The sequence below is a fragment of the Cryptomeria japonica genome, chromosome 3 (genome assembly GCF_030272615.1).
Source record: "Cryptomeria japonica chromosome 3, Sugi_1.0, whole genome shotgun sequence".
Taxonomy (NCBI): Eukaryota; Viridiplantae; Streptophyta; class Pinopsida; order Cupressales; family Cupressaceae; genus Cryptomeria; species Cryptomeria japonica.
The window spans coordinates 384,909,724-384,981,812 of NC_081407.1; the positions used below are offsets into that span (position 1 = coordinate 384,909,724).

The 72,089-nt window shown below is 35.6% G+C and overlaps 1 protein-coding gene across 1 annotated transcript; it reads left to right on the plus strand.

Moving 5' to 3' along the window:
* Positions 1-1,136: 1,136 nt before the first annotated feature.
* On the plus strand, positions 1,137-39,006 carry LOC131044735 (26S proteasome non-ATPase regulatory subunit 12 homolog A). Its single transcript, XM_057978132.2, has 11 exons — positions 1,137-1,468; positions 2,937-3,125; positions 13,443-13,550; positions 13,653-13,757; positions 13,984-14,040; positions 14,183-14,379; positions 30,142-30,241; positions 30,327-30,439; positions 36,413-36,566; positions 36,667-36,744; positions 38,339-39,006. The coding sequence occupies exons 1-11, from the start codon at positions 1,373-1,375 to the stop codon at positions 38,558-38,560; spliced, it is 1,419 nt and encodes a 472-aa protein (XP_057834115.1). The 5' UTR covers positions 1,137-1,372; the 3' UTR covers positions 38,561-39,006.
* Positions 39,007-72,089: the final 33,083 nt, after the last annotated feature.

Below are 72,089 nucleotides of genomic sequence, written 5' to 3' on the forward strand. Positions count from 1 at the left end.
CATAATGTATCATGAAAGAGCTAAGTTATGATTAAAAAACAAAAAAATGAATTCAAATATGATTATAAATTCATCCAAGTTCTCACGATTAATACACGTCATGACATTTTTGGATATATTTGGACATAATCATCAATGTTAGTAAATTAAAATACCTTCAATGCCACTTCTTTCTTATGCAAGTCACTTGATAGTGGTATCAAGTGGTTGACACACATAAATATTTAAGTCCCTTTTGACTAACCAACTCATATCATGATTTTTGAAAATATTTAAGTGCATGTAGTACTTGGTTAAAAACACTATAAATATCAAATCTATTTGATTCTCAACACTTCCCTATGAATGGACAAATGACAAATTTCCAACCATTTTGATGTAGTTTATAAAATCATTTTAGGTAAATCTAGATTAAGCTCTTAAAAAAAATTCCCTCTATCCAAAACCCTATATTTGCCATAGTTTTATGTAGATTAGAATGTTAAATCTAAATATAAGTTTGTGACAATTCTTGCCCCATTGTTGAAAGTTGAGGAAAAAAATTAAATCTTTAATGAGAATGCAGGTTAATAAATGTGACAAAATCAATAACACAACATATTATATTCTAATTGTATTAAAGTGGATTGTGGTAAGATATAACTATTAAACTTTCAAATTCAAATTGACGACACACTTAAAAATGTATATGTCACTTTGTGATTTCTTTTAAATATTTTTATTTGTTTAAGGGTTTTACACAAATCCATATTCGTTTAGCAATTTGATACATGAGCACAAGCCATAAACTGAACCTCTTCGCTAAGAGTCAAAGATCAAATAGTCTTCGTCCTCTTGGGGCATGATCCCAACCTCATCCTTTTAGGTGTTGGGAGGTCTTGCACTCAACAAGACTTGATCGTGATGGGCTCATTCAAAACCATTCAATTTCACTAGCAAGCCAAAAGACCATATAACATTTTTTTTAACTTTTTAAAATAATAAGAAACATGATAACACACAATCACTGAAAATAATACAACAAATATATACTATTTAATAATAAAATTATAAATATTTGAGAGTTAATAACACCTTCCTTTGTTAATAGCAGGACTGATGAAATACAATAGTAATCAAACTTAAAAATACCTGTAAACCTTTCGGCGCAACGTAGCACTTTTATGGTGCCTCCGCTAGTTTAAAAGCTTTTAGGAAGGGTTACCAATTTCCTATAAAACACGGATATTTCACCTAAAAACCCAGGAAGTATTGTTTTTACGCTTCAACGGAGGGCAAAATACGCTTCTGAACATATAGTCCGTGGGTTGCGAATTTGAAGAGCCTTTGAGAAGGAACGTACATAACTGTTCAGAGTTGCAGTAGAAGCAGAATGGAAGGAAGAGGGATGGAGGAAGACTCTCACAAATCTGGTGTCGTGGATGCCCTTGACTCTGACATTGCTGAACACAAGAAAACTGCTCTCCAGGTACACATGCCCTCCTCTGCCTTTAACATACTTCAATTCTCAATGATAGGATTGGAACCCATAACCTTTTTTTATCTTTTTCTCGAATGCACGATGCGTTGGGGACTCCTGGGATTTCTGCTCAGTTTTAGCCTAGTATTTAGACTCTGACTAGGTAAAGCACAAGTTGCTCTTGATCTCGGCCTGGCCGAAATGAGAGAGAGACAAATGCATATAAAAAGTGAGGTAAAAGCACAATAATTTTGCAAAATAAATTGGCCCAAAATTCATTAGAATGACCAAAACCACCCGTTTTTGTCAATCAAAAATCAGTACACAGTTTTCTCACACAATAAGCAGTCGCCGGTCTTGCAGATTATACTTTTTACGCGGTATAACTGAAACCCAGAAAGTTGGATGTGTAATTAAACAAGAGGGGAATGGGCAGTTTTGCAGCTTCGTGTCCTCCTCTCTCTCCCTGTCTGTCTCTGTCTCTGTCTCTTTCTCTGTCTACGTCTCTCTGTTTCTCTTTCTTATTTTCTTGTGCGACTAACTTCAGTCGGCATTTTTTTTTTTTGGGAAATGCTGAACTATGATTTTGAGTTTGTTTGTGGAAACTGGCGTGACCTTTTTTAATATAGAGTATAATACTTCTGTATCATTTATTGCATTATGATTTTGAGTGTGTATATGGAAACAGGTCTGTTTTTGATTCGATAGTATGGTATTTCCATACTTATTCATTGTATGATAATTTTGAGTTCATGGAAGTGGATCTGACCCGTGTTTAAGATAATAGTATGATACTTTCACATTACTCTTTTTATTATGATTCCGGGACTGTAAATAGAACCAGTTGTGACGTGTTTTTGATATGATATTGGTATTTCCTCTAAATTCGTTGCATTATGATTTTGAGTCTGCTCATAGAAATGGATCTGGTCTGTTTTTTACATAATAGCATAATAATTCTATGGCATACCTTATATTATGCTTTTGAGTCTGTACATGGAAACAGGTGTGATCTGTCTTTGATACGATAGTATGTTGTTTTCTTATTATTAATTGTATTGTGATTTTGAATCGTTCATTGAAATGGGTGTGACCTATTTTTGGTATCATAGTATGGTACTTCCCCTTCAGTCATTGCATTATGCTTTTGATTCTATTCACAGAATTGGGTGTGACGGTTTTTTTTATAATAGTATAACATCATTCACTGGATTATGATTTTGAGTCTGTTCATGAAAACAAATGAGACCTGTATTTAGATAATTGTATGGTATTTCCATATTTTTCATTGTGTAATAATTTTAAGCCGTTGATGGAAACAAGTGTGACCTGTTGCTTATATAGTAGTGTGGTATTTTCACATCATTCCATGTGTTATGATTTGACGCTGTTCTTGGAAGTGGGCATGACTTGTTTCTGATCTGATAGTCTAATGTTTGGTCTTCTTGCATTGTTTGGTTTCTGTGTTGCTGTGCAGGAAGGCAAACTGGATCTGGCTATTAATTCTCTTTTAGACATAGAGAAGCAGCTCAGGCTTCTTGCTGATGTTTCTGGTACGCGAAAAGTGGTAGTTGCAATAGTGCAGCTTTGCTATGAAGCACGTGCGTGGAAGACATTAAATGAGCAAATTACTCTTCTATCCAAGAAAAGAGGACAGCTTAAGCAGGTATATAACCCATGAATGATACCATATAGCATATATAGGTCTGTTATTTATAACATTTACAAGGACTTAAAATTTTGAATTCTGCTAAGAAGCAAATAGAAGAGAATTTTTTTATAGTTTATGTTTCTTACACTTTCAAATGCTTGGGGAGAACACTGTTTCCATTAGGATTCAAAGATTCTAGAAGTTGACTTGTATGCTGGAAAGTTGACAAAAACTTATTTAAATCCCATAAATAGAAGAACTTTGATTATATAAAGGAACCTTTGGCTAATTACTTACTATAGAGGATCTCATTAAGGAATGAATATTGTATATGTCTCACAAGGATGTTTTATTGCTACTTTTGAGTGTTGCTATCTACGACAAGCTAGGGCATTAAGATGGGGATAACTAGAACATTTGAAATATGGAAACTAAGAATTTGATATGAAACATGCTAACTTCACAGTTTTCAATGTAGAATGTTGAAAAAGATGCTATAGCTCTATCTAACTTTTGATACGATTTCAATTTAAAAGTTATTCTTAGCTTTTCAGATGATTAGCCTTTTTACATTTTAAGTGATTTTGGTTTTGGGCAATAAGCTATATCAATCTTGCATCCTATGAATTCAGATTTGTTGGGAAATTTCAAAACTATATATTTATTGGGAATCTGCAAAGCTAGTGACAAGGACAGTGAAAGTAAAATATGGTTTACTTTGTTATGAGAATTTCCATATTGACAAGTAATATTTTGTGAGCTTTTTTCTTGCAAACCACTTTTAGAAAAGGTCAGATTGTTTTTAACCTGAGCTTTGCTGAACAAACATAAAAGAGCTAGAAAATTAGAAATACTATGAAACCGTTGAGAGCTGATAGAGAACCTGAAATTTATCTTTTGAATTGTAGAAAGGTCCATGATCCATACAATCATACTAAAGGCGCCTGTCAGACATATGCGACCTTTTTAGTTCAAATGTGCTGCAGAGGAGAAAATTCAAAAGAAATTTGAAAGTATTAAATACTCACAATATGATTTTTCTGGTAAGTGAAGATTTCCTCGAAAAGATAACAAACTGGTATCCAGATTTGGAAACCAATTGTAGGAGGGTTTACTATTTTGCATTGAAGAGTTCTGGAAGTGTCTTTATCTGAAATTATATTGCCTTTTCCAGGTGAGATAGATGTGAAAAATTGGTGAGATAACCTTTGAAACCGAGTTTAAAATTTAACATTCTTGAACTGATCGATGGAAATAGCATATTGTTCCAAACCTTTGTAAGCGAGGTTGATCATACTCTCAGCAGATACCATGACACAAATAAACTTCCAAAATCTGTAATGCTTGAAACCATGGATGGAACACATTATCTTTTTGCATATAAGTAAGGATTAACAATCTTCTCCAAGAAATACTATAATTTAATATTCTTTCTTATTTGAAATAGGTCATGGTTTTACCTCTTTTGTTTTCTATTGCTCATAAATAAGAAGGTCACGGCTTTTACTTAGACTATAGTTTTTAAATTAAATTCTCAGATGGTGCATGAACATGGTCAGTCTCCTCTTCATCTACTTTTGATGCTAAGTATATAATGTAAATAGGTAGGAGATTTTTTAATGTGTATAGGTACTGCAATGGAATATTTCAGAAACAACATTAGTCAGGCCTTAGCCAAAAAAGATTTTACTTTGAGACTTCCAATTGAACTACAAGTCCATCTTGGAGGCCTTTTAATTCTGGTTGCCTTCTAACTCTGTACTAAGACTGTAAATTGTTTTTTCATCCATTGGCCTAGTTGCAATGGTCAGTGTTGTTCCCCCTATTGTTGGGCAGATACATAATGATAGCTGTAACACATCTAAGCCAAAAGTTTTCTAATAATGAAATGAAAAGAACCAACAACACAACCCATGTTGTTTACTTAGGTCCTAGATACATGTGGTGTTTGAAGTATATTGTGATCTATCTTGTCCTTAGGTCTATGGTTTGTGTCAATGTATTAAAGGTGTGAATTGTAGAGTATTCATGTCTATGTAACGATCAATAGCATATTCATGGTTTCATAGGCTTTGAGCATAAAGTTCCAATGGTTTCCAAGGTGCATCATTGTATCTCTTATCGAGTTGCTATTAGAGTAATATAAAGACTTGCCACTTGACCTTGTGTTTTATCAACTGGATTTGAAGGTGTGAGTCCATCTCAGGTGTGCAGCTGCCCCCATTTATTATTATATTTTGTTTTTTAATTTATAGATGTTGCAGGTTCAGCCCTTTGTTCTCTTAGAATGTTGCAAACTAGAAGGTGGAATTAGGCATCAGCTGGTAATCATGGCCGCCGCAATCATGCCAAAAAGTGTTTATGTCAGAGATCAGCAGGAAGATAAATTCTTTGGGAAAGAAGTTGATTGCTTCAGACATGAGAATGTTGAATCATAGGAGTGTCCAAGGAGATTTAGACTGTTGACTTTTAGATGGCTAAAATTATTAAAAAGAGAATTTTCAATTTTGGCTTTATGGCCTATCTTTATTGTATAGATACCAACTCCTCTGATCAGTGAGCTCAAAAATATTTTGAAGTTCAAAGCTGTTGCATAAATTTTGTGTAGTATCCGAAGAGCTTCCCAAAAAGCTAGAAAAGGGATTGGGACATATAATTGAATTAGACCTTAGCATGTGTTATACTAGTTTACCTTTTCATTTATGATTACTTTTAGAAATTTGAAATGGAGTGATTGGTGTGGGAACTGGGAACCATTAAAGAGATGAGCTATTGTCCATAGTATCAATCTTGTTGTCTTGGTCAAGAAGAACTATGGGTTTTAATGTCAATTATAGAACTTAGAGATTCAAGAGCAAATTACTCTCACCTATTATTTGTGATTTGCTTGACCATGGGGTTAAGTATTTTTCGAAGATTGAGTTGAGGTTAGCGGATTAGCATATCTGAATACCATTTTAGGATCAAGAGACTGCAACCTTTTGAACACATTAGGGCCACTATTAGTTTAGAGTCATTCTATTTGGATAATACAATGCCCTTAGCACATTCCATCCATTGAGGTATAAGCTATAGAGTAGGTTCCTCTACAAGATTGTCCTCATTTTTGTTGACAATATTCTGTTCGACAATAAAATAATAGCTGAACATTTGCAACATATGGATGTTGTACTTAGAATAATAATTAAGGAAAGGTAGTGTGCAAAAGAATTTAAGTCCTAATTTGCGAAGCAATCCCTAGAATGCATTGGTTGCATTATTTTCTTAGAAGGTTTTCTTGTAAACCATACAAATATAAAGGCCACACAAGGTGGCCTTCTGCCCATAAGTGTTTTAGAAACTTTGTGGTTTCCAAAGGACAACAATTTTCTACTAAAATTTGGTAGGAATGTCTCTTTAGTAGCCTACCTTGGATAGATTCGCTAAAAGGGGCACTTTATGGTGGTCCAATAAGGAACAAGAAACTTTTTGAAGGTCTTCCATTAGTTCTTGTCTTAGCTAACATTGGCCACCCTTGACCTTTCAAAGCCCTTTGTAATTGAGTGCAATATCTTTGGATTTGGAGTTGGTTAAGCGCCTTGCCAAGTTGATCATTCTATTGCCTTTGGAAGTGGGATGCTCATTGATAGGGAATTATGTATGTTTGCATATGAAAAGGAGACAAACCTACTTTGGTCCACTAAGGCACAAGAAAATTTTGAAGGTCTCATATTAGCTCTTGTCTATGCTATAGTGTTAGCTACCTCTGATTTTTCATAGTCCTTTGTAATTGATTGCAAAATCTTTGGATTTGGAGTTGGCATAGTGCCTTGCCAAGTTGACCATTCCATTGCCTTTGGAGGTGGGATTCTCATTGATAGCGAATCATCACTTTCAAGCGAAATTGCCAGGACTCCTGCGTAACTGCCAGCTAACTTAAATGCAGCAGCAGCTGGCTTTGTTGTTGACAAAATTTTCTCTGGTTCTTGGTTGTTTTCTGTCTCTGCTCTGTTCTCTATCAGACTTTACATCTCTTTCTTGCCTATTCCTGTTGTATGATGTTAAAAACATGTTATAAACTCTTTGTTAGTTTCATGAACTTGCTTCTTTTTTGTGATCTGATATGGATCCTGCAAAGAATTTTGAATCTCAGAAATGCCCTATAATGAGAAGAAAAAGGTTTACCTTACATCTTCTCAAGCGACATATATTTTCTTCATCACTTGTCATGGACTGACAAATTTTGCTCTCTTGGAGTATGCTTTTGAACTTTAAACTTGGCAAAACTAGTTTGGTTTTGTACTGCCTCTCTTTGGGACCTTCATCTTTTTCTCTCACTCTTGATGCTTAAGCTTTTGCTCTGGCTGGTCCTCCCGGACTTATCGTTGTAACACGCATGCTTACAAGTAGAGTGGTGCTCTCTCTTGGGAGATTCTTGCTTCAATATTTTCTGTGCTGTTCACATTCTTACAATTGATTGAACATTCATCATCATGAATTAACCATCACCTCTTTTAAATAGCTGCCTTTATCTTGTATTTTACAACTTTGACATTTTCATCAACGACAAATACAAATAGCTGTGAAATTGAAATGCCTGTAATGAAAGTAATGTGGATTTCAAGTCACTCACCCACCAAATCAACATTCTTTTTATGGAGTGTTATTCATTATGAGTACTATTCTCACCTTGCTGTCAATGGCCATATGTCATTCCCTCCTGCTCCCTGTATGGAACAAACGTTTGGCCTGATAAGCATGCTTGTAGATGACCATCAATGTGCTGTATAAAATTGACGTCAGACAAAAGTTGGTTTTAAAAAAACCTCTTGCAGCCATGGCTTATGTGCATATGACAACTCAAAATACTTGCTACAATATTTCTGCATGTATTTGAACTTTTCAAGTCTATTTCCAAACATCATTTTATAAGGCTTGGACCAAAAAAATTGATGATAAAATTGGAACTGTGTCTCAATGCTACAATCTTTGTTATGCACACATGCATTTTACAACAATAAAAAGGAACAAGATATTCTACAACTGATGTACTGCAACATATTCCTCAATTTTTTATTCTCCATTTGGATTTACTGATCCATTTTTATCAAGCTTGAAGTGTTTTTCTCTTCAAAGTTTGTCCTCTGAGTAGACTATGCAACTAAAAATCCCAAATATGGATATTCAAATGCACAATTTACCAAGTCAGTTTTCTCCATTTTTAAGTGTCCCTTGAGTCAGCCGATGTCTTAAGCTAAGGTAGTCAATCTTGATGAGAAACTTACTACCTATAAGCAATTAATGCTTCTTGGCGACTACATGCAAGACACAGACAACCAATATCTCTTTTTTGTATGCAAACATGCATGGTTCCCTATCAATGAGAAACCAACCTCCAAAAGCAATGGAATGATCAACTTGGTAAGGCACTATGCCAACTCCAAATCCAAATACATTGAACTCAATTATGAAGGGCTATGAAAAATCAGAGATAGTTAACACAGACGAGCTGATATGAGGCCTTCAAAGTTTCTTATGCCTTAATGGGCCAAAGGTAGGGTGCCTCCTTTTCAAAACATACATAAACAATAGTGTTTTTGAGTTTTTCTTTGACCTTTTCATATACATACATAAACAATAGTGTTTTTGAGTTTTTCTTTGACTGCAAGAAAAAGGTTGAAGTTGCAGCCCATAAATTTGGCAACATTGTTGGAGACTTGCCCAAGATTTATGTAGACGTCTTATATTTTTAAGCTGAGGATGAGACCATAGCACACTGCTGGCAACAGCAATACAATGATTGTCTTTTGAGGCAACATTAAAAAAGAGCACATGATTGTCGAAATGAGTTTCGGGAGTGGGGCAGCCAATCAGAGAGTTACTGACGAAAGACACAAGTTCCATTTTCTGAGAAAGTGAGGTTCAGCCATTGCGTAGCACATTTAGATTTTGTTTTTTCTTGAAGCGAGTGTTCACATTTTCCACCATACCTAGCAGAATTTTGTAAATCAATGTGTTCTTCGGGGCAGCTATGCTTTCAAAATCTCATTATCCTCTGCCAATCCAAAACAATCATGTGCAAAAGAAAAGTAATGAGAAGAGAGGTGGGGTTCGTGGAGAAGGGGGGTTTCATAAGATTTGAAACACCTAAATTAAATATGCAGTCCTCAGTGCAAATCTTATTTTGCTGAAATAACTTCAGGGGTGATGCTGAAATTCTATATGCTGCACAGAAACTTGAAAGTGATTAAGAGGTTTCCCTTAAGATGAGTGTGAACCTTGACTGACCCAAGGAGCTGATTTTGCCCCAAATTAAACTATTAGCACTATGTTAATCGACAAGAAGGATACCCACAAATTTCATTGAGTGGGATGGAAGTCTGCCCAAGTGGTCCCATCACAATGGGCTTTCCAAGGAACACCCTGAACAAAAGGAGACCACTCAACATTAGAGAGCTTAAGGGTTTGTTACTTGGAATTGAATCATCCCAACAATTGATGCTATGACCATTTCCTTGATACCTTGAAGTGCTATTTTTTATCAAATGAATAGCTCTAACAATCAGAGACCAGATTTTATAGGCACACGGGTTTTTGAAGGGTTGGATTGAGCAAGCACATGCCATTGTTACCATCACCACATTTGTGGTTAAGAATTTGCTTTTAAACAGTTGTTGGAGGATTTAGGAGAGTTTAAACAAGCTTTGCTTCTAGGGTAGTGCTCATAACAAGCACAAATCTAATTCCTAGACTACCTTTTTTTTTGTTTACAGATAAAATTGTGGTTTTTGAAAGGGCCCCAACCCTTTTACAACATGTGATCAAGAGAGAACCCATAATGACCAAATTGGTCAGATAGGAAACAAACAAAACAAAGAACAAACAAAAGACTTCTGATCAAGCAATTGGCCCTGGTTTGTCTATTGCAACCATAAATTCCTGTAACATTTTGACTTTGTCAAATCTATAGAGAATCTTGCTACTATGCAGAAGTTAGCAAAATCTTTATAAGCCATTAGGAACTTGCTGTTTTGATATGACATGATTTGTTATTTTCCCCACAATTTTGTTGTTGTTGTGATAAAACACTTCTGATCTTATTTTGCTTATGCTGTTGTTACTTGGATGGACTTAAAACTACACCAGTTTTAGAGTGCATTGGAATGGGATTATAAATTTACAAATTTCATTGTAGAGAAATCCAGTTGGAAGTTGCAATTGCACAACATCTCCTTCTAACTATAGCATTGGGGTCAAAACATAGAGCACAGAGGAGCATCACATTGCAGAGTCTCTATTGATTTCCATCTTCATAATATTGCTATGCAAAGATCACAAGGAGCATAGAGTAAACATCAGGTATTAATAAGTGATTACTCACTGCCATTTGCTCATATATGAATATACTCTTCTAAAACCCCTGTCGGTTGCATTGCATTGGTTGGTTCCTCTTATGCTTTGCTAGAGATCCTTCAAAGGCAAAAGGATCTCCATCAGCCAGAATGGGAAGAAACATTGTAACATAGCTGTTACTTTGTGTTGCAAACACTTGAAAGTGCCATGTATGACAAGACTGCTATTGCCACGTGTAACTACTATGACAGTGGGAAACCACCACATACAGTAGGACAAAACTGCCATGCCGCATGAATGACTGCCATGACACTAGTGGAATGGTCATGATGCATGAATTGGCATGGAAATTTCAAAATTACCATGCCTCAAAGTTACTTTGTGTTGCAAACACTTGAAACTGCCATGTATGACAAGACAAATCTGCTATTGCCACGTGTAACTGCCATGACAGTGGGAAACCACCACATACAGTAGGACAAAACTGCCATGCCGCATGAATGACTGCCATGACACTAGTGGAATGGTCATGATGCATGAATTGGCATCGAAATCTCAAATTAACCATGCCAGTAATCTATCATTCTCATTGAGGTTCGGTTGTTTGATGAAGTGAACTTGTTTCCTGGATTAAAAGAGTAGGTATGCTTGTGTTATGTAGTAAATTTGCTGATCATAGGCAAGGAGGATAAAGTCACTTTGAGCCCAAAAGATACTGGCAAAAGAAATGAAGATTTCATGGTACAGGGAGGTGCAACTTTTCAAAGTGAAATTCAAAGTCTTCTGGTCAAAGATGTAATTTTGAAAAACAAGGATTTTGTGAGGAAGCATCAAAATCTCCCAAAAACATATATTGTGTGGCATGAACTGTAATGGGGCTTACTTAAAAACCCACATTCTCAATTATGGGTTTTGCAAAGTAGTATTACAGGGTTTGTTGATTAGAGCTTTGTTCATGATAAAGTTGTTGTGGGCTCATATTCTTGAATGCCTTTGATATCAAAATTGTTAGTCTAATATTTTGTTGCATTGGGAAATTCCTAGGAGTTCACCCATCCGAGTGCTACTTTAGGTTGACCGTTTAACTTTGGATTGTTTGCTACCTTTGGGGACATTGCTCTCTAAGTGAGAGGGGATGTTATGTATCTCAACAAAACATTGTTAAGAGTATATTATGGTCTATTCTGTCCTTAGGCACGTGGTTTACATCATATCCATGTAATGTTTAGATCAGTAAAGTTTATGCCATAATGCAACTACTGTCAGGGTTTCTGGGAATTCAAGTGTAAAAACTGAGGGGAAAACCGGAGTTTTGTAGCTTTTATCATTTTCTTATCAATCTAATATCAGTTCGTGTTACTTGACTTCCCAAGTTTTATCACTTTGATTTGTAGGTGAATACATTTTGTGCATAACCTTCATTTGCTGTTCCATTTTGTTATTACTCATATTTTTCTTCGTTTATTCTTTTGTCCTTGTGGAATACTGAAATACCAATTACCTTCAATCAAATCCTTTCTCTCTACAGTACTCAAAAGATGTAAATAGAACTTAGACTGAGTAAGGTTGATGGATGCAAATTTTTGGCTTGTGCCAGGCAACTTCGTGTACCTTGTCATGCCCCTTCATTAGCTGGGTTGGCTAGCCTTGATTTAAAAAGTGCTTTTAAACACACCCATAATATTTAATAAATAAATAAAATAAAATATTTGAAACTTTAATTTGGGTGCTTAATTTTGGGCTGATCCATATTTTAAATAAATAAAAAAATAAAAAAAAATATTCCTTTTGCCGGTTGGCCATGTTTGGGCCCCTAGCACCAATTTTGAATCAGGTATAAATCAGCCTTTTGCTGTCTGGGCGAAGTTATTGAAGATTGATGTGATTTTTGGGATTAAAAATTAAAATCATAAGTTCTGTTTGCTAGGATGAAAACCCTAGCAGCCAGCCAGGTTGATTGCAACATTGGAGGTATTGGCTGAGCCTGTTCACAGTGCTGGGTGAGTTTTAGAAGGCAAGGCAGACTGCTGGAATTGTTAGGCAATGCTCAGATACGCCAAGCTAGCACACAGTACAGTCAGAACAGCGAATTAAGGGTTTATATATGCAAACAAGCGACCAGAAGCAGTTTGATCCCCTGCTTTGTGAGCTGCCAGTCATAAAATTCCTCCAGCCACCTCTCATAGTGACCCTGCATCAGATCTCATGCTTCAATCACGTGACAACTAGCATTGGGTTCACACTTATTCAAGAATTTCTGCAGTCCAAGATTAGCTCCAAACTCTAGTGGAACATCATTCCTCTACCAAACCTTGTTGGCCATATTGTGGGTGGCTACTGTGGAAAGGCAAGCTTATCATTAGTAAATCTGAAAATGCATACTGTGTAACTACTGGTTGTTCATTCACTTCATTGTTTACTGTTTGTAATGACGGGTTTATCAGAACACTCTATTTAGTCCTCTTTGAATTATTTACAATACAATTTATTAAATTTTGATTGTGTGTATCATATTTGTTATTGATTCCTAACAGTAGAAAGCAGATTTAATCACTTGTGGTTGGAGTCAGCAGTAGTGATGATCCATTTATGAATTTTCTATTTGTTTGGACTGGTTTACTCTAAAACCCTAGACCTGAAACCAAGGCAACTGCAAATTGTTAGTGCAAATACTGAATTTATAAATAATTAAATGAAATATAATCTAATAGACAAAGCTTCTTTGTAAACAATAATTATTTCAATTATTGTTGTAGTCAGTGAACATGCTCTAGCAATGTGATTAATATATCAGGCAAACCTTTCTATATAATATTTGTGCTTTATTTGTGTGTCTTACGTGAGCTAACCTTATTGTACTACATGCTCTTTTGCCGAGGATTTAGATAAAAATTGATCCATACTTTCGAGGGCTTTGTATACTTTGTTTGGTATGCACATTTTGGCCAACCTTTGGTTGTCATTGTTAAACTTAAAAGTGATCTCTTGTGGTGCATGCAGGCAGTCACTGCCATGGTCCAACAAGCAATGCAGTATATTGATGAAACACCTGACCTGGATACGCGAATTGAGCTCATCAAAACACTAAATAATGTCTCTGCTGGGAAGGTGTGTGGGTGCTTTTTTGTTTTTCCTTCCTCTTCTATAGCTGCAATATATTTTATTCTCTGGATAATATTATTTATTTTTACTATTGATGAGTTGTATCAGATTTATGTTGAAATAGAAAGGGCCCGATTGGTCAGAAAGCTTGCAAAAATAAAAGAGGAACAGGGTTTTATTGCTGAGGCGGCTGACCTAATGCAAGAAGTTGCTGTACGTATTGAACTCCTTTCTACTTTTTTTCACAGCAATCATTGGAAAACTGTGCTTCAAATTGTGTAATTTATAGTTTGTTTGCGAAAAACATGTATGTGTTTACATGGCAGATAAATTGCTTTTTTTTGTTGAGGTGATCATGAAATTTTTACATCTATTCCTGTTTTCAATTTTTGTCTGCTAATCGTGGTTTGTGATGTATTCACACTATTTCATATTACAGGTAGAGACATTTGGAGCAATGGCTAAGACAGAAAAAATAGCATTTATCCTTGAACAGGTACTAATTTATAAATTACATATTCACGGACATTGTGGGATTAGTTCCTATATTTGCACTTCAATTTCTTGACTTAGAAATATAAACACCATTGTCTTTCAGTAGGTATATCCTATTCATTATATTTGGCAACATTTTGCAGGTTCGATTATGTTTGGATAGGAAAGATTACATGCGTGCCCAGATACTCTCTAGGAAGATCAACCCTAAAGGATTTGATGCTGATACATCAAAGGAGAAAAAGAAACCAAAGGAAGGTGATAATATGGTTGAGGAGCCTCCTCCTGAAATTCCTTCAATACTGGAATTGAAGCGTATCTACTATGAGCTAATGATTAGGTAGGTAAAGATGTCTGACAAAATTTCTCTGCCAACTGATGGGTCTTTGAAAACATAAGCATTTGTTTTTTATATTAACTTCTGAGATTTGTTGATGAAGATGCACGGTAGTGGGCTTACCATATGATACTAACCACTTATATTAGGCTAAATGCCGTCATTAGATACAGTGAGCACCAGTATTCTATATCAATGTGTTTCAATCTTATTTCAAATCTTGTGGCTTCACTGAATTGGCCTATTGCCCTTTAAGTTTGTAACAATACTTAGAGTATATTAAAATCAAATCAGCTTGTATAATTTGATTCTTGATTATCATAACATTATTTTACCATGGAACCATACAATATTTTTCTTAAATGAAAGATTTTTTTATCACTTTGGAATAACACCTACAAAATATGTATACCATAAAATGCAAGTTTTGTAGACATGTGGAGACAAAGATGTCGTTCTAGGATGCTGTTGCAAGAAATGGTAGAAGATATGCCGGTAGATATCGAAATTTTAGGCAAAGTCGTCATAATGCCTAAAGTTATCCCCTGTGTTACCCTGCTCAAAAAGTGTACTCATCTCTAAGATGCATCATAGAGGTCAGGGCTTAGGAGAGATGCCTCTTGGCTACTATGATGCAAGTTTGTACAAGATAAATATTGAATAATAATGATTTATGAAATGGATGTAAAAATTATTGGCTACTTCGATCATGAAATGGATGTAAAAATGGAGGAGTCATTTCATGTAAAAATGGAGGAGTCTCAACCTAAGTACAAGGCATGACATGATTAACACAGAGTTGAGCATAAGTTTAGAGTTGTAGACAATATATGGCTGTACTTGAGCAAAGATAGACTCTAAGATTGAGCAAGGACATTGAAACGTAGATATGGTCCGTTTTAGACTTTTGAATAAGTGGGAAAATGTGCATTTAGATTAGAATTGTCTCCATACATGAAGTAGTGTTTTATTGTGAATATTGACAATTAATTTCTGTTTGAGCCTTCCATGCTAGCTGATGAAGAAAGAAGTTTGTTTTAGTCCTTTGAATTCCTTGCTCTTAATGCTCAAGAATAGTTGGAAGAAAGAATTTTGTTTTTGTCCATTGAAAACCTTGCTTTTAATGTTCAAGAATAAGTGATAACACCAAGGAGGTGAGAGCAGGAAAGTTGTTGAACTATGTTGAAAGAATAACTGCCATGTAAATCCAAATGATGTTTGAAGTAAGGGGTGGAGGAGTTTTTTTTTCTGTCTTTAAGATTTTGGGTCCAAAAGCCTTCTAATTGGGGAGGTGCGATACAAACTGGATCATAAGAAGGTTGTTACATTTAAAGTACCAAGCACTCTGTTGTATCTCTAGTCAAATCAATTATGTGTGCAACTTTATCTAGCTTGAACCATTCTCAAATACCCACAATTCAATTTTTCTCAACAAGATCAGCATATGAAATTTTGCTTAGGGGTCTATAGAGTTTGTGGAATGGTTCCGTAGTGTAATTGGACACCTTAAATTCAATCATAGTGGAAGTGGGTTCAACTCAACAGAGTAGAAACATGGTATGATTTTATCATTTAAAAATCCCCAGAAACTGCAAGGTGGAGACTTTACTTGTGTTATGGCATTTTTGCTTGTAGCATTGCATTCTTACATTGATCTGGTGACAAAATTGAGTTTTAATTCTTCATAGATAGGAGAGGTTTTATCTAGCAGCAAACCACCTTTTGCTTGTCTATGGTTGGAGAGTTCCTCGGATTGGTGGAATTGCATTCTCCTGAGATACAGTAGTCGTGATACTCTAGGAATGGCAATTTACAGGGACGATTCTTAGACCTGTGTGGTGATTAAGATTCAAACTCAGACAAACTTAAAAGATGGTTGCAAGCATCTGGTCTTCTACTGTAACTAGCTGGAAACAAAAAATGGGTCAGTCAAAGAGGAATTGAACAATAGGAAGTGATTTCATTTTCATTTCATAATTTTTTGGGATTCTTGTTTGGATCTTTTCTCATGTAGAGCTGTATAAATGCACTGTCAAGTGGTTGTCACAAAGAAAATTCATTCATTGCACTTGTTTTCTTATTCTACAATTATAGGTTGAAAAGTTCTTGTTTGAGGGTTTGGTAGGGAGTTGTGTGTGGCTGGGATTGTACATTTGCAACATGTTGCAGAGCAATTACAAGTGTAGGAAATTATGAAGGTGCTGAATGTGACTTCAAAGGTCTTGTGGAGGTAGAGAGCAAGATAAAAAATCACCTCATTTCTTCGAGGTTTCTTCCATTCCAACATTTGGTTCTCCATGGCAATTTCTTGTGCCAATACCTGATTGTGTGATATTTTTCTCTTCGTGTTTCTTGTGACTGAGGCAATTAGTAATTTCTTTCATTAATAATACTAAAACAACTCTTCTCTATCCATGCATTCATTGTTTTCTTAAACAAATTATAAGACACCAGTCATATAGTTGGCTAAGTTGTTACAAATAATTGGCGAGGTTTCTGTTATTATAGTGGTTATAGAATGTCTATACAAATTATAGATCAATAAGATGTTAAGACTTGAGTAATGCCTTGTCAAGTCATGATTGATAGTCTGTCACCTCAATGTTAGTTTCTTTGTTAATAAGAAGTTTCCCTCACTGTCATACCTCTTCTTTCGCATTGGTTTTCTAAATTGGGCCTATGGAGGTTGCAGATGGTTCTGATGTGATCTAGATAGTTCAACAATTTATGTAGGTTCCTTTTAACATAACAAAAACATAGTGAAGTTTTGTTGTTGAAATTCCTCAGAAAAAGTTGGGTGGTGGTTTTCTTTGTGCCATGGCAGTTCTAGAGGTGTCATAGTAGCTTTACGATTATTTACTATACTGCAATTAGGTTGTTATGTTTTGAATTTATGTGGTAGTTTCTCCTGTATCAGTTTCCTAACCGCCTTTTAGTCTATTCCCAGTCAGGTAGGTAAAACTGTATTGCCAAATGCACAGGTGAAAGAATTGGGCTTTTACCATTCATATGCGGTGAAGATTTTATCTAGCAGTGGATTCCACACTTCTCATATGTGGTTGGAGAATTCTCTGGGTTGGTGGGAGCATGTTTGTCCTAGATATGGTCATTGTGGTGGATTTATTTTAAAAATGGTTGCAATCTTACTAATTCACTGCCTTCACAAGGCCTATAAGGATACACTCAGCACCTGTATGTTATGCTTTTGTGATATTTGAACTTAAAGTATGTTGCAATTAATACAAACAGTAGTGTCTTTCATTACAGCACTAAAGTAACTCATCTTTGTACACAAATTTGCTGTTTTCTTATGCAAAGCGTAAGAGTACAGTCACATAATTGGCTAAGTTGTTATGAGGAATTGATGATATTGTAGTTTATGAATTAATTATAGAATATCTATACTAATTATGAATTAATAAGATTCTCAGACTTCGGTGTAATGACGTGTCAAATCAGGATCCTTTTGTACTGAAACCTTTTACTTAAGTGAGAGCTTTTCGTACTGAAACCTTTTACTTAAGTGAAAGCTTTGTTACAATTCTCAAGCAAAGAATTTCTTTGACTTCTTGGATAAGATATTTATTGAAGTTTAGTTATTAATGGTTTCTGAGATAGATCCTCCTTTTTTGCTATTTTGTAATGAGTAATCTTGTTTTCTCAAATTGTATTTTTAATGTCTCAATTTATCATTCTAACCTTCTTTCATTTGATGTTGGATAAGATGAAATTGTTTTAATTACATATTCGAAGCTATTCCATGTTAAGTTTGGATCAGATTTATATGATTAGGTAATTTTATATTTTTAAATATTGAACACAATGAACTTAATTTCAGTCTGATTTAGGTTCACTGCTAAGTGATTGTCAGTTTTCGCTTTCAATCTGATATAGATGCAGATTACAATGTGTGTGTATATATATATATATATATATATATATATATATATAGACTCACACAGATAATTTATATCTTCCACGTACGTAGTTCTTTTAACTGATTTAGTATTTCGATCTGTTATATTCTCCTTCATGTGTTCTAAGGAAATCATGTTATCCTTAAATAATATATCTACGGACTTCCTTAAGGGCCGTGCCCCTTTAACATGAAGAGGTGGCTAGCTAAACCTGTATCGGCTCATCAAAGAATCGAAACACTAACTAAACACGAAGTTACAATTAGTTAAGTATAACCGATCATTATCAGTCATTAACAAACAACTTAATAAAGAAAAGGAAATCGATCAGCAATTAAATCAATATTAAATGAAGACCGATAATAATAGAAATTGATGTCAGGCAGATAATATATATTCAAATGTCTGAGGCCGATAGGCCAATCAGACAGTTGAATTGTATAGACTTGATCAGTGAATTCCGACTGAAGATATTACATATTCAACACTCCCTCTTAGCTAGGGAGGAATCCTTCTAACTTCTAGTAAGATGCATCACCTTATGGTGATGGTATGAGTAGCCTCACTGTATGTGTAAGAGGAAGATATCACCTCACTGTGATATAAAGGATTTATGGCATGTCCATGGATATCAAGTCACATGATATCCACCATAAATGTCTCTTTAGATCATATTCATCATTATGGCTTGTCCATGGATATCACGTCTCATGATATCCACCGTCATGATATATCTTAGTATCTAAAGATATTATTACATGGCATGTCTACAGATTTCACGTCACATGAAATCCACCATGAATATCTCCTTTTATGTAATATCTACCATTATCGCTTGTCCACAAATATCACGTCTCATGATATCCATCATTATGGCATATCCATAGATATTACTACTAGAGATATAAACCATTATGACATATCCATAGATATCACGTCTCATGATATCCATCATAATGGTATGATCAATCAATATCGTAAGATCGTCACCTTACGATAATGATCAGAAGTACAAGTGTTCATCATTGAGAGATCGTCACCTCACAATAATGTTCACAGGGGCTCATCAAGCATTGAACCAATGTAGTCATGGAGTCACACACATGACACTAATCATGAACCATATCAGATTAATAAGATTGTATTGATAAGAGGTTACACTTTAAACATCTTAGATAATACATTAGTACTATGAAAACAAATCAATGTTGCTGAGACTCAATCTCAGCTAGAGCTACATTTTCAACCATACCAAGGTCACCTCGAAAGTATGCAAGCTTTATTCTTGCAAGAGGCTTGGTGAGGATATCTGCAGTTTGTTCATCTGTACTAACATATTTCAATTGAATAACATTCCTTTCCACCATGTCTCTAACATAATGATAAGGAATCTCCACATGCTTTGTTCTGTCATGAAACACAGGATTGATAGAAAGCTTTATACAACTCTGATTGTCACAATGGATGATAGTAGGGTCTAAGGATTGTCCAAACAATCCTCCAAGAAGTATTCTGAGCCACACAACTTCTCGAGCCCCCATGGATGCTGCAATATACTTTGCTTTTGTGGAGCTGAGAGCAACTGAAGATTGCTTCCTACTGAACTAGGAGATCATAGCTAAACCCAAATTGAAACGACACCCAGATGTGCTTTTCCAATCAATTACACTCTCAGCCCAATCAGAATCAGTATACCCATGAATGTTCAGGTCTACATCATCATATTTTAAACCATATCCAATTGTGCCCCGTAGGTATCTCAGAATATGTTTTGTCGCAACCAGGTGTAATTGTCTTGGTTCACTCATGAACTGACTAAGTGCACTCACTGCATAACAAATATCTGGTCTAGTGCTGACCAAGTACACCAAGAACCCAATCATTTGCCTGCAAAGAGTGGGATCTGCCAAGTCTGAATAAGCTGCATCTTCTCTTAACTTATGCAAGTTTGTTTCCCTAGGTGTAACCATGGATTTACGATCCATCATTCCAAACCTTTTCAAAATGTCAATGGTATATTTTCCTTGACTTAGAATAATTCCATCAGATTTCTGCTATACTTCTAAACCAAGGAAATAGTGTAATAGACCTAGATCTTTCATATCAAATTCAGATGCTAACTCTTGCTTACATTTGATAATAAGATGATCTTCTCCTGTAATTAATAAGTCATCAACATAAAGAATTAGGATCAATATTTCTCAATTAATTACCTTGAAATATAGGTTAAAATTTGCATCATTCTTGGAGAAACCCAAGCCCAAAAGGTAATGATCAATCCTCTCATACCAAGCACGAGGAGCCTGTTTAAGACCATACAATGCCTTATTTAATTTACAAACATGAGACTCTCTCCCATGAATCACAAAACGCTCAGGTTGCTCAATGTAGACCTCTTCCTCGATCACACCATTGAGAAAGGCCGTCTTTACATCCATTTGATGGATCTTCCACCCTTTAGATGCATCAATAGCAATCAAGGTTTTGATATAAGTATATCGGGCAACAGTAGCAAAGGTTTCTTCGTAGTCAATACCCTCCTTTTGAGAAAATCCTCGAGCTACAAATCTGGTTTTATATTTTTCTATACTACCATCAGCAGCATGTTTAATTTTGAAGAGCCATTTAGAGGAAACAACTGATTTACCTTCTGGTCTAGGAACAATGTCCCAAACATCATTCTTTAGAATAGATTGGTATTCTTCTATCATAACATCTTTCCAAACTTGAAGACTAGAAGCTTCCTCAACACTAGTGGGTTTTGACTCAATAATCTCACTCATTAATGCAACATAGTTGTTGAATTTGTGTGGTCTTTTACTTTCCCTAAAGGTTCCTTTTGGTGCTGCAAAGCCTTCAGCTTCTTGCATCATTTTTCTTGCCCAAAGAGGTCTTTTCCGGTTTACAACAATTTCTCGAGGTCCATCAGTAGGATCCAAGGGTTCATTTGGATTAAGATCTTCCACAAGTTCACGAGTCTCCCTCTGAATCTCAGGAGTATGGTCTTCTTCCATACATTGAGGAGGCTCTTGATCTTCAATGTCTATCTCATGGATATTCGTGGATTTTCTGAATGCAACATCTTCTTCAAAGATTACATCCCTACTTAACTCAATTATTTTTTGTCTAGGAATATATATCCTATAGGCTTTAGATGTTTCACTGTAGCCTACAAAAATTCCCTTCTTGCCGGAAGGTTCTAGTTTAGATCTTTTATCTTTGGGTATGTGTATGTATATTGGGCAACCAAAGATTCTCAGGTTTTACTCCAGTGAATGCTTCTTCGGGTGTCATGTTTCCTAAAATGCTGCGAGGACTTCTATTTTGAATACAAACAACAGTTCTAGCAACTTCAGCCCAAAAGGAGGTATGAAGATTTTGGTCATGTATCATGGCTTTGGCTGATTCTACAATGGTCCTATTTTTCCTTTCTGCCACACCATTTTGTTGAGTGTTATAGGGAACACTAAACTCCCTCTTAATCCGAGCATCACTACAAAAGTTTTCAAAGTTATTAGAGGTATACTCTCCTCCATTATCTGATCTTAAGGTTTTGATCTTTTCCCTGACATATTTTCAACTAGGGCTTTGAATTCCTTAAACCTCATTAGTACTTCATCAGATTCTTTACTTTTCAAAAAATATATCCAAGTTTTCCTACAATAGTCATCAATGAAAGTTACATAGTACAAGAACCCACCTAAGGAAGCTACTGTCATAGGCCCACATAAGTCTGAATGAATAAGTTCTAAAACATATTTAGATTTACTTTCACTGTTATGAAAAGTACCTTTAGTGTTCTTTCCCAAGGCACATCCTTTGCAAGTACCTTCACGTTCTTGGTTAATCTTGGGAAGTCCTGTCACCATCTTTTCCATCGAAAGTAGAGCACGAAAATGAAGATGTCCCAATCTTCTATGCCAAATCTCACGTGTTTGAAGAATCATGAATTAGTGCTTGAGAAGAGATAGTGCAAAGTTGATAGAGACACCCATGGCGAACCCCTATAGTTTGAGCCTTCTTGATGTTTGTCTTCTTGGGCCATGCTAGGACCTTGCCATCCATGAAAGTAATTCATGTTGTGACGTATTCACACATCGCCCCATTGCAAATGGGGACCCCTACTTTTTTCGCTTTGTGGGGTTTTGCTTTCTAGGTTTTAGAGTTTTGTCTATTAGCCTTTGCTTTTCGAGTGTCGCGAGGGGGATCACTAGGATGGCAGGCTCTGCTTGAGCTAAGGTGAGTCTTTGGGACCCCAGAATTAGGGTTTCTTTGGGATTCTTCCTCAGGGCCTGGTTTTGCTCTTGTTGCTAATTGTGTCTTGATTGGTGAGTGAGTATCATCCTTGAAGGTTTGAGTTAGGTTGAGTTGGTGAGTGATGAAGTCTGGAATGTCATCATGATCTTCAAATGCCCTGAAATTAGGCTAAGTCTGGAATGTCCCGATCCTGAAATTTGACTAAGTCTGGAAATCTGAAGAATCCTCCAAAAATTTAGATTTTGCAATATAACTCCTGGAGGTCCGAAACCACTCTCAAACATCCTGACAGTATATATGGAATATAACTTAAAGTATAAGAAAGAAGAAAGATATAAGGAAATGTCACTTATACTTTAAACACTCATTTTTCTTTTAGCAAGAGTCAGGACCAAGGTGGAGATGCATGAGGAAGGATCTATGTTTGCCTCAAGAGGATGAGAGTTGGAAAAGTCAAGGATCAAACCCAAAAGGTGAATTTCGCTCCTGACCCTTCCAAAGGGTCCAGAGTGAAAATCTTTGTAGCTCTCATTTCCTTTCTAATTTTGACTAAGTGTTGGTCTCTAAGGCACGTTGGAAGATAAATTAGTATGTTTTTTGCCTTGAGCTGGAGTTGGATGGTTTTGAAGATCAAGATTTTAGCCTAAAAGAGAATTTCACTCCTGAACCTTCCAAAGGGTTCAGAGCGAAATTCATTATATACTTCATTTGCTCCCTTGTTTTAGCTTGAAACCTTGCTCTTTTGATGAAGAATGATCTATAGTTGCCTCCAGGAGAAAATTGAAGTTTGAAAAATGAACAATCAAGCCCAAATTGTGATTTTCGCTCCTGACCCTTCCAAAGGGTCCAGAGTGAAAATCCTCCTAAGGCTCATTTCCTCCCTAGTTTGACCAAATTTTGATTTGCAAGGCATCTTGAAGGGAAGAGTGGACATGTTTGGACTTTGGAAATGTTTGAAAGCTTTGAAAAATGAAGGATTCTAGCCAAGAAGGTGAATTTTGCTCTTGATCCTTCCAAATGGTCTAGAGCGAAATTCCTTACAAGCCTACCTTTTGACCTTGCTTAGGCTTAAGACTTTGTTCCTTGCATGAGAATGATGTTTAGTTACCTTCTTGAAGTGGTTTAGAGTTGGAGAAATGAAAAAAATCAAGCTTAAAACATGATTTTCACTCTTGACCCTTCCAAAGGGTCCAGAGCGAAAATCTTCATGGACCTCATTCTCTTCCTTGTTAGGCCAAGTTCTTAGTGTCCAAGGCATGATGGAGGAGGGATAGACATATTCTTGCCTTGAGAAATGATGGAAAGCAATACAAGATGAAATATCAAGCCTAGAATGAGATTTTCGCTCCTGACCCTTCCAAAGGGTCCAGAGCGAAAATCTACCTAAGATGCATTTCCTTCCTTGTTTGACCCAATTTTGATGTCCAAGGCATGTTGAAAGAGAGAATGGGCATATTGAAATCCTTGGGGATGTTTGAAAGCGTTGGAGAATGAGGGTTTTGGCCAAGAAAGGAAATTTCGCTCCTGACCCTTCCAAAGGGTCCAGGGCGAAATTCCTTCCAAACCCATATTTTCAACCTTGCTAGGGCTTAAAACCTTGTTCCTTAGGCGAAAAGAGATGAAATTTTACCTTGCAAAGAAGATTGGGATTGAAAGAATGATGATTTAGGGCTAGAAAAGGAAAATCACTCTTGACCCTTCCAAAGGGTCCAGGGCGAAATTCATTATAGGTCCTGTCCCTGGCCATGATTTCTAGCCAAATTCTCTTTTCTAGTCATTTTGAGGTCAAATAAAATGTTGCAAGCATGGGAGAGGGATCCAAGGATGATAGTCCAAGTAAACAAAGTGAAAAGAATGGAATTGAGTGAGGATAAACAAGCAAAAGGTGAAATTTGCTCCTGACCCTTCCAAAGGGTCCAGGGCGAAATTGTGCAAAACCTATATTTTCCCTCAAATTTATGCCAAGTTTAGTGTGGATCAAGATTAGAGGTGTCCTTAGGCATGTCCTTGAATTGCCAAGAGTCATCAAATATGAAGAAATGAGCTCAAAACAAGAAATTCGCTCTTGACCCTTCCAAAGGGTCCAGAGCGAAAAACACTAAAACCATCCTTTTCTCCAAATTTTGTGCTAAGTCAGGCCTAGACTAGGGTGAGAGAAGCTATTTGGAATGCCTTGGAAAGATGTTTGACCATCAAAAGTGTGAATTTTGAGCTAAAATGAGAATTTCGCTCCTGACCCTTCCAAAGGGTCCAGAGCGAAATTCTGGATAGGTCTAGTCCCTGGCTAGTTTTTTGAGCGAATTCTCCTTTTTGGACCTTGTGAAGATCAAACCAATGTTGCCAAGTTGAGAAGTGGATTCAATATGAGGGAGTCCAGATGAAGTGAAGTGAAGAAAGTGAAATTTAGTGTGAATAGGCAAGCAAAAAGTGAATTTCGCTCCTGACCCTTCCAAAGGGTCCAGAGTGAAATTCATCAAAATCACTATTTCCCCTTTGTGTCAAGATAGGATTTTGATTCCTAAGGCATGAAAAGATTGGAGGGAGGTTATTTAAGCCTTGCAAGATAAATTGAAAGTGAAGAAGATGGAGGAATAAGCCTAAAACAAGAATTTCGCTCCTGACCCTTCCAGAGGGTCCAGAGCGAAATTCCCAATTTCACTCAAATTGCTCATGATAGAGGTCAAGGCGTGGATCCTTGGGCTTTGGAGGAACGAAAACTAGTGTGTGCTTGCCTTGGAAGGTATTTTGGAGTTGAAACATGGTAGATTTTGTCCTAAAAGGTGAGTTTCGCTCCTGACCCTTCCAAAGGGTCCAGAGCGAAATTCTTAAAAACCTCTCTTTTGCCCCAAATTTGCATCAAGATTGGCGTTGGTTGAGAATGAGGGCGTCCTTGGGCATGTATCTAAGCAAGTACGGTTGTAAAGTGAGAACAATTTGAGCCAGGAAGGCTAATTTCGCTCCTGACCCTTCCAGGGGGTCCAGGGCGAAATTCTTATAGAGCCTGTCCCTAGAATGAATCTTGAACAAACTTCATTTTGATGATTTAAGGTGTAAAATACTATGTTGAAATGAATTTATTATGTGTCCTTAATCATCTTTTGGTTTGTCTTGCAGTTGAAAGAAGACCAAGCCAAGACAAGGACGACCTTCTCCAGTCCAGCATCAACAAGGACGACCTTCTCCAGTCTAGCATCATCAAGGACGACATCTTCCAATCCAGCGTTCCAAGGAAAGGTACACCATCCATCCTGCATATTGAAGACAAAGGAGGTTAAAGCAAGGATTCGTTGAAGAGGCAGACAGTTTCAGAAGAGTTAATTAAAGTTAGCTTCTCAGCATCATCAAATTGAATATCTACCAAGTTGCAAGTGTCAGACAAGGTGGCATCCCAGTCATCACTCCTCCAGTAGGATTGGTCCACCTCAGCGTGTCCAGATTCAATGCACCTGACTCATCAAAGATGGCACAAACTTCGATGTACCTACCCCCGTTATCCATTGGTCGAATATTCCAGAGAAGACATGTGTCCCAAATAATGCAATTATTTCATTGGTCAGAATTGAGTTGGTTGTAACAAACCCTAATTAGGGTTTTCATTGTAAAATCTCGGCCATTGATCTAAAATTGATCTGAGCCATTGAATTGTATTGAGAGCGCTATATAAGCCCTGGCTCCTCATTTGTAAAGGCTGACAGTTAGTCATTAATAGCTAGAAGGTTAATAGTTAGTTCATAGAGGTTAGAATAGCTAATGATTAATAGCAAATAGAATAGCAGTTAGAGTAGAATAGGAAGAGAAGGCAAAGATTGTTGCCAAGATGTTGTTGTAAAAGACTTGTAAACTTCATTGAAGAAATGGTGAAATCTATGGGTCGATTCAACAATTTGCATGGTCTCTATACTTCTCAGATTTGATTTCATGTTATTAGATGAGTGGAAGAAATGTGTTTGATTGATGGTGAAATTTGTATATCCATACTACTAGCAGTTTGTTGATATCAGACTTGCCTTGTGTAGTCAACTGAAATCATCCAGCTTGAGCTTAACTTCAATTGTCGCTTCTTCATTGACATGCATCAGCCTGATGGTGTCTATGCCTGTAGTGATGATCTAAACATCATAAAGCTTTCCTCCGAAGATCGCACTAACCTTGTGGGGATGGTCCTAGGATGTCAAAACAAGACTTAGTTAGAATTTCATCAAAGGTCATTCATTGCTCTTACATTCTTAGTGTCAGAATTAGATCCTTCCCTTGCCCTTATCCTTTTTTCCTTTTTCAAAATCTAGGCCAGTGAAATCCTGCGTTCCAGTAATATTCAAAGCAAATCAGACGCTCAAGCAATCGAATGTAAGTCCCCTTGTGATTCCAGCAAAATCACATCATACCACGAAGAGCTTATCCACACGTAGAGAACCCACATACAAGAACCTTGGAGTTGCCTCGACTGATCCTTCGGCGAGATCTTCAGCAGTCGAGAACTTTACTCAAGAGAGGATAAGATACCTCTGGGTATTTTATTCTGTGTTTGGTCGTGTACAAAATACACATCAACAATTCGGTAGCCTTTGTCTTCCAAGGCTGGTATGGAGACCAAGTTTCGCTTAATCCCTGGTACGAATAATACATCAGTCAATTGTATAGAGATGCCTGAATTTAGTTGTAAAGTAGAGGTCCCAACTCCTTTCACTGAATAGCTAGAGTCATCTCCAATGGCGACTTTTTCAGTTGATGTATTCTCCACCAAGTTATCTAGGTGTTCTCTAAATCCCGTGATGTAGCGTGATGCCCCACTATCAATTATCCATGTGTTGTGACCGGTAGCCACATGACTTGAAAGTGCTGAATAGAAGATGAATCCATCTGAATCTCCTTGAGGAAGGGTTTCGTCAATATGTGCAATGGAAGCTTGAGGCATGGTCCTGGTAGGACATTTCATGGCATAGTGACCATATTTGTCACATCTGAAACATTGTACTTTTGACATATCCTTCCTTCTCTTGGATGTAGAAACACCATTTGATTCTTTGTCTTTCTTCCTTTTGAAGTATCCTTTCTTTCCCTTCTTCTTGGTGGAGTGTGTGGCTAGTACATGAATGTCCTCAATCGTGGAGCTTTGTCCAATCCCTCTTGTGATTAATTTCAACTCTTCTTGAATACAATCAGTTTTTAGACAATCAAACTTAGGAGTTTAGATCGTGCACTTATCCCCTGAATGAATGATTCCCAAGAAGAGGGAAGACCATTGAGGGCCAACATGGTTAACTCTTTACTTTCAATTGTGTGACCAATGGTGGAGAGCTGGTCTCTTACTTCTGTTATCCTCATGAAGTATGCGGTGATAGTTTCGCCCTTGATCATTTTAACATGGTGGAGCTGTTCTTTAATGCGAGAGCTCTACTAGTGTTATTTATCTCATACATACTTTCTAATGATTTGAACATATCATAGGCCGTTTCCAATTTTGAGATAATTGGTACAATATGGTCTTTTACTGCATCCACCAACATTTTCATAGCTTTATTACTCTTTTTCATCCATTGAGGCTTTTCACTTTCTTCATCAGGTACAGGTATAGCTTTCTTTACGAATTCATCTAATTCGTTTTCTCTTAAAGCAAGCATGATCCTAAACTTCCAAGATACAAAGTTGGAAGCTCCATCAAGTCGATCCTCGAATCTTAACACCATTCACCATTTTGATGTGTAGAAGGGAGTTGAAGAATTTGAGAAAATATAGAGTGTAATCTCACCTATATAACTCTGATCTGATCTTTTTCTTATGCTGGCTCTGATACCATGTTAAGTTTGGATCAGATTTATATGATTAGGTAATTTTATATTTTTAAATATTGAACACAATGTACTTAATTTCAGTCTGATTTAGGTTCACTGCTAAGTGATTGTCAGAATATAGTTTTCGCTTTCTATCTGATATAGATGCAGATTACAATGTATATATATACTAAGTCACAGGATACGGCGATTTTCATGAATGAGGTTCGAATTTAATTGAATTTCAAACTTACTCTTAAAAAAATCGAATTTAATCGAATTTCCTTTATAATGCACTGCTATCTGCCTCTAAACACAACTCAGCTGGTCGTGGTTATTCTTTGTATAACTATATGCTTTGTATCTATTGGGTCATGGGTGTCTGCAACTGCTGGGTTGCCCTTGGATTTTCACCAACAAGGGTTGCTATTCTGATAATTTATTAAAAGTACACATATATTTAAAAATAAACAAAATTATAGAAGGCGAATTTTATCCGATTTTTTTTCTTCGAATTTTTCCCTCGTCGAATTTCATGGCTGTTGAATTCGAATTCGAATTCGAACCTTGTGACTTAGTATATATATATAGATTCACACAGATAATTTATATCTTCCACGTACGTAGTTCTTTTGACTGATTTAGTATTTTGATCTGTTATATTCTCCTTCACGCGTTCTAAGGAAATCACGTTATCCTTAAATAATATATCTACGGACTTCCTTAAGGGCCGTGTCCCTTTAACTTGAAGAGGTGGCTAGATAAACCTGTATCGACTCATTAAAGAATCGAAACACTAACTAAACACGAAGTTAAAATTAGTTAAGTATAATCCATAATTATCAGTCATTAACAAACAACCTAATAAAGAAAAGGAAATCGATATTAAATGAAGACAGATAATAATAGAAATTGATGTCAGGCAGATAATATGTATTCAAATGTCTGAGGCCGATAGGCCAATCAGACAGTTGAATTGTATAGACTTGATCAGCAAATTCCGACTGAAGCTATACATTTTCAACATTCCACTGCCTACTTATATGATTTAAAAAATATACAAGTATTCTTGGGAAATTATCCTTGTTTTGTTCATGACTAGTTATTATCATGTTTTAGATAATTTTCGCTAGTTCTTGATTTGATTGCCATACCATCCAACATGCTTGATCAAGTTATTGCTTACTAATTTACTAGGGACTCTGTTGTTGCACATGACAATCATTTTCTTGCCCACAGAGAATGAAGGAAAATGTGAAGTCTGGTATAATGGCTGGGTGAATTTAGCATCCAACTGTTTTTTTCCTATATTTCAGTGTTGATTATATTATACTGCCAAAAGCTTTAGAGAGCATGCTTAACATCATTCAATGAAATTTTTGTTATGTTAAAGTTTGAAATTGCATGCAGTGGTGGCTTTTGGATTCCCTTTCCTCTATTTTCTACCAAGTTTGTGTTTGCAAATCTTGAGCAAAATCATCAATTACATTGATGTTTTCCAGCCTAAATATTAAGTAGTTTTATTTGACAAATAAGTTCATCTTCTTCATTTGTTCTATATGACCAATAGAAATAAGAAGACTGAAGTCTGGATCTTGAAATGAAATATACAAGAAAATGCACAAATTTTTAATCACTTCTTTTATTAGGAAATTTTTTATTAAAATAAATTCTTAGCTGAATTTTGAATTCTAATGCATCAAGTTTATAGTATATCATCGTCAAATTATTCTATTTAAAATATGTTTTTTGTTCAGCATATTATTATACAGATCCACTCCCATTGTTTTAACTAAATTATAATATTATCATGCCTACAGGTATCATTCTCACAGTAATGATTATTTGGAAATCTGCCGCAGCTATAAGTCAATTTATGAAATACCTGCAGTGAAGGAAGATCCATCTCAGTGGATTCCTGTAAGTGTGACTTTTTAATTCTGATAAGATTTGGCATTGTGGCAATTGAGGACTTATTCTTGTTCCTGTTACAATAACACTGCAGGTTTTGAGAAAAATCTGCTGGTACCTTGTATTATCACCCTATGATCCCATGCAATCAAGTCTTCTTAATGCTACACTTGAAGATAAGAAGCTATCTGAAATTCCAAAATTTCGGTATTTATCTTATTGGCTACCTCTGTTTATTTTTGTATATAATTCATATTATCTTATGTGTATCCTTTTTGCTTTCCTTTCTTGCCAGTTTACCTAAGGTGATATGCACCATCAATTTCTTTGCAGCAAAGAAAACCCTACATACTCGTCTTCATTATAAGCATTGACTTACTGCATGAATGTTTTTTCCCTCTTCTTTAATATAGGGTTTTTGATAAAAGCACTAGGCATATTCAATACTTTCATGTTCACAGTGTTGACTCAATAAGATATTCAAACTGACCATTTTAAAAGGGGAAGTGATTCTTACATACTCTTTAACTTCTTGTGTTTCTGCGATCATATTGACCTTGTACACATAATTTTGCCGTATCGTAGTTAGACATTGGAAAATGAACGTATTTCTTGACTGACAAAATAGAAATGTAATATCATCTGAAGTTCTGATTTTTCATCTTGACATTGATCTGGAGTCTGTTGTAGTGATGTAAGATTGCAATGTTACCTTTCAAATAAACATGTCATATAGCTTTCTATCTCCATATTTGAGCTACAATTATTTTGCGAGGATATCATATCATACATTTCCTATTTCCAAGGACATCATATCATTCCAAACTGATATGTTAAGGTGGTCAAATTCTGTTTATTTCAGGCTTTCAGCCACTTCAGTACAATTTTTTACCCAAACTTTGTTAGTGGCTTTTTGTCTTTTAAGGAGGGTTAATGATTCTCCCAATGCAGCAGAACTGCAGACCATCTTCTTTAGTTTTTAGTCTATGCTGGCTCTTAATGTAGGGAGTTTTATGGTTTCCATTTCTTGAAGAATTGGCAACAAAATAATTATCCAAGTGTCTTTAAAGACGTCTCTCCCTGATTGAGCTTAATTTATTCTAGGATGATCCTACCTTGAGGACCTTGAGGTATTGAAAAATTTGGATATCAGATTGATGGAATGTGGTCTGGACATTGAAGATGCAACTCAGCATGAAGTATCATTGGCCTGAGGGATCAAAATGGGGAAATAGCCAACAGAGAGACTGTAACAATCAGATAAGAACCTAGGTTCTTGGGATGAGCTAGAATATGCTAAGATCTTAGATAATGAATTAAGGATTGGTTTTTTATTCCCAAGATCTTTTATAGTCTTGGCTTTATAAACCTTTATCCTCTGGTATCTCACATCCAGAGGGGAATTATTTCTTGTCACTTGGACTATGGTCCTGAGGTCCAAAGATGTGGAACTTGTAATTTAAATGATCCTTGTGCTCTGTTAGTCATAGAAGTGATCAACAACCTCTCTATCATGTATGACTCAATGCTAATTCTGATATTTCAGCAATGAAGCTATTTGACATAAATATCTGGTATAATTGCTTCCTTTATATTGATCAGGCAAAGTTGGAGGGGTGACAGTGGGGTTTGAAAATCCTACAATTTTAGGAAAAGCTTGGTACAAGTTGCTTAATTACTCTGGAGAGCTGAATTAAATATACTTTATGATTAAACTACTTGTAATAGGATTTTTATAAAGCATTAGAACAAAATGAAATGAAATTTTTCTGTGCAGAGATTTTTTTGGAGTTGCAGATATATTTCATTTTCATGACCTCTTTAACATTGTTGTGAAAGACAATACCAGTTTGTAATAAGAATGATAAATGCCCAACATTAGTACATGTTTGCAGGAATATGATGAATTATTCCACAAGCAATGAACAACATGAATTCAAATAATTAAGAGTGAGAAATCCCATTGTCTTGAGTCTTACCATACTAGTCAAACAGTTGTGCTCGGTAGTCAAAGATATTGAGAGGAAAAAATGTAATCAACAGAATTGTAAGATCAATCATCCAAAATTGCAAGAGAAGATCAGAATAATATCATTTCAAAGTACTTGTCATAATTGGAAATAAGATTCAAAGGAACCAACAATGTTTGCCAAAATATACAGAAATTGGTCTTTGTATTAGTTTTTTTTCAATATAGCTCCATACAAGATTCCTCGTTTTATTTTCCTTTTAATATACGCAGGCCTAGCTATTTATAATGTTTTAGGCTAGAACTTCTAGTGGAAGAGGACACTAAAAATTTCAGCAATGACTTGCTATCGCACAAGGAAAAGACAAAGTGATGGCTGGTAAGTGAATAGGAAGGAGTGTTAAAAAAACTACTATTTTTTATGCATTTGATATGGGGAGTGCTTTGAAGTCCCTAAGATGTATGGTAAATGTCAAGATGTCCAAGGGATGACTAGGGATATCAGAGAGTACCTAGAAAGACAAGGAGGTAAATATCCCTCTTTTTTGGGGCCAGCATCGAATCTTTCAAAAAGTTAGGGATATTGGGAACCTGTCCCAGTGGTTATGTTTGGGAAAACACTCCCCCAATGGGTTGTGGCAGAACCCCAAGTGTGAGTCACGCTGAAGCTCTATCATGGGGAGTTTGCTTATAAAATCCATGATTTTTAAGGCTTTTGTGGAATTTCTAGAGGTGTGTGAAGCTTGAGCTTTCCTATTCTTGGGCTTGGTAATGCCACAAGGAATGCAAGACATGAAATGTCACTCAATATTTGCACATAAATAAGGCTAATGAGAATGTTAATATCATGAGTCTTGGTAACACCAAAGTGTCCAATTGTCTTAATGTGTCTCCTAGATGATGTTTGAGCTTGAAGATATACCTTGTGTGAGTGCAACATATATTTGTGCAAAGTTTGAAATTGTTATGTACAATGTCTCCTTGTTGACGAAGGTGTGATTGTGCGAGTTGAGTTCTTTGATGAGCATTGTGACAATGGTCGATTGAGGAATTTTTTTGTCTTATTGCCTTCTCCTTATGCTTAATCGCAAAATGGAACTCTTACAAACGTGTTGTCCACTTCTTGTGGTGCACATTCTTCAATGTGCCTTTTGTGTGTAGACATTGAAGAGGCTTCTGATCAAAATGAATGACTGTCTCCTCACCCAAAATGTTGTGGTACCACTATTTATTATTTAACAACCTGAACAATTATGCACAAATATTTCTCATTGGTCGAGTAGTGCTCAATTGTGTTGTTGAATGTGTGGATGGTAGGCAAACAAATGCCCATGTTGAATGAGTATTGCACAAATTGCATAGTCAGATGCATCGATTTGAATCTTAAAGAGTTATCCAATGTTTGTCATTGTTGAAACCAGAATTGCAGAGAGACATTGCTTGAGGTTCTTGAGAGTGTGCTATTATGTAGGGGTCAAAGTGAATATTGCCTTGACATGCATGATTTGGCTGAGTGACCAAGTGATGTGTGAAAATTTGAGGACAAGTTATCGTAGAAATTGGCAAATTTGAGAAAGTTGTGTAGTTTGGTGACATTGCATGGAGTTGGCTAGTCTCAAAATCACCTTGATTTTCTCTAGATCTACATGGTTACTTACGTATTTGATGATGTAGCCTAGATACAGGATTTGCATATTGCTAAAGGCACACTTGCTAAAGTTGGCTTGCAACTTGTGCTGGCATAGAGTGTCTAGGCTGTGTGAGACATGCTTTGTGTGTTCCTCGCATGTGTTGTTGAAGAGGAGAATGTCATCCTAGTAGATGATGAGAAAGGAATTGAAATGTCATAGGATGTTGGTCATTAGGTGTATGTTGTTAGGTTGAAGGGCAGCATAACCATCCATTTGTACACCTGTGTGGTTTTGAATGTTATCTTCCAAACATTTAGGATTAACTAGTACTTGCTGATTTCCTAACTTGAGGTTGATCTTAGTGAAGTTATGTGTACCATGGAGTTAGTCCAAGAGGTCATTGATGTATGATAAGGCTATTTATTCTTCATCGTGATCTTGTTGGGTGTGTGATAGACAATGTGGAGGCACATGGTGCCATCCATTTTTGGTGCAAGAAATATTGTGCTGTTGCATGGAGAAGAGTTGGGTATGATACTGCCTTTATCAGCAACTACTAAATTTGGTATTGAACATTATCATTCCTAAATGGATATGTAGACTATTTGGAATAGAAAATTTGGGAACCAAATTGATCGTATTGCATTGTGCGATGTGTAGGAAGATCTTTGCACTACTCAAAGACATCCTTGTATTGCTGCAGTTTGTTGGAGTTGTTGCTACTATGATGATGTTTTCTCATCCTTGCATGCTGCCACTGCACACTTGCTTTCTTGTGTACAAGTCTTTGGATAAATTGTGACAAACATAAACTCTTGTGTGTCTGTAATGATCTTGTGACATTGTTTGGTGACTTCCTTTATAAATGCTATCTTTGTCATACACATGGTATCTTAAGTAGTATGTCATAGGCTTTTAATGATTTGACGTCACAAATGATTGTCTTGCATCCGTTTAATTGCATACTTGAAAATACATCAGTGTTATACTAAATATCCTTACCTTGTTGCAACCATCTAAGAGAGTATGGTCTTGGGTATGCATTAGTGGATAGATCTAGATGCTTGACTAATTCTTGTAGGATGGTATTCTTTTGACTACCACTGTCAATGATGACATACAGTGGTTGTATGGTTGCTTACTTGAAAATACATCAGCGTTATACTAAATATCCTTACCTTGTTGCAACCATCTAAGAGAGTATGGTCTTGGGTATGCATTAGTGGATAGATCTAGATGCTTGACTAATTCTTGTAGGATGGTATTCTTTTGACTACCACTGTCAATGATGACATACAGTGGTTGTATGGAAGAGTCGTTCATGTTCCTTTGAAATATCAATTTTCATGATGCTTCTGCTGAGACATTGTGCCTCCTGATTAGTCTTTTGGGATTGTGTGAGATCTGACATGGGCTTGCACAATGAGAGGTTATGGTGAATTGGTGTCCATGTGATGACAATGGCACCATTTATCACCTTGTCATTTGTTCTTGCTCGTCTTTGTTTGGTGTGGATGATGTTGCAGCTTTGGAATTTTTGTATGAGTGGCTTTGAGTTCTATCTTGGCTTCTATTCTAGAGAATTTTACTTTTGTGTAGAGTATTTTGAAGTTGCTTCTCATGCAAAAAAAAAACTTTTTCTTTTGGCTTCGATTTTGGATGTGTTACAGAATAGTTGCCCTAATGTCTTTGAAGTTTAGATCTCCATCTTGGCACAAATCTAAGGTGATAACCTGCTTATGTATTTAAGCAGTTTGTGTCATTCGAGAGTGTTTTCATGCAGGTGCATGAGTTATTCCTGGAACTTGCTTTCTCTTCAACTGATTGCTCCTTTACATTGACACAATTGCTGAAATTTCATATACTCCTCCTTGTAGTGTCTGAGGGGTTAGTATTCCCTCTTGGTGCTAAAAAGGAATCCATGTGCAAATTGATTCATAATTCCTCCCATGCTGTGTTTTGAGTGTTTGCCATTAGCGAGAGACACTAAAATGATTAATAGAGAAATGTGCTTCCAATTGACACACTAGTTATCTGATGATGGGGCATCAATTTTAGCTTTGAATGTTGGGATGTCCAGGTTGAAAGGATTTTGGGATAGTTCAGGAACGTGCTGCTTGATGTGTTGTGACATCAGTTCAAGATGATACATAATATGATTTTCAGAATGTAATGGTTAGTGTGAAAGCTTTGAATTGTCAATTTATATCTGAAGAGAAATTCACAAAATTTTGCAATAAAGGACTGATCCTGTTGCAGCCGTGCTTATATGGTTGGAGTAACAAGATGACTAGAGTTGATGGATGTTATTCTTCCTTGTGGAATTTATATCTTCCATTAATTGGTGTCTGTTCAGGTCCTGTCCATGCCAGCCTAGATGTGCTCAGTTTAGGTGCACTGTACAGGAGAATTCCTAGCAACAACTTTGTCTAATGCTGCTCTCTATTTTGTGCAAATTTTGACTGTTTGTGACATGTCTTCTTCCAATTCTTTGTTTGTTTTTACTTTTTAAGCTTTCTTTCTTGAAACTCTTTACTTGTATCTAACTTGGTTTTTTGTATGAATATTAATTGGATGCAGTGCATTGTTAAAGTACTTTGTTACAATGGAAGTGATACAGTGGGTGCCCTTTTGGGATGTATACCAAAATGAATTTGAGCAGGAAACAAATATGCCAGGAGGGTTTCTAGGTGATAAAGCTGCTGAGCATCTTAGAGAGCGTGTCATTGAACATGTAAATATATTATAGCCCTGCTATATGATATAGATACTGCAAACATTTCCTATCCTGACCATTAATTATTCTCATTTCATCTTGCTTGCCATTTCTGCAGAATATTCTAGTTGTGTCAAAATATTATTCACGAATTTCTCTGGCACGACTTGCAGAGTTATTATGCCTCAGCATTCAGGTTAGTTGCTCATACGTGTGATGTTTTAGTTTAGATAAAGATTCCATTTAATTTATTGCTATTATCCATTTTATAAATTTATAGAAACACCAACTGGAACTTGTAAGAGTTAACCAGATCTTGTACCAGTACATATTTAGTGTGTAAGCATGCCCGTATGGTTGTCACGGGGAATTTTATTTACTAATATTCTTGTGTGTCTGAGATATATCAATTGCTTGGGTTTCGTTCATTAATATTTGTTCTAGAATTAATTTCCCTTACTTTTCAGAGCTATAATCCTTAAGCTTTCAGGTTGTTTGGATAACAAAGTTACGATCTGTTTAGATATATATCCTTTACAATTGCAATCGTCTCATGAAAAATTACCTGATGCTTATGGTAGTTGCTCATAATAAACCCTCCAGAAAAGAATGATACACTTTCGTGTCTGTTGTATATTGGAATTACAAAGTTACGAGTTTTCTCCAGAGAGTCTTAGTGCTTGATATGTCATCTAGGAGCTTTAAGTTGCTTCATTATTTGCATTGTATATATTCTAATTCTATGGCAGGTCACAGTTATCATATATGGTGATGCACTTAGTCTTTTTCTTTATATTTTAGGAGTTCGAACATGAACATGAACATGAAATGGGCTTGGCAAGTTTAATTTGGGAACATTTCTATCTTTCAAAGAGATCCTTCTTGTTTATTGATTATCATCAATTGTAACTAGTTTCATAGTTTGGAGAGTGTATCCGAGCAATTTTTCAAAATTAGTAAGTTATTTTAAACACGTTTCTTGTAAATAAATTAGTACTCTGGATTTCATCTATGTCGAGCACTAACAGGACTAAAGGAATGCCTGATATCCTTTCCACTGATCCTTTCTTATGATCTTTGAGGCTGTATCAGTGTTTGGCTTTGTTATGGATCCCATTTCCCTGCTTTGAACCTCTTATATGTGTGCAGCTTGTTGCAATCATCATCCTCTTAAAATATAGTTTTTGCCATAAACCACCTGTTTTATTGGTATCTTTCTTTCTCATCCCAACTCTGATAACCCCTCCTCTATTTTTACATTTCTGAACTAGTTTTAGGAGCTCTTGTAGCAATGCCATCTAAAGTACTCTGCTTAACTTGTTTGTGTTTGGCATGCCTGTACTGCCTGGTATAATACCACTTGGATTTCATGGTGTTTTGGTGGCTAACAGTTTTGCAACTTGATTATCATTTATTTCATGCGTGTGAGCTTAAATAGCACTTCGTTTCACTGACATCATCAACCATATATTTTTCTTAAATTTTCTTCCTCAAGGTATATAACTTATTTGTCTCAACGTCACATCTGACTCATGCTAGTGCAGTGCTCAAAGTCACCAAGGGAGTTCTCTTCCAATCAAACACGTACTAGAGATAAATTCCTTGTTTTTGTATCTTGTGTTGTAATCTTTAATTCGTCAAGTGTTATTAGGTGTGTAACTAACTGTCAAGCATTATTTGGATTATTGATGCCAATCTCAGGTTCCTTTATGTCTTCTTGACCCTGTCTCACCTCTATAGGAAAGAGATGAGTAGGTAGAGACTGACTGATGCAACATTAATGTGTGCAGGAAACAGAAAAACATCTCTCTGACATGGTGGTTTTGAAGTCTTTGGTAGCAAAGGTTGATAGGCCTGCTGGTATTGTAAGTTTCAGGACTGCTCAAGACAGTAATGAAATTCTCAACTCATGGTCTGTTAATATAGAAAAACTGCTGGAACTTGTTGAGAAGAGCTGCCATCAAATCCACAAGGAAACAATGGTCCACAAGGCTGCTTTAAAAGTTCAATAGACTGGAAAATAGAGTATTTTAGACAATTATTTGTCTAAAATCTAATTTTTTTCATTATCAAATGCAAGATTTGAAGCACATCAAGAAGAAGTAATCAGTGTTCCTTTGTCCCTGGCATCAATCGTTGATATTTACTAGTAAGAATATCTTGAGGGGAAGGAGGGTAGTCTAGTCTAAGTAAAATTAAATGAATTTGAACACAACGGCCACATGTTCTTGATTTTGCTTCCGCTTTTCAACTTTCTTGGCTTCCCTGTTTTTAGCATGTACTGATGGAACTGAGTCAGTGCATAAATTTTTGAGCTTCTGCTATGAATGCTAATCTCCTATTTATTTGAATCCCCTGTTGTCCTTATTAAAGGATTAAAGGAATTTGTAACATGAAAAATAGTTTTATCTTAAACTCTGAATTCAAATTTGCAAGAATTAACAATTTTTTTTTCCTACTTCACAAGAATCATCATTTTTACCCAACTTACATTATCTAGGCTAATTGTTAAAATTTAAATTTTTGCGTATTGTAAGAAATTTCTTGTCTAACATGACCAAGAACATCCAATATTCAAGAATTCATGCAATTTTCAAGATACACTCAGGAAGGATCCGGAAAAATCTACAAGTAAAATATATTTAGTAGAAGTAACGAAACAAAACAAAACTATGATTTCAGCGTATCAAATGTGGAAAATAGCTTTTTTGTTAGAGAAACAGGCTACCATATTAGCATATTTAGACTGAATGGAAGCAACAACAGTCCAGATTGATTTTTTCACATCTGCGCCATTCATTTGCAGATTGTGCCTCTATTGTTCAATTCTGCTGCATTATTCTACCATTAAATAGATTTTATATATCAGCACTTGTCATTTCCCATAGTATTACTTCTTACTTTTCTTCTATATTATGTGCGAACATGACATTTTTGAATGGATTATGAAATTGATTACAGGTTCCAAATTATAAGGGTAATAAAAGAATCCCTAATACACGTTCTTTGTACTTGTATGGTAGATACATTAGAAGTGTGTTTCGTGATTGTTGTAAAAATATATTGATGTTGAATTCTCCACTGCCAAAATATTATTGACTGATCTTAATATCAATATGTTTTACTTGAATATTTTGCTTATCTACTTTAACAAGAATATTTTCAAGAGAAGTAGTTCCAACTTCATCCAGAAAGTTGCATGCCATCTCATATAAATTCTCTTGTAATGTCGAGTCTTCTGTTTGGTCTTAACAAATTGTTTCGTAAGTTTAGCTCTTGATAGACATCAAATACTTGCAATGTTATTATTTGGAATTCTATTTCAATTATTAATGTTATTTAATTGAATTTCCAAACAAGAATATACTTACTCAGAAACGACAATCTGGAATGAACTTGAAGGGACATCACATCGATTGATCACTGCCCAAACCTTCTTCCATTTCTCTCATTGATGACCTCCCAAAATTGGCGTATTCCATGTTATGATAAATTAAACAAATCACTACACGATTGGTACGTTCCAACTGTAAATCTTTACTAGCTAACAAAGGTGATTTGACATAGACTTCTTTAGCCATCTCAATATGAAATGAATAAATAAAAGCATTTATCTAAAGTTCCACATGTGGTCCCTTGTAAGTACACTATAATAATGGACCACTACTACTGCAAATTTTGTATTTGATAACCCAATTAGTGATGTTTAATAGCTACTGCTTATAAATAATGTTAGGTATATGAATTTCCCTTGCGAAAGTTGCACAAGGTGGTTAATGGGAAACCAAGGGCTTATAAGTTGTTAGGAGTTATTTCCCACAAGTGGTTGTGAAGGTAGACTTTCCAATTATATGGGAAAATGAAAGGCTTTATAAACCCTTGTAATTCAATTCAATAAACAATCCTCTGAAAATAATCTACATATCATTTTGTTTATTGTCAACAATAGGTTATTTTTTTTTAATACAATATATGTGCTGGAACTTAAGTATGGTATCGGAGCAGGAATTTGATGAAGATTTCAGTGTTTAAGAGGAAGACTCTGCAAGGTGAAAATAAGAGGGAAGTCATCATGCCCTTCATGCAAACAATTTAAAGTGTTCAGCAAAGAAAAATTACCACACATTAACAACAATAACTCCAATAAAGCACCATTATCCAGGCGAATTTGGAATTTAGTTAATGGAAAGACCCAGCTTAAGTCTGCAAATTTATGCCATTCTTATCATCTTAACTGTCGTGTAGGAACTTTGGCCAGCATTCATTTAATGTTTGTCCAATTTTTAGTTTTGGTGTCTGAAGAAATCCAGGAATAATAGAGTTGCTAGCCAAACAAAGGCGTGAGATTCCACACTCTGCATCATCTGTAACTACCCAACGTGGATGTGACTATCTTTCAAGGATTTCTAGCCAAATGGAGTGGAAGAGAAGTGAGGTCTATGGAGGAAGAAAGAAAAGCGGCCTGGAAACTGATATAGCTGTAGATGATGACATTTTTTTAATGTTTCTTAAACAATATAATAGGACGGTTTGTACATAAAACCTTTTGAAGCTTCAGTAAATCTTGAAGAGAGTTTGTTGGGTTTGGTTGTGTCAAGACAATCTCAAGAGTGAAGTGACCGTCCGAAACCGGCAAAGTTTCTCTTGGGTACATCGTACTCTGTCATTGTGAAGCGTGGATGCAAGGAATTATTATTGATAAATGTAAATAGAGAAAAAAAGATATATATTTTTGTCATTTAAAATATATTTTGTATTGAAGTCAGCAGTGTAAAATGGGTATATTATTAGTTGAATTTAATTCATATTTTTGCCCATAAACACTTCTGTACATGGAAAATGTATTCATTGATGACACTTTTTGTTATTACTTTTGGCTTCTAAAGTTAAGAGAGGTCAAAGATGAGGTTGTAGGACATAGGAGGTCGGAGAAACTTTAGCCATCTCGAGTTAGCTTTTTGCTAAAGATAGTTCATTTTATAAGAACCAGTTTTTCGTTTATGCTCCCCTCTTAGAGCAAGAGGGGCATGCCAGTTTTTTACATTTGTTGATAGTCGAGTAAGACTCAATTCACAACTAAAGTAATGCATTGTGGATAATGAGAATGTCTTGATCCACTGATATATCTCGATACATCATAGATGTGCCATATTTGTTAATAGTAGAGTATGTCTTGATTCACACACAAAGTTATTCTCATGGATAGTTGTATGTCTCGATTCACAAGAGTGGATTAGTTATGACTAGTTGAGTATGCCTAAAATCACAAATGCTGGACAACCAAGTCATCCACTTGATGCAATCAGTATCACAAAGTTATTCTCATGGATAGTTGTATGTCTCGATTCACAAGAGTGGATTAGTTATGAATAGTTGAGTATGCCTTAAATCACAAATGCTGGACAACCAAGTCATCCACTTGATGCAATCAGTATGGTGTGTTTTGTGTGAGGGGAGATTGGGTGAATTGTATGTCTTGGTTCAGATTTCTATTTGGGGCTATTTTGTTCTTACTTACTGTAGTGTTCTTTTCTTTGTTTGATTTATGTGCTTTATAAGACAAATGAAAGCATTGATTTGTAAAGGGAAATAGAGTAGGTGAACAAGAGTACATTGTTAAGAAGTAACAAGATATTAATTTTATGTTAATATTTTAATTGACTATTATTCATCTTCAAATGAGAGATGTTTAATTGGTCGATAATAATGTATTAGGACATTTCATTCTTGAAAACTATATTAGTGTTCATACCAACATTTTATCTGCATAAAAATATTGGTTGATTATTACAGATCTTAAAATTAAACATTCTTGGTTTATTTCATTCCAAGATCAAGATATATGAAGGTGTTTCATTTTTGAAGATCAAAGTATTGGTAAATTTCAATATCACAATTCCGTAATGAAATATTAAGGGTTTGTTATTTTTGTGTTGTGAATAGATCATTTTCATTTCAATTGTATATAACATTAAGAAGTTACTACAGACCAAAATTCTCAAAATTCTAAACTGTAGAGAAGGATGTCTTCCATGTACTCACTTGGGCATTCCAATAGACCGAGGTCTAAGGAACTCTAAATTCTGGGATCCCTTAAAACTTAAAGTTGAACAAAGTGCAAATTCCTAGAAGGGCAAATGGCTCTATTGGGCGGGAAGGCTAGTGATGATCCAAGCAGTGATCTCGACCCTTCCAATTTATCTCTTATCTATATTATCCTTAACATCTAGTGCCAATTCCTTCATAATGAAGAAGATAAGAAATTTCTTTTGGCAAAACATTGAAGAGAAGCATAAAATTGCTTTAATAGTTTGGGACAAAATTATCAAGTCCAGATCAATGGGTGGACTAGGCATCAAGGATTTTAAATTGCAAAATATAGCCCTAGGGGCTAAACTAGTCTAGAAGTTCATAAAAAACCCTAATGCTTCATGGGTTAGAATGCTGGCAACAAAGTATCTCCCATACCAGAATCACCTTAACATCCTCAGATCAGGTAATTTTCCCAAGGGGTCCAGATCCTGGAACTTGATCATCTCCTGTAGAAATCTGGTTTCAAATTCGATTTCTTGGGATATACATGATGGCTCATCTAGTCTATTTTGGGAGGACTCTTGGGGTGGTTATCCACCTCTGGCAAATTTAATCCATATCCCTGTTGTAGAACATTGGTTCAAACAACATTGGGGCTCCCGAGTTAGAGACTGCTTGGAAATGGTTGACATGCCGAACCCACAATGCTGGAGATGGAAATCAATGGAGGGCTTGCCAATTCCAAGGGAGGATCTAGATGAACTCCTAAGACTTTTAGAAGTAAGAAACATCAGTCCCAGAAGAGGTGAAGATTCTCTTATCTGGGCACCTTCCAAAGCAGGGCAGTATAACTCAAAAGATGGATACAAAATTCTAGTCAGCCTTGCAGATCAGAGCAACCATGATATCCCTTTGAAAATGTTTTGGAGCTCCAAAGTCATTCCGAAAGCGGGCATCTTTGCATGGCTGACAGTCCAAAAATTCTAACTGCAGATAAGTTTACAAGAATGGGCTATGAAGGACCATCAAGATGCATTTTGTGTAAAGCCCAATCATAGTCAGTGGACCATCTCCTCTTGAATTGCCCCTTTGCTTCCAATTGCTGGAGATGGCTTTGTGCCAAGTTGGGTCTGATTATAGCCTTGTTGAATGATATCAAATCTCTATTCCAAAGTTGGCCCCTTCCTATTAAGGAGAGCTCCCTGAGTCAAATTTTGGACGTTTCCCCATCATGTTTAATTTGGGAAATCTGGAAAGAAAGGAATCGTAGGCTATTTGAAGGCAAAGCTAGGAGACAAGAATTAATTTTGAACTCAATGGAATCGGCAATAATGGACTCAGTTAAAATTGTAGAACAACTTTTTCTTTGGATCAGTCCAAAGTCTTTTCTTCATGGGACGAAAATATCAGGCTAAAGTGGCAAGGCATTATTATTCCTTCATCCTCTGGTAAAAAAACCAATGCTTGAAAAGATGCAACCTGGTCCCCCCAAAAGCCGGATTGGGTAAAATTAAACTTCGATGGGGCCTCCAGAGGCAATCCTAGCCCTTTCAAAATTGGCTATGTTATCAGAGATCAAACAAGAGGAGTTATTGGGAAAATGGCAAAGCCAACTCCCCCAGATACCAACAACATAGCAGAGTTTATTGCCCTGCTACTTGGCTTGAAGGACTGCATCAACCATGGTTTAAGAAATGTCTCAGTGGAAGGAGACTCAAAGATAGCAATAAATGCTATAAGGAAAAAGAAAACCCCAAATTGGAGACTCCAAGCAATATTAGAAAAAATCTTAGAAAATTTGAACAGACTTGAGCATTTTGAGGCCAATCATATCTATAGGGAAGTGAATGCAGTGGCGGATGCCTTATCAAAATTAGCAGCTCAAGGCTCTTTCATTCACTGGTGGTCTCAGAGTTTTCAAGTTATTGGTAATGCAGATCGGGCGATCTAACAAGTTTTGTACCTATAGATCTTTGGGGTCGCCCTCTGTCAACAGGATGGAGGAATGCAAAATTTAAATTTGAATGTTTTTGACCCGCTCTTTTTTGGCGGTTTACGCTAACGGCTAATTCCTTTCTTTGAATTTTAGTGTCCACTTAAACCTGGGGTTTATGGTGGGTCCGGGTTAGCCTCGCTAGCAGCCCGCTAAACCTAACTATACCTTCATCTAAATGGGCTTTTCGAAGCTCCAGTTGGCTCGCACCGTCACTCAGTACCTTTTGTATGAGTTGTCCGCATGTTACTCCTTTTATCTGCGATTGAGTACATTTGGCTTGATCTGGACATTTATCCTCCGCCACCTTCGTGAGAGCCTTTAATGCCCCTTTGATCCTCATTATTACTTGTTGAGACGTGCACCGATTTTCCTTCCGAAGTGTCCTCTGCACGCACCCTTCTTTTCTTCCTGCATAATCTGAATTATTCTCTTTGGTTTCCTTCCTCGCCTGTTTTTTCCCTCTGGTCACCAAGTCTTCTGAACCACCATTCGGATTCAGCATGAGCGTTTACCCAAGGCCTACCTCTTGCTTTGGCGCAAACACTCCTATCCCCCTCAACGCCTCCACTCGTCAGGTCTCTTTCAGAAGGATCACGGATTTGAGACTTAAGCGTCTCCTCATCCACGCAGACCCTCCATTTCTATTTGCAGTCAAAATGATCCTGGGTAGTGCCCATCTGAGCAGGGATGAATACCCGCGAGACAACACCAACATATCCTCTAGGTTTGTGGCTTCTCTGTTGGACCAGAAGCTACCCAAGCAATCTGTTTGGAGTCTGACCAAGGAGCTTTTTCCTGAGGAAATTCTCTAGGAATTTCAAGAAATCTTGAACAAGGCCCTCCACAATTCTGGCGCACCTCGGCCAAGCGATTGGATTCTTTTCAAGGCTCATGGAGAGCTCATCAAATATTACCCATTCTTACTTGATCTAAAGGGAAAAGATTTGGATAGACACAAAGTCTTTGCTAGAGTAGGTTTGAGCTATCTTAAATGGAGGTTTGTGGGAGACGACCCAAAGGCTCAAGGAAAAGAGGAGGACCTCTTTTAGTTTGCAAAGTTGAACGGAATCCTGCCTATGAAAGTTGCAGAGGCAGAACTAAGACCTGAACAAAGTTGCAAAGGTGGTTCGAGCAAAGGCCGTAGGAGCGCAGGTCGAGGCCGGGGTCGCCCAACAGGCAAAGGCCGTGGTAGAGCAAGAATGGAGTTGCCCCAACCCGACCTTCCCACCGCAAGCTAGGCCCTCTTCTGTTGTTATGTCAATTTCCCCTCCCGATACTTAGGCATATAATTGTATATATGTTATTTTGGTTTCTTTTTATCATGCTTAATTACTCTGGTTCTGGGCAGTTGGGAATCTGCCAAAAACGTTTATAGTCCCTTTTTTCTCCAAACTACTAAATTTTGATGGCTTTGTTAAAATGGTTAAACCATAAGTTTAATGGTTTCTTGCCTTTTGAGGGAATCATGTTTTGTTGGGTTCACTGAGAATAGGTTTTTGAATGTTATGAATTTCAGTGAAGAAATATCTGTATTTAACCGAAATTAATATAAATCTTGGCTTTGCCTTTATCGATCAAAACAAAAGAAGTTGATGCTTGTGGTGAAGTCTTAAAAGTTCACTAATTTTTTTTTTCATTTCTGCAAATTCTATCAGCGACACAACATAAAATACTTGTCTTTAGAATGAATACTGAAAGACTTAAAAAAAGATTTCCATGGATTTAAAAAGGATCTTGAAGGGGAAATCCTTTGAATCCAAATAAGTTCTTGGTTTAGAGGAAAAATCCTTGAGACTCTGATCACTATAGTTTAGTCCAAAAAAACCTTGGTTTAGAGGAAAAATCCTTGAGACTTTGATCACTATAGTTTAGTCCGAAAAAACCTGCACAAATCTTGTTCTAGCCACCATGAGGGTACACCATTTGTTAAGTATTCAATAAAAGAGTAGGAAAATATGAAGATTTTAGGATCTCCACTATAGATTGTAGAAAGAGTTTTTTTAACCATTTTAACACAACAACATAGATTGAATGTGTATTTAGTATTTAAAATGACTTTACAAACCATTGTGACTTGCTATAGATTGATATGGTATACATATGCCATTGCAACTTTTGATGAGCAACATAACAAAGGATGCTATGCAATTAGAAAGGTAATTTTTTTTATTATCAAATATTTTCACTCATTTATACTATTTATTTGCTAATCATTTGACTTGCTTAATTAATTAATTGGTTGATGTAATTTGTGGAACTTTACCTCACTACTCAATGTTATCTACATGTAAATGTTTTGTTAACATTTCAAGTATTTGTTGGGAAATGTGTTTCATCCTTGGATCTTAGTGTCCATAGTTGTTAATTATTTTTGGCCTTGTATATGAAAGGGGTGTGCCATCTGTTGGCATTATTTTCCATGTGTCAAATACTTTGAAAAGTGTGTAAAATCTTGTGAGAGCATCTAATGTCATAATGACATTGTAAGATGAGAGTTACTTATGATGTGTAAGCGCATGCTTACAGGGGAGTTACATTGAAATATTCTCCAATATGTCAATAGTCAAAAGACATTTTTGAATGAATTTGAATATGTCAAAATAGGGTGCCAAAATTGATGTTACACATGGTATAGTCTATGACAAGATGATAGTTGCAAGAACATATTTTATATTGAAAAAATTTATAAGTATTTATATTTTTATTATAAAAATATGAATAATAATTAGATTGTTGAGAGTTCATTGTTCAACGTATAACAATGTGGCTTTTATAAAGCCTTTGCATCATAATTAATCAAACAATCAACCTCTGCAAATGTAACTAATTATTAAGTAATAAAAATAAACAGGTCACTAAGGTGACTTTATTACTACAAACCTTAATATTCCAATAACCCCCTAAGGTTTACATTTTGCATATCTAAAATTTATGATTAAGAAAGCAACAAGAACTAGGGTGCTCACCCTTAATACAACAACCCTTAGGTAGTAAGAGAACAACAATCTAGGGGAGCAATCCCTGAAAGAAAAAAAGCCAAACAGGCAAAAAAGAAAAACCTGTCAAACCAACAACCCAAACCTAACTCAAGGGAGGGGAAAGACACCCGATCCTTGACAAGAAGGGGTTTGGGGGAGGGGGGACGACTTCCCCTTCCGCTTGCAACAAACCATAGTCTAGGCGATACTGTCAAGAGAAATATCAAGTGAGAAGGGGCCCATAGGGTTACAATTAATAGCACCAATAGAATACTGTTGCAGGGCAACGACAAGTTGCTGTAGAGGAACAACATTAGGAGCAGACTCAACAGGAGAAGAATGGAGTTGTAAAATAGGGGCAACAAGAGTTGAATCCTTAGGGACACACGAAGTCATTGTAGTAGCATCTATAGCAGCATCAACGACAGTAAGAGGCACACCATCCCACCAAGAGAATTCATTCTCCTAGCAGGAGCCAACCCAATCAACATCAAAAACATAAATAGTCAAGTGATCAGCTGTAGCATCGTTTCACCAAGTAACAACACCTTGGTGACGTGAAATAGAGCAATTTGAAGCTAAATAACTCGTGGAGAAGCATTTTCGATAGCAAAAGGGGAGGCCCCTCAAAATCCAACGGTTATGTCCAAGGCCTATCCCCCACCATAAGAACCACATCCCTTGGGAGATGCAAAAAGATGCTAATATCGACCAAGATATAGACAAAGGTGGAATGGCTCATAAAAGACGTGGCATCATCAACGTTGAGAAATGACCAATAGAGTTACCAATGGCCTCGTAGCAAGAATGCTCCCAGAAGTGGAGGGAGACATTTGGGAGGTGAACCCAAATTGGATGCACGTTAAGTGGTTTAGTAAGAGGGTTAAATGAGGTTGTCCAAGGCTTAACAAAGAGAGAATGAACTCCCGAAGCCCACAACTTGCCCAAAACCAAATCCCTATCAGCCGAAGTCGTAAAGGAGTAATGAAAAAGCCTTTAGCACAAGGAAAGAGGTCAATAGAATGAGCAACCAAAGGCTTCCAGGAGTCACTCACCCAACGATGGAGGTTCGGAAGTGAAGGCTAGAATCTAGAGAATCTGCACACCAAGGCACCATGCTGGTAGAACCCAATGTTATCCATGACATCTTGTCCACAAACCAGTACAGGGGAGGACTTGACACAACATATAATGTTGATTGGAAAAATTAAATACATATTCTTAACAGGGGAGGACTTGGCATAACCCATTGTTATCCATAACATCTTGTCCATAAACCACCATAGGGGAGGACTTGACATAAAATATAACGTTGATTGAAACAATTAAATACATATTCTTTAGAATCTTAAAAAAAAAAATTATTAACCAAGTGTAACTCCATCAAGCTACTTGGTAAATAAAGTGTAGTTCTTGACTTGAATTCTCAAGTGCTTGGGTTACCATCTCCTTGAACTCATGAATCACAAGTCTCTCAAATTATTCGACAATAATCTATTGTTCTATCAAATTATCACATGCTCCTCAAAAGGGTATAATGCTCAAGATCCATAGACTCCCAAGATATTTGGGCAACAATCAATATTAAGTTCACTAGTTCACTATTTGTCTTTAAAAATAAAACTTCACAATACATGCATTCTTAGTGTTGTGAGCAAAACAAAAAGGAAACACAAAATTATATGCTTCTCATACAAAACATCATTTTTGTGAGAGAAAATAACTTGAGAAGATAAAAATCCTCTAGCCTCCTATGTAACCTACCTCCAATAGTGAAAGGAAAAAAAACTATTCATTTCTAGTATCTTCAAAACATAATCATAAAAAAAAAGCATCATCTAGTGGATCCTCATCCTCAACATAGTCCTCATTTGATTTTTCTTTGATTTTTTTCTCAAGATCATCACTAGCTCAAGTTGTACAAGTCCAACTTGTGTGATCCTTTTTCTTACAATAATAATATTTACTTTTATTTTTAATTATTTCCTCATGACTATACTGTATTCTCATGTTGAGAATCGACTTTTGAATATTCTTCATTTGTCCTTTTGCTTAAAAGGTTGAAATAATATCTTCTAGTGTTTAAGAAGCTATTTGACTAAGTGAAAAAATAACATAATTATATTTTGAAGGACACATGTTTAATAAAATAGCCTATCATCATCATCACCTACTAGAGCCTTGATTTCAACCATTAATCTAATGAGAGGCCTAAAATTCTTATGTGATTTGACATCGTTATTTTATATTCCATTTTGAATCTAAATAGTTGAAGTTTTATGATTTTTTTTTATTAACTACATTTGTTCTAAATATTTTATTCAAACTATCTCAAATTTATGATGATGATTTGTTTAAATCTTTAAGATATAACTCAATGTTGGCAAGGGAAAGGCCAATAATAACTTTAGCTCTATCATCTCTTTTATGCCATTCCAATAGCTTATTTGCATCTATAGATGATGCTTCGTTCCCATTCACTATTCATCATAAATTAGTTCTTATTAATTAGTTGCATTTGAATTTGTGTTTTTAAGAATGACAATGGAAGTTAAAATAACTGTCTAATGGAACCTCCATTTAATAAAGATGCAAAATAATACCAACCTTATCACTCCAAAAAGCTAATATTAATCTTTATATAATTTAGTAATTTACAAAGCTTATTTTTTTTTGTAATATTTCTTACCATGCTGTGTCTTGTTCATTGTTTAAATATTGAATAAATATGTGTTGCATAGCCAATTTCACCAAAAATAGGCAAAAAAGGACCCAACAATTTTTAGAGACTTGGTGGAGTCAATATTGAAATTGTAGAGTTCGACCTTTTGAATATTGCATGAGTATGAAATAAGAGTTTAGCTTGAAGCTTCAACTTTTGTGTGCATTGTATTTCCAACCAAAGGGAATATTTCCAATCTATTTTCCCTTGCTACAAAAATTTGAAATGAACAATCTACATGCCCATTGCACTGCATAAATTTTAATGATTTTTCATGGGGCAACAATTGCCTTGGGCTCTAATACCAAATTAGAAAACTTGAGCATTTTTATTTTATATAATAAAAGATATGAAAACTAATTATATTATTGAGAGTTCACACTTCAATGCATTATAATGTGGCTTTTATAAAGCCTTTCCATCTTAACTTCTCATACATACCTATAAGAATGCAACTAATTATTAAATAATAAAAGTGTCAAGTCACTAAAGTGACTTTATTGTTGTAAACTCTAATATTTCAACATTTTAAAGATAGCTTGGAAGACCACAATTGACTTGGATGTTGAAATTTGGGCCAAATATGACACCAGGTTTGGGGCATTGTTTGAGTTGTAGTTTTAAAAAACTACTCTTGGTTTGTGATTTTATATTTGCCTATTTATTGGTGCTTGGGAATGGAGTATGTATGATTGATTTGTAGGTAGTGTTATGCTATAGAAATTTCTCTAATCTACATATTGGTGATACTCCTATAAGGGTATGTACCCAAATATTGTATTTTGTTGAAAATACAATTGATTCATAGTTTGGGGAGTGGATTTTTTTTTCTCTCAAAAAGGTTTTCTCAATGTAAATTTATGTGTTATGATATATTTTCTTATGCATTCTTTCTTGTAATTGTAAGATCAATTCTTTATATGTATACCCTCTCTAAAAATTTAGTGTAGGAAGTCTATTTCATACAATTGCTTTCTTTCATTATTTGAGCTTGTTAATATTTTGTAATCAAATTGCACAATTTATCCATAATATTTAATATTTGTATTAATTAATATGTAATGCATATGCTATTGCAACATTTGATATTAAAAATAATCATATATTTCTAGGAGCGATGAACAAGAACTAGAGTTTGGGCATTGGTTTTAGATACCATGGGGGTGGGAAGACCACTAGTGATGAAGATGGAGAGGAGGATTTAGAGGATGAGGATGATGATTTTTGGGAGGGAGTTGAGGAGGATTAACAACCATTGAACTGTCTTCTTGACGCTTGGTTGATTGGTATTCATCTTGTCTCCCTTATAACTACTAGGATTGTTTTCATGGTAAATTGCATTGATCCATCAAAGAACCTTAAGATGCATATGGGGTTCCTTTTCTAGGTAGTAGCCCTTGCTAGCCTCTTCATTAATGTCTCAACTAAGGAATTTTATGAAGTGAACGATGGGTTGGGATTTTTTGGTAGGAGCCCTGAAAGGGTTGTGTCAAGTGTCTTTTCCTCCATGATGAGCAAAGTTTTTATCTAATAAATTTGATGACATTGTTGCCTCTATTGATGCGCTCTAAGGTCCTTTCTTTGAGTGTATGTTGAATACCATTTCGATCCCTCTTGTGTATGGAACTAATTTGGCCTTCTAGTCTTGGCCAAGGTTTGGATTTGGAGATGAAGGATGCTTCTCTTGCGATTGATACATTGGTTGTGAGGTCCCTAGATGTGTGTGGTAGTTTTCTTAGTTTTGATAATTATTTTTCATATGAGTCTCTTGAAAGGGAAGTCTCTTGTACCTCTCTAAGGACTCTTAATACTTTGATGGACAAATCTTCTACTTATATGTATAGTGTCCTAATCGAGAGGTTCCTTAGTCTCTTAAATGAATACCAATGTTATTTGTAGTTGGGTATTCAAAAGATGGAATGTTTTAGGTTTGCTTTGAGTGGAAGCCTTTTTAAAAAAGTTCGTCTTATTCTCCTTTCAATCTATTGATGATTTCAATAGAGTTATGTAGGGAGGTCTCTAGTTTCTTGGTAGATAATGCATGCAAAAAATTGTGCTAAATAAAATCATTGAAATGACAATAAACAACAATAAGCAAGCATGAAATTCAACCACACTCAAGATTAGGACACTAAAAAGGAAATCAAGAAAGCTAATTAATGAACAAGAAAATAGAAAACTCTCCCATTTTCCTTGATTTGGTTGTCCTTCTATTTGATGTGTGCTCGATCTACGCTTCCAGGAGTACTTGTAGAGGCTCCATGATTATGCAAAATGCAAGACTCTAAGCTAATGGTGGATGCAAATGGATGTGACATGAGTAATTAAAATGACATTACGATGATATGGTTGCATTAAAGTGGATGATTTGCAAAGATAAATGGAGGGAATAAATAGAATTTGATGGAAATGAGAGGAGGTTTGAGGATGTGCCACTTGTCTCACTTGAGGACAAGTGGCAATGGAAGGATTGATAAGTGTCCTTGAGAAGGGAAAGTGTCATGAGAGGAAATGACAAGTGTAAACAAGTACACATGTCAATTCTGGGAGGTAGCCACCCAAAATTAGTTTCATTTCCTAATATTTAGGAATTAGGAATGTGCAAACACATGTGAAGGGGGAGGTTAGAAGGGATAAGGTTGGTTAGGAGACTTGGGTTAGTTAGTGGGTTATGCTAGAAGAAGGGTTAGATGGGGGGTTAAGGTTAGGAGACATGTGACTCAATTAGATTATTTGAATGATTTAAATCCGAATAAAGGAAAAAAGGATGACATGATCTAAATAGAATAATTAAATTATTTTATTTAGTAGAAGAAAGACAAAGGGGGATTGATTAATTAAAATATTAATCAATTAATTGGAAGGGGATGCTACATGTAATTAAATAATTATAATTACCTAGTTAATACATGCAACTAAGGGAATTAAATTTGAATAAATTAATTAACCAAATTTAATTGTCTATATTTTGCCCCTCTTTGCAATGACACTAGAATAGCATCGATGAAAAGAAAACAAGACACAAACAATTGGAAGAAGACAAAAGCAAAAAGATGCCCTAGACAAAAAATGATGATAGGATAGGGGTGACGACAAATGGAGGATGAGCTAGGGATATGATGTGTATGTCATTATGCTTATGATATATGATGTGATTATGATATGAGATATTGTGATGATTTCTTATATGATATGCACTGATGAATTTGTGATGCAAGATGTGATGTGTTGATGCATTGATCTATGTGACTAATATGAAGGTGTATGGCATGGATGTATGCATGACCTGGTAAATGTATGAATGAATATGTAAGATTTGGATAGTGTATTGTTATGGGTGTGATTATGCAGGGTGAGATGTAGATGTCTATAGATGAACATGTTGTGGATGCATATGGGTCATGCACTAACCTATCTCATGATGCAGGATGTGATGTAGAGATATGATGTGAATGGATTATGTGCCAACCCATTTGTGATGTAGGATTTGATGCATGCAGTAACTATGAGGATGCAAATGTAGTGAATGTAGGACTACCATAAGGATGCACACAAAATTCTCCAAGGGTATTTGACGAGGACACCATACTGAAGAAAAACGGTAGGGACATGTGCACATTCTCCATTATGAACAAGAACAAAAAAGAAATAGATGAATGCAATACAACAAAAAATGCAGATGAAGGTATCATGAAGTGTGAACACCCCTGGAATGGGCTACCAATGTAGCTGTAGCATCCTAAATTTTACTCCCTTACAATTTTGTCCTTACTTGGCATTCATCCTCTAAGGCTTGTTTAAAACATCGATTTCACCCACACTATGCATTTTCACTCAAATTTTCATGTTCTGCACTTCATTCCCCAAGATCCTAGGCCTTTGATGTCTAGGACTAGCGCACCCACACCTTGGTCCTCAGGGAGAAGAGCACATAGTGCCATTGTCCTCTTCAAAAGGGCCCATTTTGGGGCCTCACAATGGTAACATAAATTAATAGGGAACCTAGATCCCGTGTTAGCTCATGTCGGAAAATTAATTTATTTTTTGACCAGCATGTATAAAAGGTCTACTCCTCTAATTTTGATATACCTCTAATCACATTTTCATATCAAGGATTCATAATTCAAATCCAACTGAGCAATAATTTAGTCTTTTTTCAAGCATTGGAGCAAAGATTCAAGCATTGGAGATGACATTTATGTTCTATGTTTTATGAGGACTATCTACGTGAAACCTTAATTCCTTGTGAAGACAAACAAAACTTCATTAAAAGGTATATCATTAGTGTTTCAATTATTTTCAACATTTCCCTCAAGAGGAAATTGTTTCCATTATTGTACTTCATTTAAAGTTCAATTTTATTTCATTTTTAATTCGAAAATTGGGGTTTGACTTAAGACAAGCCCCTATTCCTAACCATTTTCCCTTTTTTATTGTGTGCAGGAATAGGTACAAAGCTGTAATTTTCAGGATCAACATTATTTATAGAGATGAACAAGTTCCCCTTTGGACGACAAAAAATTTAGAGGATTAGAGCGACAGGCATTCCAGTCTCGACAATTTAGGTCAACCTTCTAGGATCATATCCAAACATTCACATATTGTTTAGATCCAGGTTTGTGGCCCCATTTGATGATCGTAGCTCACTGTTTATGCATAAATGCTTCAATTTACACACATTTACCCTAATTTCAACATCATTAATTAAATCAATTTAATTTAAAGTGAAAGAAGAGGCACATCTAAAATCCCTGGAATTTGATTAGAATCTTAGTCTTTTAGGCTTAGATCTATCAAATTCCATCTTTCCCTAACGTGAAGGTCCCTAATAAAAAATTAATGGTTTTACTACATCATTGGGTGAAACTCTAGTTTTTCACCCTTTATATTAGCAAGAACATATTTTGATTTAGCATTGTATGCAATATACCAGGGTACAAGGGACCAAGGTGATTGCACAACCAATGCATGGACCGACTCAACAAATAGACATAAGAGATTGGTCTAGCACCACACCGAGTTATAGATAAATTTGCAGAAAATGATGCTAGATAAACCACAAGCAGAAGATATGGCCCCACGTAGCATGAGATATCTGAGACCTCATGAGGGTACAACATGAGTAACATCAAGCAAATACATGCTAAGGAAAATAAAAACAACAAGATCACACCCCCAATTTTGTTATTCCTAGTGCACCATGATATGAAGTATCATGGTGATCAAGAGGAAACAAAATGAAGGAGCTCAAAAAGATTAAAAAGATAAAAAAGAATCAAAGCCAACACAAATGCCTTAAACATATTTTTCCAAAAGGGTGTCTGACAGATGGGATTTGACGATGTTTAACTTGAGGAAGGATACATCCTGCATAGACTAAATCGATGAGGGATCAATAAAACTAGACAAACAAAAGTACCTAATACAAGCATGATGACAAAGACGATCAAGAAAGGTTGTTGAAAAACTAGTTGTTGGGATATGATCTTGATGACATGACCGACACACATGTACAACTAACACTTATGTACAAGGCACACACCTATACAATTGATACGACAACTACAAAGCAAAACCAACAACTGAATAAGACAGGACCGACACTATGTGCAACTAATCAACACTTATATACAAATAACTCTATATAGGAGATGAAAACATAGGTAATCAAAATGAGAAGCGTAAGGAAAAGAAGATGGATGTGAATCATGGAAGGAGAGATGTAGGTAGCGAAAGATACTATGCGGAGAAGGAGGATGCGAAGGGGGTGCTAATGAAGGCAAGTAGTGAAAGATACTGCACTAGGAAAGGTGGACATGGGGAGCTAAGGGATAATGGAACTACCCTTTACACACAATGCCTATTTATAGGTTTTCACCATGTGTACATGGCCAAGATGCCACAGGAAGGGGTTTTCACCATAGGATGAAATTATTTCTCTTTACTATTTTTGAAACCTTTTTTGACTTTTCCATTTTGTTTGTATTTTTTGCTTTTGAAAAGTGGGGCATCTTGCTGGGGACTATGCATAGAATCTTTTCAGGTGCATGATGTTGAGGGGATCATGGAGAGGTTCCCCTTTTGGAGTGGATAACTGGTAGGCCCCCAAACCATACTTAGCAGTAACTATATATGAACCAATCCAGTTTAGTGCAAACTTTCCTTTTGTTTCTCGATCCTGCTGATTTCGAGGATTCTCCCATAGGTCAAGGTCACAACTTCAAAATCATGAGGGTAAAGTTTCTTTTGATACAGATTCTTGATCCAAGTCTGATAAATTGATGTAGAGGAAAGATTTCAATTCAAACAAATCCACAAAGATCCATAATGATCTCATCAATGCATTCTAGATGCATACTATGTGCTCATTCCTAAACACCTTCCCACTAGGTCTATTAGGCACATATTCTTATCATTATTTCCCAATACTATTCAATATTAACTTACTAATAATTTTCCCATGCATTTTTTATCCTTTTAAAACACCACTCTCAATTAAGCAACTCAAACTATGCACTAACACACCAAACTCTCATTGCCAAGGACTGAAAAATTGTCTCCTTTTAGGCCTAACAATAGCACATTCTTCAACTTTGTTTAATTCCATATATGATCAGGCCTGCCCAAGCCTTATACAATGCATTGAGAGGCTGTCTTACCAATGTTTCCATTGAGAAAACAAAAAAAATCTATTAACACCAAACCCTCTTTGAACGAGATTTTCAAACTATCACACTGTAATATGAAAATAACATTCATTATTAACCCATATAAATAAATGAATCAAGATTTTTTTCTTTTTAAGGACTGTGGGTAGCATTGGTGCAAATATTTACACAAGGTTTCGTCAATTTTCAACCATGGAAACTCATTTTATGAATTAATTTTACTTGTTGAAAACCCTAGTTTTTGAATAGGCCTGTACTCACCAAAAATGACATAACTCATTCAAAACTTAATGAAATTTTCTCAGAACAAAATAATATTAAACTATACTCATGTATTCAACTTTTTCCATTGGTTTTAGTCCTATACTGTACCGTACATGGCCATACCATCAAAAAATTAGACTGAAAAATAGTAAAAATTGGAAAATGTAGTCCCATTCCATGTCAAATTTCACTTTCTTTTTCATTCCAACCCATCCACACCCTTGGGTTCATGGAATCATAGGTTTTACATCTCTTTTCCATTCAACTACCAACATCCAAAACTACTGAACCACCTCTAACCACTTGGTTAACAACATATGACAACTTTTTACACCTTTTGTTGACAAAATTGACAACATTTTGCAACTTTTTTTAACAATATTGACAACTAATCCCTAAAGCATTCTAAAATGGTCTTTAATGACCCCAAATGGTCTCAGATGACCTTATTTGTTTAAAACACATCAAAGCAACTCAAAAAATTTGCAACATGACATAAAAATGCATCCAAATATTCTATTGAATCATAAATGTACAACTAATTGTAGGCTCGTTGACCCTTTTCATCAAGGAGATGCAATCATGCGAGCCTAGCCACTCAAAAGTCTTCATTGGAAACAAAGTCTTTCAGTGATATGCGTAAAGATGGGATCTCAACCTTGATTGGTAAGATAGATTATGCACCATATATAAGGGAATATGGGGTGGATCCAATTAGGGTTCGAATGTGGGTGCGATAAGCCCAAAGGACATGGTCAAAGTGGAGATGCTAGTAATAACCAATTTGATTGACAACCTTTTTGAGAATACACAACAAGGTCTTATTGATTGCCTCAGTCTAGTCATTTCCTTGGGGATAAGAGGGGGTGGACCAACAATGCTGAATATAGAAAGTAGAAGAAAGATCATGCATGTGTTGGTTTCTAAAAGGGGTTGCATTTTTACAGATAATAGTAGAGGGAACACCATAGTGACAAATAATATGATAGAGGATAAACTTGGAAATCTATACCCTAGTAGTGAATGTGAGGGGAATAGCTTCAACCCATTTGGTAAAATATATAGTAGCTACAATGATAAACTTATGACCATCAGATGAAGGGGAATGAATCTTACCAATGAGGTTGAGATCCCATGTAGAAAAAGGCCATGGCATTGCAATACACTGCAATTTTTGTGTGGGGACATGAATCAAATCTTTGTGTCGTTGACAAGGTACACACCTTTTGATGAACTCACAATAATCATGTTTCATATTGGGCCAATAATATCCCACTCTCAATAGTTGTTTGGTCAAGACATATCCACTTGTATAAGCACCACATGATTTGACATGCACTTTTTTCATTAGGAGATTATCTTCATTGGCATCGAGACATCTAGTGAGTAAGTCGTCGTAGCCTTGACTATATAGATTATCTCCTATAATCATAAAATGGGTGGCTCAACGTATGAGGTTTTTGTGTTCAGTTTGAGATAGGTTTAGGGGGAGGATATCATCTTTAAGGTAGGCATATATGTTCTGTACCAAGGAGATTGGGGACCAACAATATTACACACCATCTCCATGTGAGATGTCTTGAATGCAAGCTGAAGGAATTGCTCGACTAAGAATTCATAGTTAAGGGTGTTAGACTCTATATCAAGAAGTTATCCTATAGTAGCGATGGCATCCACGACTTTATTTTGTACTTTTGGAATCTGGTCAAACACAATAGAGTGGAAGTTCTTCTTGAGATCATTGACCATCCATTTATAAGGTAACAATTTATCATCCTTGATTTGATAATCATCATTAACTTGCCTTACGATTAGCTAAGGATCCCCATAAACTTGGAAATCCTTGATGTTTCATTAAATAGTTATTTTGAGACCTGTTATCAAACCTTCTTACTCAATGATGTTATTTGTGCACAAAAAGGTTAACTTGAAAGACTTTGGAATAAGATCTCATTGGGGTGTAATGAAAATAAAACCAACCCCCGATCTTTTCTATGTATGTGATCCATCAAAATAGAGTTTCCATGGGGGCTGAGTCAAGACAATGCAAACATATTTATTAGGGAATTCAGTAACCAAAGGATAAACATCTACTAGTGGTGCTTCAACCAATTGATCCACTATAACCTATACCTTAATGGCCTTTCGGTCCACATACTAAATATCAATTCACTAAGAAGAATGACCCATTGTGTCATGTAACCTGTAAGAGTTTTCTTTAAAGGGTCATTTTTGCAAATGAGGTAAACAGTGCGGCTCAACATGTAGTGACAAAGATTTTGAGTGTAAAAAATAATTGCTAGACACAATTTCTCCATAGGCTTATAATTGAGCTCATAATCATCTGAAGTACAACTAATATTAGATGGCATGTTCCTTTCCTTGATCATCATGTTGGGAAAGCAATGCCCTCAATGAAACTGAAGTGACTGAAATATACAATAATAAGGGCTTGCTTAGGACGGGGGGCATTCATATTGGGGATTGGCTATATACTCATTTATCTTATCAAAAGGCTTGTTGGCAAGGGATATCCCATTTGAACATCATGCCCTTCTTCAAGAGATGGGGAAAGGGTTGGCACTTGTTTGCAAGTTGGGAAATGAACCATTTGATGGACTATAGTTTCCCTTGTATGCTTCTCAGATCTTTCAATGTTTTAGGTAGAGGCATCTCTAAAATTGCTCTGAATTTCTTGGGATCAACTTCAATCCCCCGTCTGGACACTGAAATTGAGGAGCTTCCAGATGTAATACCAAAACCACACTTCTTGAGGCTCAGGTGTAGTTGATACTTGAAAAAACGCTCAAATATGCATTCCAATATGGTTGGATGTTTGACCCTAGTTTTAGATTTGCCTAATATGTCATTCACATACTCCACCAATATCTTGTGCATAAGGTCATGGAAAATCACTGTCATAGCACGTTGATATGTAGCACCTACATTCTTGAGACCAAATGACATGACTTGGTAACAAAAAGTTCCCTAAGGAGTTGTGAATGCTATTTTGTGCTGATCCTCTTCTGCAATCTTTATTTGATTATAGCATGATAAACTATCCATGAGGGAGAGCATTTCATGTCCTATTGTTAAGTCGACGAGGATGTCGATGTTGGAAGTGGAAAGTCATATTTGGGACAAGATTTTTTGAGCTCTGTAAAGTCTGTATAGATTCTAATGGCTTCATTGGGTTTGGAAATAGGCACCATGTTGGAAATCCATTCTAAATAATCAATAGGCTAGATGAATTTAGCTTGCCGTAACTTTTCTAGCTCTTCTTTGACTAACAATGCTACTCGGGGGTGCATCTTTCTCAGTTTTTGTTTAATTGGCTTTGCATCAGGCGTTACAATAAGGTGGTGTACTATCAGATTTAAATTCAAGATGAACATATCAAGATAAGACTAGGCAAAGTAAATAGGCCATCATTGAAGAATCTGTGTGAACACTTGAAGCTTTTTTGCGAACAATGAGGCAACAACATGTGTGATGCGGGGATTTTCTGTGGTACCCAGGTTGATAGGTTGAGTCTCATAAAAAAGGATGGGGAATCTATCCGGCCACTGTATATCCATAAGGGGAAGGGGAGAATCCTCATCTTCTAGCACCTCTGAGAGGTTTTTGCTAGAAGATACACCCTTTCTTTTTACTATTTTATGATCTATAGGTGCCTCAGAGAGGTTTTCACCAAGATGCTCTTTCTTTTTTATTTCTTTTTCACTTTTGCGGTTAAGGATATCCTCTTCCTCAAAATAGCCTTGAGGATCTAACTTGTAGACTGTGTTTGGAGCTGGATCCGGATATGGTGCACATTCAGTTGCACCCAAGAATTCTAGGAGCACTGCATCATTTTCGAAAGTGTCAAGGTGTGCAATAGTTTGGCCCCAATCGATAAGTTCAGGATGGTGAAGAGAAAGGTCAATCAAAAGGATAGATGTGTCAAAAAGGTTGGAAGTACCAAAGGTTGAGGATTTTTCTATATCATCATACACATGTTTAACAGCTTCCTGAGGTATGTCTTCGATGCCAATGAAGCTACTTTCATCATTTCGAGAAGTACTGGCCAAAGTTGAGGTTTCATTGAAAGGATATCCAAAACCAAGCCTTTGATGATACACATTAGGAGTTGGGTCCACAAGTCTTTTGATCCCTTGTTCTTCATGTCCTAGTCCTCCACCTTGATAATCCCATCATCTAATGGCTAGCTTGTGGGATGTTGAGTATTTGTCTTTGAAGTAATCAAGATGGGCATCTTTATCTTTAGGAGGATCTTTATAGAGACATTGATTGATATCTCCCTCTATGACTTCTTGATTTAGCTCTCCATTGGATTGAAATGTGGTGTTCCCAAATGTCAAAACTGTAGATTCTTTCTTTTTCTGCTATTTGGTGGGTTTGTTTGTGAGTATGAGGATCTAATGGGAGATCCCGAATTGTAAAGGTTCCTTGAAAAGTATATTCTCCACAACCAGCATCGTTGATCTTGATTTGGGAAAAACAGGATGAGATGGATGTCTTCTCTTTAACGAAAAACAAGTATTGTGTCAAGATCAACATAGGAAGGGGATGAAGCAGCCTGAGAAGTGATGATGTTGATCCCAGGGCAATGGTATGCATAGGGCGATGAGGCTTTGAGGGCTTGACAATACTCAAATGATTAGTAGTCTCCATAGATGGTAGTTTCACAACCTTTATATGTAAATTTTAAGCATTGGTGGAAGGTAGATGGGATGACTTGCATGACATGGATATAGGGATGACCAAGAAGGATATTAAATGGAAGGTCAAGATCAATGATATAGCACAATGTGCTATTTGCCACTGGACCCACCTGAATAGGGATATTGATCATACTCACTGAACTTCTTGTAGCATTATTATAAGCCTTTATAGTGATGCATTGATTGTGCATGTCAGTGAAAATAAACCCCACTTGAGTAACAAACATAAAATGTACATAGAATTAGGGCCGAACCATTATCAATTAGGACATGTTTCACTTTGAATTTCTTGACAATAGCTTTGATATTTAGTAGAAAAATGTGATTAGGATCGAGGACTATAGCATCAGACTGGGTGAAGCTTAGGTGATACATGGAAGACAAGTGTGCTACCATGAATTGAAATTGGGTAGCATCAATATTGTTGGGAACATATGCTGCTTGCAAAGTGCGTGTAAGGATCTCTTGATGAGCAAGTGACGATTTGAGAAAATCCAAGATGGAGATTTTCAGCAGGAGTCTTCCCTAAATGCTCTCGTTTACAAAAGGGAATACAATTGCAATTTTATTTGCTAATACATTGAAAAAGAATAAAATCTAATATATTTTTAGTCAATAGTCTATTAATGGGGTGAAACCCCACCAGTTCTCATGTTTGACTCCACCTTAAATGCTCTAAAATGCCTTGCCTCTCCCATGTCACCTCATCCACAACTCAAGCTTACCATGGTGTTACCTATTTAAATCGTATCACATGATTTGGATTGGAAAAATTGTCTATCCAGGTGCATATTTAAGTCTGCGTTTTGAAACTTCAATGCACCATTATTGTTTTGATGGGAAATGAGATTAATGACCAAATGAGAATTTAACATTTTTTTAAGACTCTGGCCGTGCAAGCTGCATTTGGTAGGAATTTGAAACTCACCTCGTACGGAATTTGGGGAAGGGGTCCCAGGCCCACACGGTTTGCGGGGGCCCTTCCCTTTTTTTAATAATTTAAAAAAAATCAAAAGCCCCACCATAATTAAAAGGAAAATAATATAATATAATAATTATAATTAATAAATAAAAAAAAAAATTATAATTAATAAAAACAAATAATATAATTATTCATTTTTAAAACATTAAAAATATTTATAAAACATGAATAAAATAAATAAAATAATATTACATAATAAAATTAATATAATATTAATAAATTGTAATGATTAAATGAAAAGTAAATTTATGAAATAATTAAAATAAAAATAATATAATATTATAAATACAATATAATTAATCTTTTTAAAATAATTATAATATTATTTCTTGCTTCCTTGGTACATGAGTAGTTTTTCTTTATAAGGATAATCAAAAGACATGCATATATTAAAACTTTTATGCTTATATATTGTAGGATATGCCACACATGGTTCTTTATAGCCAAGTTATGTTCATTATACAATGTAGTATGATAAGATGGATAAGTAGCTACTTAAGTCTTCATCATCTTTTCTCTTTGTTGATCTTCTAATCCTGAAACTTGAAACTTGCATAAATGATGCATATAATTTTTGAGTTCACATGGTAACTCCTTAAGAATCTTCGCAAATATATCCAATGAAAGATTATTCAAATCTATACTAGTTTATGATGATTACCATCATTTTTGACTACTTTTTCCTTTATGTATAAATTAAACACATTGATGAAAAATAAAGGGAACTTCTTTACGCTACTCTAACATGGTTTACCAAGTACCACAAAAAATCCATTTGAAGATGGAATCACATGACATAATATTATTAGTTCTTTATGATCACTCTCAAATGTAAAATAATTCAAACCAAGGTTTCAAGGAAAAAATTATTAGTCATTCTTAATGTGAGTCCAAAATGTGCATATTCTTGATGCTTAAAGTGACTATTAAATAAAATATCTTATGTACATGTGTTAGACTGTTATACATTATCAATGTGAAATTCGGTACGTGAAGTGCATCTAAGGCTATCGGTGATATATAATGGATCATACTAGTTATTTTATGGAATCTCTTCATCAAAAAAATGTAACTGATGGAGTAGCATGACACAAAGATATATATCTAGAGTGTGTCATACTCAAAAAAATATTTGTGTGTCATTGTTGATGAGAATTGTAAAGTGGAAAATTTGGGCTTAGCAAATTCACCACATGGAAGGGGGAAATCACTAAGCCGATTTTCACTTGGAGGACTTCACATTCAAAAGGGATGAATCCACTAGATCCAATCCTAAATGACACAAGGACTGAATACTAAGTAGATTGATTGTGTTTGGAATGTGTTTGACCCCCTTTTGTAAGTTTAATGAGTAAAGTGCTAAAATTGAAAACAAAGTAAGTGAAAACAACGAGCTACAAATTTGGGATTCAGTCATGCACCTAGATCTAAGAAGTTTGAGATGATTCGGAGTTGCTCATTGAAATCTGTCGAAAGTTGCAAGGATCGTGTGTCCGAACCAAGTTGCCCTCCTATCGGTCCTCCAAATTTTCCATGCGTCGAAAAGGGTATTTCTATATCTGGAAATAAAGCTTAATTCCAGAGGTACAATTGCACACCTGTTTCCTGCCAACAAAAAGAAGAATAAAGGGGTTGGGAATAGGGGTTTGACTAAGTCAAACCCCGATTTGGAATCAACCATGAATGAAATACAACAAATGCTTGAAATAAATAATGGAAAGGTATACCTTTAGATCTGCAATAGAAGATGATGATGCTTTTCTTCTTGAATGTAATCACATATGTTGTATGAAATGGCATGAACATGGCAAAACCCTAACACACACACATGCTTGCAAATGAATGAAGTAATTTTTCTCCAATGGATAGATGAAGAATATGCAACCTTGAAGAATGCTTGATGATGAATGCTTGAGATCCAATTTCTCTTTCATGAATGCATATCCAAATGAGAGGGGAAGACCTCCTTATATACCTACCTGCCATCAAACATTTAATTTTCTGACATAGGCCGACATGTGGAATCAATTTCTGCTCAAATTTGAGATAGGGCCTAGGGGCCAAAATAGGTCCCAATTAGGGAGGATCAGGGCATGACACCCTAGTCCTACCCCAAATTGGGTTAGGAACAAGGGGCCCCGACATAGTGCAAGATGAAAACATGAAGTTTATTGCAATGGGGAGGCATAAATAGATCTCGTTTAAGTGTAGGGATGAGACCACTAAGGTGAGGGTCCCAAATGTGATCAAAATTGCAAAGGGGTGCAATTTTAGGATGCTACAAGAATATACTTAAAAATCACATGAAAATTTTGTCAATGCATGTATGTACCATAGTAAAAAAGGACATTTCATGAGATGCATTAATATTATATTTGAATGACTTGTAAATAGACTAGCTTAAATATTCAAATTCTGGTTAGGGAAGCAACTAAACAATTGTCCCTATTAGCAACACCCTTAATATGTTTCATACTAGTATAGATTAAATTTCACATTGGTTTCAATTCCTAAAGTAGCATAATGTTTGAGCTATAGGCCCTCTTTAAACAATATGAAATTAAGAACATCCATAATTATAAAATTTGCAATAACTATAAATTATACATAAAGGTGAAGTGAAACTAACTATTCATTATGTATAAGAAGTAAATTAGCACTAAAAAAAGGGTAAGAATTTATAAGGGTAGAACCATTTAAATGTTGAGAAGGTTGAATAATTTACCACCTTATATTTCTAGTGGAAAAGGTTTAAATTCAAAAACATGTCAATAATATTATTAAGTTTGCTTAATTGTGACATTGAGAGCGAGGTAATCATTAAGGTATGCATTCTAAATTTATTTTAAAATGTACAAAACATTAGAGATGTTGAGCTATGTTTGCTTGAAACTCTGAGAGCCTCTACCAATTTCTACTCTCTTGTAATTATATAGAAGAAAAAAATGATGTACATATATAATATGAAAGTGAAAAGTACAATATACAGATGATGTGTCTATTGTGAATCTTGAACCTACTCCCTCCATGCTCTCATTGTTAATGTGGAAGGTGATCAAATTTGCATATTGAAACAATATCTTTCCTCCCCAACCATTAGTGTAGAAAATTATTTGTAATAGTGTTGATCATGATCGACCATTATACTATCACCAAAACCTGTACATTACATACTTTAGTTATAAATTAATTTATAAATTTAATCTTCAAACTTGTTAGATTTTTTTTTCATATTTTTTAACCTTCTCCAGTTTGCATTGCATTTGTTGTTTCTGGCGTTTAGTTAAGATCAATATGAATTGGTAAGCTATGTTGTCCGCTATTTTTTTGATAATCTAAAACTACAATTACATGTATATTCAATAAATCAACATAGAAAAAATGTTAAGTGTAAGATTGCAATATGCAGGTAACGTAAATAATATTGACATTCTTAATTACTTGGAATGGTTTGTTAAAATGTTTGATTCAGAAAAACATCGATAGCTAATGATGTTCAAGTTCCACAAAATGCACCCGCTAATTGTTTGATTAAGTATAGAAAAGAGGTTAGAAATAAAAACTTAGCAATTTTACAATTAATGAATCAACACATTTGATAGTTAGAAAATTACCATCTATAATTTGCATGTCATCTACTATTGATTGGTTCAGATCAATATAGAAAGGGAATCAACGTCGTCAAGTATTCTCTTGATCATCCAAAGCTACAATCACATACTTTTTACATATGAAATAATAGCAAGAATTATATTACAATGAAAAACAGTAAAATAAATTAGAATAGATGTATTCATTATGTTGTTCCCTGAACCTCTTCTTGTATGGTAATGCCCGAACGATTTAAGACCCTTTTTTTCTTTTGTTTTCTACCTCTTGTACAAGGGAACTCGAATTCTTCATGCTCTGCTACTGTTTCAACTAAAATATTTTCATTGAATTCTTCACCACTTGCAACCCCAATTACATTTTGATCTTCTGATGGATTGCAAGTATATGTGATTGGACTAATAATTTATTAAGTTTAAGAACCATTAAAAATAAATAAATAAATTACTATGAAAACTATATAAATATCACCAATGATATTATTCTCATAACTGGAACTCCCACTAACATCATTATCACCATCAACTAATATAGTGACACCATTTTCAATTCAATGAAAATATTTTAGTTAGTTTAGAGATTATTACAAGATATCAAGAACATACTCAAATGACAAAAATCACTTACCAACAACTTGACCTTGTTCATTTGTTTGGTTTCTATTTACAAGATCTAGTGTCTTTAACACATGCTTGCATGTGTTACCTCTTTTTGCCCATTAACAATCATACACATGCAAATCTGGTCCAAATTTTCTGACAAGGTACCATTTTGTTGGATCTGTTTGACTTTTTATTTTATATGTGTTGGGGAGGAGAATTGTTACATCCCACTTGTGCCCTAGTTGTTTATATGCTATTTTACGCCATTTTGTTTGTGCCCTAGTTGTTTTATACTATGTTAATTGTGCTCTAGATGTTTCATGTTTTAATTGAATGATTGTGCCCTAGATGTTTCATGTTTTAATTGAATGATGATGCCCTAAATGTTCATGTTATAATTGAATGATGTTATTTGTGCTCAATATAATGAAATGATGACTCATAACTGATGTTTTGATATTTAAGATGATAACATTTGAGATGTTTATTTTTGTTGATAATATTTTTAAAATGTTAGAGTTATGACAAGATTTCAGGCTAACTGTTTGAACTTGCCAAGTGTATGCAGGAGTTCATCGTCCTCCGATAAGGGAGGGGAAGTATCATCAGGTCGAGAAGGAAGGAAAGAGAACTCATGCCATCTAGAAACCATAACCATAAGTTGAGTTTGGTCGTCTCATGATTGACCCTGTCTTTCCTCAACCTGTTGTGTCGGGTAACCCTAATTTGCTCTGTATAGGAGTTTTTAGGGTTTCACAACTCTCACTCGTAGATTGGATTCCAAGTTAATTTATTATTATTTTAATTATGAAATTTAATCATTTTTATCACTTATGTTTTAATATAATTTATACATGTTTATATATATATATATATATATATATATATATATATATATATATATATATATATATATATATATATAAAAAAAAAAGTGGATTATTCCACTAAACTTTTTTATTAATATTTTTTATTTTTTACATAGGATTCAAAGAGCATACTAGAGGAAAGAACCCTGGGAAGAAAACCTCCAGTCACAGCTCATAAAATAAACCTATAGTATCTAACGGATCAGTTTATACACCCTGCCCAAAACCACATACAAAATGCGGTCACACCACATATAATATCAATTTTGCATAGAGCCCATATGACAATTTGCCCAAAAAAAAAACCAATCGGATAATTTTCAAATGTAGACTCCACAACTGCTATCAATGGAAGAAGACATAATTTTCCAAAGCCCTGTGCCAAATCCCATGAGCCAAAAAGCTTCCGGCCAAAAAAGAAAGTATCGAAAAACCTTTGGAAAAACACTATTGTATCAAATACTATGAGCTCGAACTCTCCTCCAGACAACGAACATGAATACTTGAAATGAAAGGGGAAAGCGTGAATAATTATCATCATAAAATTTTACATCAACATAACTCAAGAAAATCATATGACTATTGCTGCAAACCTTCCCATACCCTAGAAGGAATTTCCTCAAAACCCACCTCTCGCTGATTAGCATTGCTATCAATGGCTAAACTTGCCAAATAATTTGCAATCTTATTAACTTCTCTGTAACAATGGGATACCAAGAAAGATTCAAACAATTCTAACTTTTGTAAAATGGGATCAATTATATACTGCAAATTCCAACAATTCTATTTCTTTTTCATAACACATTGAATAATCACCATAGAATCACCTTCAATTATTAAGTCCTTAATTCCCAAAGAGATTGCCATATCCAATCCAAAAGACAAAGCATGGAATTCCGCATAATTGTTAGTTTTAAAACCAATAGCATGACACTTAGCTCGAATAAAATTTGCACTGTGATCATAAATTACCATGCCTACCCCAGCCGGCCCAGGGTTACCACGAGAGGCCCCATCAAAATTCAGTTTAAAGTGTCCCTGCGGAGGAGGTTTCCATCTCGCTGAGCATCTCTTACCTATTGCATCATTCTTTTTTAAAATTGAACCATGAGAGGGTAAAACTGACAACAACTTCCAAACTCTAGTAACTCTACTATTCCAGTGTGAAAAAGAAGTAAGATTTTCCAAATTCTTATAAATAAATGACAAAGCAACCTCAGAGATTGAAGACTCAATTTTTAATAGAACCTCAGACACACGAGACCTTGTTTTTTTAAATATCCCATTGTTTCTCTCTAGCCAAACATTCCAAATCACAAAAGATGGAGATATGACCCAAAGGCATGCATAAAGAGATGAGGCAACCATAAAGGGCCAAGATCTAAAATGGGAAATGAGATCCTTACCAATAACAAAGGATATATTTAACTTCTCAAACAACCATTGCCAACATTCATAAGCATAATCACAATGTAGGAACAAGTGTGAAGAAGATTCCAAATTTTTGTTACAAAGGACACAAGGGAAAACAACAGTAATACCAAGCTTGTCTAGTCTCATACCTGTAAGGACTTTGTCCTGAAATGCCAACCAAGCAAAGGCTCCAACTTTAGGAAGACAAGCCGAATGCCAAAACAACTTATAAGGCCAAGAAGATAAATCTTTAGCAACCATAAGAGAGTTGTAACCATCTTTGAAATTGTACTTACCAGAAATATTCTTTGTCCAAATAAGTTCATCCTTAGAATTAGAAAGAAATACAATTCTATCCCCCAAAATCTTCTCAAAATCTAATTTCATGCTTTGATCAACATCTAAGAAATCAATCAACTTCCATCTAGCTAGCTTAAGGGGTCCACTAGTCACAATTTCAAAATAATTTGCTACAAAAACACCCCAAAGGGAGGAAAGAACAATGATCAAAGGAGACCAATCCCTAATATTCACCAAAGGTGTGTGTCCATTCCATACTTCATCCCAGAATCTGACCTTTCTACCATTATGAACAATCCATGAGAGATGAGGCAAAATAATTGATCTACATTTACAAAGGAAATTCCAAATAGCAGAACCCAAAGGCAAATTTGAGACTTTAAAAATGTACTCTCTCGGTCCATTATTTAAATATTTGGTAAACATAATCTGTGCCCATAAGGAGCTAGGATTGTCATATAATTTCCAAACCAACTTAGCACCTAAGGCTAAATTCTGATTCTCCAGACTCTGAATTCCTGTTCCCCTAAGTTCCTTAGGCAAACATACCTTTTCCCATGCAACTAAAGGGAGTTTCTTCTTGCCATCTTTATTATTGTTGCAAAGAAAATATCTAAGAGTATCCTGTAAACTAACAATAGCTGCTTTTGGAGACTTCAAAACAGACATGAGATATATGGGAACAACATTCAAAATAGACTTGATGAGAACAATTTTACCCACCAAAGTTAACCATCTATGATTCCATGAGAGAATCTTATAGAAATGACCGAAATAATCTTATCCCAAAAACCAATCTTATCCTGTTTAACAAAGAAAGGAATCCCAAGGTAAGTATATGGAAGATTTCCAGTCTCAAATCCCTAAAAGGATTGCAACCTATGTTGTACCAATTGTGATGTATTAAGGAAAAAAATATTTGATTTATCACCATTCACTTTCTGACCAGAAAATGATGCATAATTTTGTATTATTCCTTTAATCACTTTTACCTCAACTAACGAAGCATGTCCAAATAATAGAGTATCATCTGCAAAGAGACAATGAGAAATACTTTGGGGAATATTCTGAATCCTTATACCTTTCCAAAGCCCCCCCACTTTAGCAGCCCTAATAGCCCAACTAAAGGTTTCGACTAGGAGAATAAACAAAAAGGGAGAAAGGGGATCTCCCTGTCTCAAACCCCTAGAGGAAGTGAAAAAATCACAGGGATAACCATTAATTAAAACTGAGAATCTTGCAGAAGAAATACATGCACGAATCCATTTGACCCAGGCCTTGGAAAAACCTAACTTCTCAAGAACAGCACATAAAGCCCCCCACTCTACTCTATCATAAGCCTTAATCATGTCTAGTTTAAGCATCATGGCCGGGATTCTTTGGGTAGAAATAGAATGCAACACCTCATGTGCTACAATTACATCCTTTGCCGTCTCCCTTCCGGGAACAAAACCACCTTGCTCCAATGAAATGATCCTAGGTAGAATTTTTGCCAACCTAAGGGAAATTGCCTTCATAAATATCTTATACAAAGTGTTACATAAAGCAATGGGGCAGAAGTCAGCAAAAGTCTTAGTATCCTCTTTTTTAGGAAATTACAATCATTGTAGTATTAAGTTCTTTTAAAATAGACCTATTTCTCCTAGCTTCCTCAAGAGCCAATAAAACATCATTTCCCACAAAATCCCAACATTTCTGAAAAAATAAAGGAGTAAAACCATCTGGTCTTAGAGCTTTATCCGGATTCATGGCAAAGACAACACTCCTAAATTCTTCTAAGGAAAAGGGAGACATCAACATCTTTTTTTCTTCCAAAGATACTAAAGGAGGAATATTAGATATAATATCATTGCTGAGATTTCCATTTTCCGAAGATAATAATGACTTAAAAAACCTAACTGCCTCTAAAGCAACGTCCTCTGGCTTTGTCAATAAATTCCCATTCTGACATTGAATACAAGATATCCTATTCTTACATCTTTCAATCTTAGTTGAAGAATGAAAATTTTGTGTTCTTGTCACTAGCTGAAAGCCATAACTCTCTAGATTTCTATCTCCAATAGATTTCCTCTCTAGCTAACACCTCCTCAAGCTGTAATTTTAGTGACTTCAATTCGTCAAAAACTTGTGGCACCATACCATGTTGAAACACGAGTATTAAGACACTCAATCATATCTTGAATCCTTTGTTTCTCCTAAAAAATGTTCTTAAAATACGAGATATTCCATTCCCTAATATTCAATTTCAAATAACTTAACTTCTTAGCAATTTGAAACATACGAGACCCAAAACAAAAAGGAGCAGAATTCCACCATTTCATAAGCAGAGGCAAAAAGGAAGAATCCCTAAACCATATGGGCTCAAATTTAAATGGAGACTT

Excerpts from the sequence above, each read along its gene's own strand:
- LOC131044735 (XM_057978132.2), top strand. The coding sequence starts at position 1,373 with ATGGAAGGAAGAGGGATGGAGGAAGACTCTCACAAATCTGGTGTCGTG. Across the intron at positions 1,469-2,936 it reads ACAAGAAAACTGCTCTCCAG|GAAGGCAAACTGGATCTGGC; the intron begins GTACACATGCCC and ends GTTGCTGTGCAG. Across the intron at positions 30,440-36,412 it reads TCTGAAATTCCAAAATTTCG|TGCATTGTTAAAGTACTTTG; the intron begins GTATTTATCTTA and ends AATTGGATGCAG.